General features: G+C 49.1%; 4 protein-coding genes across 4 annotated transcripts in view; 1 reads left to right on the top strand and 3 right to left on the bottom strand.

Moving 5' to 3' along the window:
• The window catches only part of ENO1 (enolase 1), a 13534-nt gene extending 8325 nt beyond the window's left edge, over window positions 1-5209 (bottom strand). The window contains exons 1-2 of the mRNA XM_018079428.2: window positions 5110-5209; window positions 844-937 (exon numbers count right to left, since the gene is read on the bottom strand). Of these exons, the coding sequence (XP_017934917.1) occupies window positions 844-928 (85 nt within the window). The 5' untranslated portion in view covers window positions 929-937; window positions 5110-5209. The remainder of the gene's footprint in view (window positions 1-843; window positions 938-5109) is intronic.
• Window positions 5210-16387: 11178 nt separating this feature from the next.
• CA6 (carbonic anhydrase 6) lies at window positions 16388-26620 on the top strand. Its single transcript, XM_008928820.4, has 10 exons — window positions 16388-16670; window positions 17707-17799; window positions 18774-18956; window positions 21383-21531; window positions 21935-22030; window positions 22553-22619; window positions 23152-23309; window positions 24194-24317; window positions 24782-24880; window positions 25409-26620. Exons 2-10 carry the CDS (start codon window positions 17721-17723, stop codon window positions 26020-26022), a joined length of 1569 nt encoding a protein of 522 aa, XP_008927068.3. The 5' UTR covers window positions 16388-16670; window positions 17707-17720; the 3' UTR covers window positions 26023-26620.
• Window positions 23700-36231, bottom strand: LOC103762172 (solute carrier family 2, facilitated glucose transporter member 5). The gene is made up of 13 exons (XM_008928819.3): window positions 35698-36231; window positions 35033-35332; window positions 33772-33870; window positions 33229-33389; window positions 32656-32780; window positions 30490-30642; window positions 30284-30409; window positions 29845-30032; window positions 29329-29439; window positions 28929-29030; window positions 28516-28591; window positions 27987-28114; window positions 23700-27332 (listed from the first exon to the last, which is right to left on the bottom strand). Exons 2-13 carry the CDS (start codon window positions 35087-35089, stop codon window positions 27099-27101), a joined length of 1560 nt encoding a protein of 519 aa, XP_008927067.1. The 5' UTR covers window positions 35090-35332; window positions 35698-36231; the 3' UTR covers window positions 23700-27098.
• A 1389-nt stretch (window positions 36232-37620) lies between these two features.
• On the bottom strand, window positions 37621-50489 carry GPR157 (G protein-coupled receptor 157). The gene is made up of 5 exons (XM_018079424.3): window positions 50113-50489; window positions 44001-44214; window positions 41618-41812; window positions 40823-41074; window positions 37621-38474 (listed from the first exon to the last, which is right to left on the bottom strand). Exons 1-4 carry the CDS (start codon window positions 50487-50489, stop codon window positions 40859-40861), a joined length of 1002 nt encoding a protein of 333 aa, XP_017934913.3. The 3' UTR covers window positions 37621-38474; window positions 40823-40858.
• Between the last annotated feature and the right edge of the window lie 19270 nt (window positions 50490-69759).

The raw sequence follows: 69759 nt of genomic DNA, 5'->3' as shown, positions 1-69759 counted from the left end.
TCATTCCTCCAGCCAAGGATGCTGAACTTGGAGCAAATCTGCACACTGAAGTCTGTTCTGCCTGTGGTTCAAGATGCCAGCTTCAGCCTCCAGTCTTTCCCTTATCCCACTAAATCAAAGAGCTTAGTGGGGGCAGTCTCATTAAATGACTGCATTAATCCTTTGAGGCAGAAAGATCAGCTCTTTAGTCAGTGTATTAAAGGCATTGTGTTTGCTCATTCCACCAAAGCACGTTGGTATGAGTCTGCACAATGCCTTTGTCAGATCCTATCAGATGTGGGATGAACAACTCACAAACCAAGGGAAAGTCCTACAATAATTAAAAATATAAGATGTTATATGTGAAGGCCCAATTAGACAAGTTCTTTAGTCACGCCTGAGTTCTCACACAGAGAAGAAACCATTACTCAAAATTCAACTCTGCAGCAGAAGACTTTCATTACAGCAAGTGACTGCCAGACAAAGTTCAGTCACACAGAGTTTGGGGAGCACTGGCCACCAGGACCATCAGCAGCTGCTCGAGGACAGGAACAAAGGCCTTAACTTCAGTTTGCAAGTGCTATCCAGTTTATGCTTAGGGCAGGGGAAGGAAGGCAGGTTTGGAACTGCACTGGCACAATTCAGACTGTAAGAAGCAGCACACTTCAAAAAGCCCTGCATTGTCTAGGCCAGGAACTTGAGCTCAGCAAACTCATCCCAGGAGAATGAGGTAGAGGTTTTTCCTGCCAGTCTCAACAAGTTCTATGTATGGAAGAAAAAGTAAGCACAATTGCAAGGCTAGAATGGGATAATTTGTTCCATCAGATACAAGAAAGGAATGAACCCCTACAGCTGAGGACTCACCTTTGTTGGTGTAGAGGTCTACCTCAACAGTGGGATTCCCACGAGAGTCAAAGATTTCACGGGCGTGGATCTTGGTGATGGACATCTTTAATACCTGAAAAGAAGATTTTAGCATTACTCATGGAATGGGTTGGAAGTTTCCTTCTGATCATCTCGTTCCACCCCCTGCCATGGGCAGGGACACCTTCCACCAGACCAGGTTGCTCCAAGCCATGTCCAACCATCCCCAACTTCCAGGGATGGGGCAGCCACAGCTCCTCTGGGCAACCTGTGCCAGTGTCATCACCTTTATCATTAAAAAACCCTCTTCCCTATATCCAAGGGAGAGTCTCTTTTGATGTTTTTAAGTGACCTCATTGCAGTATCATGAGACCCTGCACAAACAGTAGGAGCAGATGACGTGCATGCAAGCTCCTGGTAGGCAGCAAACTTCTCTAGAGAAATTGTCTGAATGGAAAACGGGAGCTTCAGCAGGGAAGGGAGGAATCTCTAATTAACAACACCAGACGTGCCTTTCTGGTGTCAGGTCACAGTGTCCTCACAGTTATAAAGTGGTAATTCCTTTGAAATATGGCGACTCCTGGGAATTAGGAAGATGCCAAGTCTCTGGGTAGGCTCTGCACAGTCACCACTGAGTTGGGGTGACCATCATGTTGCAGCCTAAGCTGCAGGTGAGCAGAGCAGGCAGAGCCCCATCCCACACCCTTCCCACCACAACCTGCCAGTGCCACTCCCCAGCTCCTGGGGCTCCCCAGAGGCTGGTTGTGTGTGACTTTTGGCAGCTTCAGCTGGCCACAGGCACAACCAGCACCACCCAACTCTCACCAGGCCTGTCCCAGTCCCTCTCCCACACAGCCCAGGGGTGCCAGAGACACAGAAACCCCCTCAGCCCCCCTGCCCAGGGACCTCACAGGCCTTGCACTGCTCTAAGCAGGCAGCAACTGCTGCAAGCATCAGCTTGAATTTTATATCCTGTAATAATACCTGCAGGCACGAGACCAGTTCAAAAACCTCACACTGCAGGAAAACTTCTTAAACTTGGTGGGAGTTCAGAGTCAAATGTTGGGAAAAGTCTCAACTTAGATGGGAAGAACAGTCTAAACCCCGAAGGTTGGTTTCAGAGAGAGATCTCTCACCACATAAGAGCAGCCAAGCAATCCTAATACAGGAAATCTCTGCTACCAGTTAGAGTTCTTTTTGATAAAGAGTCTGAAGTGCACCAGCTCTTAGTATGCACAGCAGCTGCTCAGAGCCAAACAGAGCCTGTGTCGAAATAGAAACAGCCACAGCTCTAATTAAGAGCTTGCATTAATAGTTACACCCTGTTGAGTATTTACAGGAAGAGTTTTTCCTTTTAACTTTTCCTCTTAAAAGGAAGAAAATTCACCACAATGTTCTGAATACTTCCTTTTCCCCCTTCTCACTTCTACACACATAAGAAAAACTCTTACGTAAGCTTGGCTAGATTTTAGAAACCAAGTCATACACATGCTTGTAAGCCACTCACTGGCACCAAACCCAGCCCATCTGCAGAGAATAAAGCTCAGCCTCAGAAGCAGAACTATCTGGAATCTGGCTTTTTGGCAAGCCAGTGTGGGTGGCAACTCTGTTTACAGAAATGGTCATGAATCCACAGTTGCTGCAAAGTTAAGAAAACACGACCTTAGAAACGCTGCTGTTTGTTCCGAGTCTGTGTGAGGAGTCACTTCACACTCTCAGTTCTTCCTCCACGGCAAATTCCTCCCCCTGAAGTTAAAACCACAGGCAGCCATTTGCCTTATCCCCTTGGCTTTCAAATGTCCCTTCCAGCTGTCCTGCCCCTGTATGTTGTATAACCTCTAACATTTTCAAGTGCCTGTTCAGAGTCAGACCCACACACTGACAGATGATAGGACTAATCTAGGAAGCAACACATCTTACTTGGAGTTGACCTTCACGCTGCCACTACTGAGCTTCAACCAGTGAATAACACAAGCTAGAAATAAATCCCTGCAACTCTCCAGTTATCAGTCCCACCCACACTAACACTTATCTCTCTGCAGGTGCACTGAGCAGTGGCTACCAGGAAGAGTCCCCATTTATCCAGAGAGTTTATTAGGCTGGCACTTTCATTTTCAGACCTGTGGCTCTGTCACAAAACTTTAGGTGCCTTATTCTTTGAAAGCACAGCCAGCTCACAGGAAGTCTTAGCACAATGCAAGAACTGTTTGTTGACCTTCACAAAGGAGGCACTTCAGGAATACACACTCCAAGAGCTTCCACTGGGAATGTCTGCCAGGTCTGACACTACTGAGCATCCTTGACAAACGACCTCTCCAGAAGTCCCTCCCTTTCCTGCACAAAGAGCCATTTCACAGCACCACTCCAGAAATCCTTCACACTCTTTTCTTGCTCATTTTGCAAAACCCCTCACTCCCGTGCTCAAGGAACAGTTTTCCCCCTGAGCTATAGGGTACAACTGAAGCTGTTTAGCTCCCCACAAGCTCAGCACTATGAATCCTGCCTCAACCAATTCAATCAACTCCTCTAGAACACGAGGGGTAGCCTGAGCACAGGTTTAACTGGGGAAATGCTGACTGAAGGCAGGAGAGGTCACCAGCAGCACTGTCTGCTCCAGACCTTTGTCCTGAGCCCTGGAATCAGCCCAACACGCAAATACCACAGTGGTATTTAACACACACATTGCCTTAAACCTTTTTCTGTACCATAATCTGCTGACAAGGTCACTGTCTCCCTGCAGGGGAGAAGCCACACACACCAGCTTTCCTGGCCTTCCAGGAACACACGTGTCAGCAGCTACTCAAAGCTAAGTCACAACCCACTGCCAGCTCTGAGTACTCACTCCACCATCACCTGAAGTCCAAGAAACCACCACTTATTCCCCATCTGATTCTCTGCTCTGCCCAGGAAATGCAGTATTCTCACACCAGTGGGGACTACTCCAACTGAAAATTATTTCTAAAGATTTTATTTACAGCCACCTTTATCATCAAAGCCTGTCCTTGTGAGCTGTTTTGCAGCCACATATCTGTAAAGTCAAGACAGGGTTACAGCTGAGCACTGCAAGCATCTGAATGGAGATTTAAAAAGCAACACTGAAGTATGGCCTTAAGGAAGAACTACCCTAGAGTCTTATTACAGAACTGCCACTTACTAGCTTTGCATGACATTTAAATGTCCTGTATGACCACAACTCTCATACCATTACCACCCTGAATATAGTTTACTGCCCATTAGACCTTTGAGCTTAATCTATCGGATTCAACACATCAAATCCACTGCTAAAGCACTCCTGAAAAGGGCAAATGTGCACCTTCCAACCCTACTGCTCTGCATTCCACGGGGTTTAAATTCACCTCTATCTCTGTAACATGATACTACGGGTTCTAAACAATGCCCGGCAGGGAATGAATCGCAGACGTGTAGAACCACTTTCTCTCTCGGTGTTTTAACAAGATGGAGGCCTGAACCTGCATTGCCTCAGCCCGTGGGTTTGGATGACAAACTTCAGTACTTCCTGCCAGGCTCAGACAGTCCCAGCCCTACCCTGTGACTCAGCAGGCGAGTAACGGAACCGGAGGAAGCCCAGGATCCTCTCCGGCAGTCCCTGCACGAGGCGAGAGGGTTAACACGCAATTCTTCAATTCTTTCTGCACACCTCAACATCCAGGGATGCACATCCACGCGCTGCCGCCTTGGGGTAACCAGCACTCAACCACCCGCTAAGAGACCTCAGGCACGGATTGGAGCGCCGACGGCAAAGGTTAAATATTTGAGACGGGCAGCTGAAGGACATCCACTAAAGAGGGGGAAAGTCCGAATCACCGCAGGCAATCCGAGCGCGATTGTTAATGACTAAGAGGGAGAGGTTAAACTCTGCCTTTGAGGATGCCTCGACCCAACATATCCCCCAAAGTTTGGTCCAGCCTTGACCAAATATCTCCCCGACTGTGTCCCCGCCTTGACTCATATGACCCATCATTTTCCCCCGCTTTTGCCCGCGCCTTGACCCTCACATCCCTCTGAATTCACCCCCTAGTCCCATACGTTGGCGGGGTTCAGGCTGCCCAGACCCTCCAACCCCCACCGGTGCTGCGCGAACCGCCCTCAGCGGCCTGCACCCCTCAGGGACCACGAGCCTCGGCACAGCCCGGTGGCGGCCCCATCCCACGGGGGCGGCCAGGACTCCGCCGCTTCCACGCGGGGAGTCTGACCGCGTGCCCGGTGCCGGGGGCGCCGAGGCCGAGCGGGTGCCGGCGCACTCACCGTGTGCCGGCAAACCCGCTGCGCAGCTCCGCCGATCTCGCCTCCCCGGCTCTGACTGAGGGCGAGCGGCCGCGCGCGCCGCCGCTATAGCCGCCCGCGCTCAGCGCCCGCCCCCCGGCCGCTCCATTGGCCGGGCCGGCGGCCGCCCCGATTGGCTGCTGCCGCCTCGCGCCAGAGGCGGGCTGGGGTGCGTGCGCTACGTGCCGCCGAGAGCGGCCGGCGCGCGTGCACAGTGCGCGCGCGTGGGGCGGGCAGAGGGCCCATGCGGGCGGGGGGGGGGGGGCGGGAAGAGGACGGGACCATGTGACGGGGGGAGCGGGGGGAGCCGAGTCCGCGCGAGGGTCCATCGTGGAGTCGTGGAATGGTTTGGGTTGGAAGGGACCTTAAAGATCATCCAGTTCCAAACCCGTTACATAAGCAGGGACACCTTCCACTACAACAGGTTGCTCCAGCCTGGCCCTGGACACTCCCAGGGACGAGGCAGCCACAGTTTCTCTGGGCAGCCCGTACCAGGGCCTAACCACCCTCACAGCAAGAAATTCCTTCCCAGTGTCTCATCTAAACCTCCTGTCCTTCAGTTTGAACCCATCCCCCTGTCAGTGCATGCTCCTGTAACTAGTCTTGCCCCATCATTGCTGTAAGTTCCCCTCAGGCCACAATTAGGTCACCCTGAAGCTTCTCTCCAGGCTGAACAGTTCTCTCAACCTTTCCTCACAATTGTGTCTATCTGGGGAACTGGGTCCAGTTCTGGGCTCCTCAGCACCAGAGGGTCCAGTGGAGGCCATAAGGATGATTTGGGGGCTGGAACATCTCTTTGAGGAGGAGAGACCACAGGAGCTGGGCCTGGTTAGTCTGGAGAAGAGAAGACTGAGAGGGGACCTTATCAATGCATATAAATATCTCAGAGGATGGTGCCAGCGACAGGACAAGGAACAATGGCCACAAACTAAAACACAAGAAGTTTCACCTCAACACGAGGAAGAGCATGAGGGCGGCAGAGCCCTGAACAGCTGCCCAGGGAGGGTGTGGAGTTTCCCTCCCCGGAGACATTCCAAATCCACCTGGGCACATTCCTGTGTCACCCGTTCCAGGTGACCCTGCCTGGGAAGAGGGGTTGGGCTGGATAATCCCAATAATTCTGTGTGGGAATGGCAACTAAACCCAGAAAGAGGAAGGCTGGAAGGGGGGGTGCGTGTGTGTTTGTATTAATTCTAGGAAAAGGTTAATTACAATAAATATTTACTTTGATTTTTAAGTGAGTAACCATCACACTTCCCGGGGTGAAAAGGGAGCACTTATGTTGATGGGTTATGACACCCCATATCAGTGTACCAGCAGCAACAAAAACTTTTCCAAGTGTTCTGCCTGGATCTGATTCCCCAAGACACATGTTTGAAAACTATGTTGTTACAAAAAAAAACCATAACAGAGCAGAACAGAGCTCAGAACCAGCCACAGAATTAAGGACTTTGCCAAAATGGAGTGATCTTTGCTCCTGAAAAGCTCCAACCCCTCTGTGGATGCTGTAAAAACATCCAATTATTCATTGATAATTATTCAGTCTGCTGTGCTATGGTGAGGTATGAGCCACTGGCTGAGCTGAGAGCTCTGTGATCAGCAAACCCTCCATCCCTGGAAAGTAACACTCAGCTGTCTGTGGACTCCACGCTGACCTCGTGTCCTGGTGTTTAATAAGAACATGACCCCTCACATGAATTGTTCCTGCTTTGGCACTGCCCAGGGATTCCTGTTCCTTCCGTATTTATCCAAATCTCCCCACCAGCTGTTCCCTGGGACCACCTTGGCAAGGCCCTGCTCCATCTCCTGAATGCTGGAATGCTGCACTGTGGTGCTGGTGGGGGGGCCATGCCTCCCTCCCTCCCTCCCTCAACAACAAAAAACCCCCTTCAAACCTGTTTTCATCAAGCCTGGAGTTGGGGTCTAGGGGCTCCAAGGTCCTGACAGACCTCAGAGTGGGTTCAGATTGGATATTAGGAAGAAATTCTTCCCTGTGAGGGTGGGGAGGCCCTGGCACAGGTTTGCCCAGAGAAACTGCGGCTGCCCCATCCCTGGAAGTGTCCAAGGAGCAACCTGATGTAGTGGAAGGTGTCCCTGACCATGACAGGGGGCTGGAACAGGATGATCTTTAAGGTCCCTTCCAACCCAAACCATTCTGTGACGTGATTCTGTGCCCAGTTCACCCCGACTGCCCCAGACAGAGCCGCTTCCTTGCTCCCAGAGCTGGTGATGTTTGTGCTCTCTCCAGCCCTGCCTCGCCCTGCTGGCCTATGACTGATTATTTCTTCTGGGCACATTTTTCTTTCCTTCCTGAGAACATCCCCTGGGGGCAAGCTTTAAGTCTAACAAAAAGCAAAGGGAACCTGCTGAACTGACCTCCTTCCCCCAGCACCTCACGGTGCCACAGTGCCCCACGGGCCCCCTTGTGTGACCCCCCAGGCTCCCAGCAGGGAAAAGCCCTGTGAAATCCAAGCTGGTTTGGGACAGTGTGACGTGTCCCACGTGCCCACAGCGACACTGTGTGCTGGGGTTTGTGGTTTTTATGCAGGTTCATGTGGGCTGCACAGCCGTGAACCAGGCTGAAATGCTCCTGGGTTGCACACAGCTGAGACAAAGCCATGTTGGCCAGGAAAAGGAATTAAACTGCCACTTAGGGGTAGATTAATTAATTAATTAATCTTGGGATTAAACTGTCACTTCTAGGTAGATGATTTTTTGCAGTGCCACCCTCCCCAAAACTCCACATTATACCCCTTAGAGCTGTGTACTTGGCATTACTGACCTTCCTGCAGCCTTACCCTTCCTGGTGTGAGGGCAGAGGAGGGGAACATTCCCTTCAAAAACACATTCCAGATGCTGGAAATCACAAAACTGGATTTTTATGCTGGTTAACTGCTGGATTAGAGATGCCTCACCATCTCTGCACTTGGTAAAAGTCCCTTGATTGCTGTGCAGGAAAATCAGGCAGAGGTGCCGAGTCTCATAATGAGCTAAAGAAAATGGAGCACAGGAAAGCCTAAGGCAGAGGGAAATTAAACATTGTAGTAGCTGAGCAAAGGCTGATGCTGAAGTAAAATAGGGTGCTCTTTGGGGATACAAGATGTATTAGGAAAGGTCATAATTAGCTTGGTGGCAGGCAGAAGTGGCGTGTAAAGCAAACCCTCTGGCCTGGAGCACCGAGCCTCTTGCAGGTCCCTGTTCCTGCTCAGCCAAACCAAAGCTATGGGAGAGGACTGGCTGTAGAAGACCTCCCTTGTGAGGAAGAGTTTAGAACTTGTCCCTTGTCTGGGTTCTCCTTTCCTTGGGATCACAAAACCAGCACAAAGCGAATTTTCCTCCGTTGGAGTGTGAGCGACGAGCTGTGTGCTGAGAACCTGCATTCCCCATCCCCAGCAGGCAGGACTCGGTCCTGGCCATGGACACCGTGCCAAGAGCTGTGTCTGCTCCACTGGCTCGTGTGTCCATGAGGGAGGCACAGCTGGAGCCACTGGGACTGCAGTAGCTGGAGGCAGCAGTGGTCAGGCATCCATGATCAGAAGGCTGGCACTGTTCAGGTGTTGGTATAATATTTTTCTGGATCAGCAGATTTAAAATTGCACTGTACCATAAATATTAAAATGAAAATCAGAGCTGATATTAAAAAAATGCCGCTGCTCAGTCATGTATCCTGTCTGATTTTTCTTTTTCTCTTCCTTCATAAAGAGCATTCCTAAGGCTATGAGATATCTAGGAAGCATGAGTTTCTGTGGGAATCCAAGCTTGTTACCAGTTAATCAAATACTCAGAGCACTCTTTTAAAATATTTCTTTCATGGTTTGGAAGGGGTATGTATGGCTGATGGGGTGGACACTGGGAATAGAGAATTTTGGGAAACATAAAGCCAGCGATCCCATTTGACAGCCCACGCAGGGACACCAACACAGCAGCATAACTGCTGATGGAGCAGATGGAGGGAAAACACTGACACAGGCCTGGCTTACAGGCATCCACCACCCAGAGATGGAGAACAACTCTCATGATCAGAATCCCCCTTGCTGGTCATTCCTTGTGCTTTACAGGTAAAATTTCAAGTGGGATTGTGTAAGTTTTTTGATTGCTCGCAACACGCTGGTGAGCACAGCAGCTGACTGGGCCAGGCTTTCCCTTCCCTGGTTAAAGCAGGCTGTGAGCTTTGCAGAGTGTGAAATCACTGGTTCAGGCAGCTGAGGATGCCAAGGCAGGGAGCAGAACCACCGCAGATCAGGACTTGTTTGCCGGTGCATTAATGTGCTTAATGCCCATTAGCAGTGCAGGGCGCATTCCAGGGCGTGAGCTTCTGTAGCACCTTGAAAGCACTTCCTGAATACTCAGGGACTCCTCTTTTTCCTCCCCCAGTGCCTCACAGAACACCTGAAGAACATGTGTCTGGGTGGCTGCCTGTGCACCACCCTCGCCCGCTGCATCCGACAAGCGCCAGCCTGTTGGGGTTTGGATCGGGATCCTGAGGAAGAGCAGCCCTGCATCTCAGGGAAGGAGGCTCCCCACATCACCACAGCCAAGTGGAGATCTCCAGGGGAAAGCCATCGGATGCAGAACTCAGCACTCTGTCCCTCAGATTTCTCCTCCTCATTGACCCTGCAGATCCTGCTATTTTAAGGAGCATCCATTGGGAAGGTAACGGCAGAGTCTGACTGATGCTGTTTCTGCGTCTGTTAAATTGCTGAATGACTGTTTAAGAGGTTTTCTGGCTGTTTAAGAGGTTTTCTTCCAGGCATTCAAAACTTCCTCTGACTTTACATCCTTCTCTCTCTCTTCTCATCCCCCTTTTCTGTCATGCCCTTGTCTCACACCATGGGCTTTAGGCACATGAATAGTGAAATGACTGCAGGTGACAGACCTGATGTCTTTCTTAATGCTTTTAATTTCTTAATTCTCTTAATTCTGCTGTCCTCTCCCAGGGTTTTAGAGATGGACTGGTTAGTCCATTTTTGAGAGGTGACACTGTGGCACACTGTGGTCTGTGTGCAGCTATGAAAATGTAGCACGGGTCAGTCCTCAACCTCCATGAGTAAATAAGGGCTGTGTTAGACACTGGGCAGAATATTTTGAACATGTTTTATGTAAAATAGAACATCCATGCACAAGAACCATGACAACAACAGCAAAAGAAGAGCAGGTAAGATGGCTCAAATAGGAAAAATATATACTGCTTTTTAACTGCTGTGAATTCCAACCTACATATACAGCCACTGCATCTGTTTCCAGGTGATGGGGAAGGGTTATTTGGAAGGGAACCAATGCCCAATTCAGAGTGCTAATACCAGAGAGCACATTTCCCAGCAGCTGATGATCTGATATGGTGATTTGAAGTGAGACTGAAAGCTTTTAAACCAGCTGGATATTAATTGCCAGGAATTGTGGATGCAAAGGCCAGAGCTGCTTGTTCCAACCACGGTGAAACCATTAAGTAATATCCTCTATAGAGGCCAGTGTGCAAGCCTTGCACTTCCTCTTACAGGGTGTTTGAGGCTCCTTGCTGAGCAGGGCCCTCCCTTTCTTTTTGAGATATATTCTGCTATAAAGGGGAAATTATGCTTGGAATTGATTAACCATTAAGAAATTATATTTGGTATTTAGGGTTGGGGTGTTTTTTTAATGGAAACCTGAAAAAAAACCCAGCAGGAGTAACCCAATAACAACTCATTTGTTTTCTTAACGAGTGCAAAATACTTATGTAAAGCACAGGAGTTATCAAGCAGGATTCTCTTGCCACAGAACAGGTACAACACAGACAGTAGGATTTAAATCTCCTTCATGTTGTCTTTAAAAATGGACCTCATTCTCGTGGGAATGACTTCTAGCTCCCATCATCACTTTAAGCTCCTGTCATCTTCCTCCTCTTCTGAACTGGCAGAGTGCACTGGTGAGGAGCCACCAGGAGAGGAGGGACTGTGGGCACTTTGCTCCTGCTGAGTGTCCCTGCAAGGACCTTGCCTGCAGGAAAAAACCACTGCAGGGCTGAGCCAGCAAACACTGGGGCACTGAGGACCCTGAGGAAAGCAAGGACTGGTTTCTTGATCTCTGAAACTGGATGCATCTGTCCCTAGTTTGGATCTCTGAGCCATTCAAGTCTGCTTTTATAATCCAAAGGAAACAGGCACGTCTGGGTTGAAATCAAGGACAGCCGTGTGAAACACAGCATCTGTGAAAAGGCTGTTTGTCAGCACAGGGTAGAAGGGAAGCTTAAGGTGGCAAACTTGCACCTAGACTAGAACTTTTACATGTCTTCTTGGAGCTTACAGGCTTTGGGATATGGAGTGATTGCAACTTCTGTCCCTCACTGAAGGCTGTGAGCAGCTCAGCAAACACGCCCTGGCCCAGCCACTCAGCACATGCCTCAAACAGGCAAAGGGTTGAGCAGAGTCTGAAATGCAGCAGATGCACCAAAGGCTACCATTAAACCTACCAGAGGCTTTGTACCCACTGCTCCTCCCTAAACATGGGCCAGGAAAACCCATCTCTCGGTCCATTTTTGTCTTTCTCTGTGGAACAGATATTGCTAACACCAATCTGGGATGCCCTGTTCCATGGGTGAGACCCAGCTCCTCTTTTCCATGATTTTTTTTTCTTGGTTTCTCTATCTTCCAATTTACCTGACACGACAGGAATCACAGTTAACTGCTGGGATCTCCCTACAGTCACATTTCTTAATCCAAATCCACGTTAGTGCTGCCTTCCCCACCTTCCACATCTATCAGCAAAGTGCTCTGACGTGTTCAGAAAATCTCTGCAGAAGCTTTTTCCTCAGGCCAAGCCTCTTAACAAAGGATCTCTTCCAAACCAGCCCTGCTCCTGTGTCCCCTCATCCAGCTTTCCCCACTCCCTTACAATGGATTTTCTTGCTCTTGGGGAAAAGGAGCACAACCCTCCCCTCGGGTGTGGCCTCCTCAGCAGGTGCTGAAGGAGTTGCACCTTTCTAATCCCTTCTCTCTCAGCAGCTTCTCTTTGCACTGCTGGGTGAAGGTCCTGCACTCTGCTCCTACAGCAGGCTCTCCACCTCCCTAGAGAGCTGATTCCTGTGCTTTTGGAGAGCCTGGGGAGTGATATCCCCCTCTCACGTGCACTTTTGGGATCACTGCACTGCTCTGCCCCCCTGAGCCGTGTAGGGGTTAATGAATTCCTGCTTATGCAGCTCTTTGAAGATGAAAAATGCCATGGCAGGGCTCTGTTATTGTTACCATGTATGAAGAGGTCTGTACCAGACCCAACTGTATTGTGTTTGGCCACTGGATGTCACAGCTGCTCAACACACAATGCAGCTGAAAGCAGAAAGGAAAAGTGCTTACCCAGCAATGGGCAACAGCAACTTCCAGAGCCTTTCCTTGTTCTGTGCACAGCCTCTGTTTGTCAAGGGGCTGGGGGTCTTCTCCTCTGTTTGTGCCCTGCTAAATGTTGTTTTTCAGAGAGACTGAGCAGCAACTGTGCTTCCTGTGCCTGTCATTACACTGGGAGGTCAGGAGCAAAATGAGTGTTTTTATGGGAGGAGGTGCAGATATGTATAAAACACCAACAGCACAGGGAAGGTGAACAGGTATTTGCACAGGCTGACAAGCTGCTTTTTCACTGAATTATTCCCTTTCCATCCCACCACCATCCAGTGCACAGCACAGAGCCCTGGAATGATGGAAAAATTTCCTCCAGGCCCCCTCTCTACAGCACTCCTTCAATCCCCACATTCAGGCCACATTCCTGTGTTCCTTACACTAAGTGCAGAGGGAAGTTTGACCTCCCCTTCCTAACCCTCCCTTCACGTTTTGGGTTTTTTTCAAAGTCTCAAGCAGAGATCCAGAACGTGAACCCACTTTCAGCAAAGTCCACAGAGCAGCCCTACAGAGACATTACAGGAACTGTAATTACCTTTCCTGGAAATGAAAACGAAGAGGGATTATTTGACCATGTTCTCTGCTTTTTATGGCATCACACTGTCCTTTTCTCCACCTTGGGGAAACAGGGAGTGAAAAGCTGCTCATGCCCACGGAGCAGTGAGGTGATAACCACCCCAGAAGTGATGTGAACATTAAAAAGGGAAAACTATTTCAAGATAATCCAAGGGTTATAGCTATAACTAAGAGTAATTGGCTGAAACTGAGCAAAAGAAAATTTAGGTTGACAGTGAACTGCAGGTAGATAATGCTGAGGTCTGTTAGACCGTGAAATGGAATCCGCAGAGGGAACCTCTCTGCTTCAAAAGGGGCAAATCCTGCTTTTAGGAACACTGGTGTAAATCTCTGGTGTCTGCCTCTGACTGCCTCAAAGCCCATTTCTACCACAAAGCTTCAGTAGGATCAGTGTGTGTGTCAGAATTTGCAGCAGTAGAAGGTGAGAAGGTGTCCCTGCCCAGGGCAGAGGGTTGGACTGGGTGATCTTTAAGGTCCCTTCCAACCCTAACCACTCCGTGATACTGTGATTAAATTTAGTCAAACACATCAAAATATTATACAGGATGAAGGAGGTCTGAGGGGATTGTGTGAACTGGAGAAATGAATTCTAGCACTTTTCTACCTCTTGTGATCTCTGTATGTACTTGAAAACCAGGGGGGCAAAAAGAGGGGGGAAAAAACCCACGTGCGAAATTTCAAAGAAACGAGGGCGAGTTTTGGAAGGAAGATGTGAAAACATTACAGGAATTGCTGCATAAAAGAATCCCCTGTTTCAATCTGTGCAGCTGTTGCCAGCTTTACTCATGGCTCTGGGCCTGCCTGCACTGGCTGATTTTGGTCTTTCATAAAACTTGTGGATACTTTCACTGACCCAGCACGACCTCAGCAGACAGATCTCTGTTTGAAGAGGCTTTAGACTCACTCAGGAAAACCCAGATAGCCTGACTGAAGGCAATCTGTCCATCTCACATCAAACAGCCCGTGCCTGCTCAAATGTTTGCTGGACTGGGGAGTGATGCAGCTATTACTGCAATTCCTGATGAAATTCCTGCTGATTCAGAGGGAGAGGAGTTAACCCTTTCAAGTTCTGGGTCAGAGGAGCACTGAGGTTTTGAGCCAGCAACTTCAATGCCACGTCAAGGTTTTAATGTGTCTCCCAATACTCAGAATGTCAGACTTGAGCTGAGCTTTAGGCCAGCGAGGAGAATAGCCCGGGAGAAGCAGGATTTAAAAGATGGCAAAGAGTCAGGGAAAACTGTAGAGATAAAAGTGAAGTGCATGGAAGCCAATGATGTGGGATAAAAGGCTTATTTCCTACTGTAGTCGAGGCGGGAGGGGGGAGGCTGAAGTCTGTGTGAAAGCAGCCTGCCCTTGGGAAGAAACAGTGCCAGGAATATTCATGGCTGAGCTACACAGCTTTAGATTTTCTCACCGGATAAATCCTGTTAGACCCACAGTCCTCACCTGTGAACCACCAGTTTATCTCAAGTCCTGCTGTGCTAACTGGAGTTCCTGAGCACTATGTCCATACTTCTCCCTAGCAATTATTTTGGGGCAGCAAAAGAGCCTCAGCCCAGCCAGGTTTAATTCCACACACACTAAAAAGGCTCCAAGAACCAATAAGCAGTGGATGATGTGTGCAATACTTTATACAGGGGGAGGACTTGCATAATATTCAGCTTGTACTTAGAAGCTGAATATCCAAATACATTTGAAGAACTTAATTAAAATCAGTGCTCTGTCCTAACCCCCAAACAAATTCTTACTTTGTGCCCTTAGCAAATCCTCTCCCCGGGTTGCTGTGCCTTCATAAGATCATGGAATGGTTTGGGTTGGAAGGGGCCTAAAGATCACCCAATTCCAATCCCCTGCCATGAGCAGGGACACCTTCCACTAGACCAGGTTTCTCAGGGTCCCATCCAACCTGGCCTTCCAAAGCAGGCACTAATTTAGGGGAAGCTAACTCAGGCTAACAGACATGTGGTTTCAGGATGTGCTGAGCACCCACAGCTCCTGCTGATGTCAAGTGAAATGTCACGAATGTTGCAAAAGCTCCATTAAAAATTAATTTACTGTCGTCTCCGGTTTCCTGGCACCGGTACATTCCCGAATGGGCTTCATTCCAAACCCTTTGTGCAGGCTGGGCTGGCTGATCAGTAAAGCACAGGCAAGGGAAACAGCTTGTCACTCTGTGCCATCCATTTCCACTCTCCTGGTGCACACAGGGAGGTGACAGGAGGGATGCTTCAGTGCAGAGGTGACCTCCTGTGCTCGACTCTTCTTCGCACCCTCCTCTGCTGCTGTGTGGAATCCTGAAGTGTAAAGAGGTATAAACCCCCAAAATTTCTCCCTCAGCTAATTTCAAAGCCTATTTGCCCAACTGGATACACAAGGATTAAGAAGTGCATTGCAGGGCATGTTTGCTTAGTTTAGTCCTTACACAGTTCAGTGCAACTGTCAGAATAAATGATTTCTTCAGAGGAGAACGGGGAAAAAAACCACATTTGGTTAATCAACTCAATATTACAGCAGTTCCCAAAGATTAAACATGCACTGCACAAACCAGCAGACCAGGAAAGGCCTTTTGAGGCTGACAAAGATGAATAAAAATCCTGCTTCTGTCCTTCAGCTCAGCTTAATCCCGGAAATCTGAGTTCCCCTGCAATCTGTAACTCACTGTGGCTCTTACTGTTGAATTGCTCCTTGCTGGGGGATGGATGGATGATTCCCTTGATCTTTAATTGTGGCTGGTCCTGGGAGGGTGGTGAGGTGCTGGCACAGGTTGCCCAGGGAAGTTGTGGATGCCCTCTTAGGGCTTAATATATTCATTTTTGCCTAAAAAGGTTTCTTTTCTCTCAAAAAGGGGCTTTCCCTTCTTTCCAATTGGCCATTGGGCAAAAATGATGGCTCTTCCTTTGTTCTTAGCCCAAAGAGAGAAGAGAAACCCCTGTGCACAAAATTCTCACGTGGCCCCGGAAGATTTTAATTTTTAGGAATTTTTATATTTCACTTATCCAGCCGAAAAAGACCCTGACAGTCTGGGACTTGGATATCTTACAACTTCACGATACTCCTATAAAACCATATTTTTATTTCTCATAAACCCACTGGGAAGCTTGGGCAGTCCCTACAGCCCCAAGCCTGGACAGCTACACGGGGATTTTTGCATGTTTTTGGGGTTTTTTTTCTGGGAGCTCTGTTTGGGTCACCACATCTTTTTGGATGAGTTTAGAGGCCTTGTCCCCACGCTGGGGACAGGCACAGTCTGAGCTCTCTTAGCAAGTGTAACGACCAGCAGCTGAGCACCTGCAGCACCTCACCTGCCCAAACTGCCACCCAAACTGCCACCCAGCTGCCTCTGAGCTCAGGATCCCCCCTGGACAGCTCAGTCTGACCCTCAGCCCTGGACTTCCCTCACTGCTGCCGCCTCTGACCGACTGAAAATCACCTTACTCCTGAAAATCCCCCCCCTCGCTGCTGAAAATAATTGCAAATCTTATTGCAAGCAGTGGGGACGTCGTGAACAGCAGTGCTGAGGTGGCACTGACCTCAGTTTGCTTTCCTGCCAGATGTTTGATGTTGCTGCCTGTCTTTGGGGGAAGCTGTAGCTCTTCTCAGTGCCAGGTGAAAATTCCATCCCCCAGGGAGGAGGTTTCTGCTCCCCTTCTGTTGTAAAGCCATGGGCTGGGGGGCACTGCTGGGCAGGAAGGGCTGTTGGTGGTACCTCATTCCTGGAGGGAAGAGAGGGTTTTTCAGAGGGAATGGTATTTGCTTGGTAACAGGATACAAAAAGGCAGGAGGAGGATCCATGGGCTGTTCCCCAGTTCTGCCAAGTGGCTTTTTTACTGGACTGTATTTGCCTGGGACACGTTTTTAAGGAAATCAAATGTCTGAAGATGCACAGAGCAGCTGCTGAAGTCCACGAGAGCATTTAGACATCTGTCACCTGCTGGTTTTTATTTGAATTTCCCTATGTTTTTTAGAAAGCCATCAGGGTTTCAGTCTCTCCTATCACACCTGTATCTTTCAACAGTCTAAATTTTTTTTTTTTTTTGAGAGCTCTGAATTTTTCAAAGGTTGCAAATCCCTCCCATTCAAAACCAGATTTGCAGTGAGGAGGGAAGGTGCAAAGTGCTTTAAATTCTAAAGGCTTGGGGATGTGGAGTGGTTTTAAACCTGGCCTCAAAAGTCTGATTTTCACAGGGGCCAAGTGTCTACAGTTTTGATTTCTAATAAGATTGTGAATGCTCCCTTAAATGCCTTCTGCCTCTGTGTGAGGAGGAAACAGTTGGCTGTCTCAGGACAATGTTTGAGGTCTGTGCTGGGTATTTTTGCTTACAGAGCACTGTTTTACCAATACTTGCCACGAAGCTTTTCAACCCATGGATGAATGGACAGGAAAAGTGGTCAGACATTGACTCAGATCAGTGTTGGCCATGGAGGGGGGGAACCTGTCCTGTTTGCAGGCACAGCTTAGTTAAGAGGGTCAATAAAGCTGACTGTCCAAATATATTATCTCCGTGGTGCTGTTTGCTGTTGTTGTTTTGGCTGGGTGAGGAGAAGGGCAGGGTGGGTGCTGGAGAGGCCAGACCTGCAGGAAATGGGTATTTTCACCTCCTGAGGGTTTTTAAAGCTCTCCCCACCTTGGGTGTCACTGCAGGTACAGCCAGGGACATGTGGCTCCGAGCTGCCTTCTTCCACCTGCTCCTGCTGCCCCTGAGCTGCTCTCACCTGGTGCTCTGGACTTACAAAGGTAACGAAAAACAAGGCTGGTTTGGGGGCTCTGCTGCTGAAGACACTCCCTTCCCTTTTGTGCTGCAGAAGCAACACTCAGCTTGACTCTCCCTCAGCGAAAGAACACAGAGCAACTAATTTATTCCACTTTATCGATGCCTCTGTGTCTTGAAAGTGATTCTCTTCAATGTCACCCCTTTTTACTCCTTTGTGTGGTTAGGACACGTTGTCAGGGTTGGCAGCACAACGAGGTTCAAACAATGGGGGATATCTTTACTTGTGTTAGAAGAAAAGCTGCCCTTTGGATGATCCTGGAAGGAAAAGCTTTAAATACGGCCTACTTCTTATTTTATTGTCACGTTCCAGGCAGTACAGAGCACTAAGAAGTCCTTATTTGGGCATTTATATCTTTTTGTGAATTTTTTCACAGCTGCATTTGTTTCAGGGAGTTGATTGCAGGGCTCACTGAAGTAAATGTTAATCCTTTTATGATCTTCGGTGGGGCTGGTAATCAAGCTACAACAAAGGACGTTGTTGAATAGTTGCAATATTGCAATTGCTCTTTCCCCAGTTAAAAATAGCAAATTGCTGCCAGTTCCTGATCCCAAGTAGAGTCTTCCTGCCTATTGCCCTGACCCTATTCACTCCCACTGGTTGAGAACCGAATTCCACACCTTTGGCAGTTGAGCCCCATTTAAATCCCCATTTCCATACAAACACTGCTCCCCTTTTGGTGGAGGCTCAGTCTCCAGCCATCATTAAGCTGCTGCTGCAATGCAGGTTTCTCCCTTTGCAGCACAGTTGTCCTGCAGACAGAATAATGTGTATTTTCGCTCTAGGGAAGGCAAAGCAACCTTTTACTGCTGCATCTCCTGGTGCTCCAGTAATTAGATCAACATTTCCTGCTGGCAAACGAGGGGGGTTCTCCCACTCTCCACTAACAGCACTCCTCACCACACCCCTGTAACCTTGCCTTGCTTCCCCTCCTCACAGAAGGAGAGCTGGATGAAGAGCACTGGGGGAAGCACTTTCCAGACTGTGCTGGCAAGAGCCAATCTCCAGTTGACATCCAGAGGAAAAAAGTGAGGTACAACCCCCTGCTGCTGGAGCTGGAGCTGAATGGTTACGATGGGCCTTTGCAGGGGGATTTCAAGATGACCAACAATGGTCACTCTGGTAAGGCTGGGGGGGTGTCAGGCTCCTGGCAGTGCTCAGGAACACTTCTCATTTTAACTGATGGAAATGCTATTCACAGACAATGCCCTATTTTTATTTTATTTTATTTTTTTTTAACTCACCTTACTTTGCCATCTCACTTGGTTCCCCTCCCCTAGTTTTGCTGTTTTCCCCCCAGTCACCCAGGAAAGCTCTCCAGAAATACATATATAAACCAGACAAATAAAGGGCAGTTCGGTTTCTGCAAGATATTTTCTCTGTCAGACCTGAAAAGGGGATAAAAGGCAGCCAGAGCATTCTAGATCGACCCTTTCTTTTAACATGCTACAACAGGACTACAGCAGTGTGTGGTATTTGGGGCATACTGACTCCTCTCTGCACTAAAAAATCCATCTTTTGACCCTGTGTGTTAGTAAGAAGTAACAGGAATGGAAACCTTTGCATTCCAGGTTCATTTAGATGTGGGTCACACAAAGTACAACGCAGAGGATCCCTCCCTCACAGCCAGAGGATGGGTATCTTGAGTCTCAGGAAGGGAAAATGAAGCACAGCACAGGTTAAACCTTGGCCTTTGGCCACACAGTGTCAGGGCAAGGCTTGTAATTTAGGAGATCCCAGACTCTCCTGCTGCAATCTGTAATTCATTGCCTAAATAATTCATCAGTTGGTACTGTTGGGATAATGCTTTTGGACTACAGATGAGCAATGAGAGGATTTTCTGACGGCTGCAGTGGGGAGAGAACGAGTGGTTTTGAAACATAAAACTCTGAGCTCTTTAATCCTTTCTTCCCCTCTGTAACAGAGAGAGGGGAAATATGGTGTGAGAGCAAGGAGATGAAGTGATGAGAGACAAAGTGCCTTCAGAGGAGGATTGTGTGTCTGAAAATTGTGCCTCCTGTTTGTGGCCCACACAAGCTCGGCGTTCAGCTCGTGTCAGCACTGCTGCCCTGCCTGCCTAGACATTAATTCTTGCAGGTTTAGCTTTTCTGACTGCACGTGTGTGTCTGCCTGTTCTTTTGTTAACTTCCCAACAATGATTTTCCGGTGCAGGGCAGTTTCCTAAAGCACAGGGACAAACGGCTGAGCCCATTCACAGCTCCTGTGAGTCAGGCTGGGATTTTCTACTGGCTTCAGTGAGAGGGGACAGGGCAGCAGAATCCCTCAGGGAAAACACTCAGCAGATCTGAAAGATGGATTTATCAGCAGGACTCTCCTTACAGGCTCTCAGGAGCCAAACCCTAATGTCTCACCTAAGAAACCAGACACATTTTCTCTGTAGCTGTATTATTATCAGGCTAAATCCCACCTGATAAAGCCTGTTTGCAGTAGTGCAGACTCTGTGTGCAGACACACTCACACAGATAACCTTGGGTTAATGAAACCTTTTGCATTTGGACCTTTCTTTTTGTTTTAAAGAGGACTGGTTGTCTGGCAGGTAGTGAGGGCAAGCACAGCTCTGGAAAGTAGAAACCCCAGTGAGGTACTTGATGTAAATAACCCTCATTATGGAAGGCAGGCAGCAGAGATCTCATGAAAAAAGGTAGATTTTTTTCCCCCCTCCACTCTAGACCCTTTGGGATATTACAAGGAAACATGTTTTCATCTTGTCCATCTGTAAACAGTTCACAAACAAAAGAAACTTCTCAGAAACCCAAACTATGACTACTGACTAATATGGCGTGCTGCATTTTGCAAGGATAGTTGCCAGTTTTTATGACACGCTGTGGGCTTTTATTTAGATGAGGCAAATCTTCCATTTTCACTTCTAGATTTGGCATATTTATTAACATGAGACATGATTTGTGGCAGTGAAAATTAGCAGGAAGACAAACGGTTTGTAGCTTCTTTGTGAGTAAGGAGAAGGAAAGGAGATTTGTCTCCACAAATCCTTCAAGAAATAAACAGCCTTTTCAAACGTACAGGGCTCCCCCCAGTATGCCTGTTCCTAGAAAATGCAGAGTCCAGAACACTGGGAATTATGACAACAGGTTAGATGAGGCCAATCACTTCGTTGATTTCTATATTGCCCTTTTCTTCCTGGGAAAGGAAGTAGTTAAATTTATGCAGAGCCCGGCAAGGAGCGATGTGCTGTGCAAGAGCTGATCACTGAAGCACTTTAATTAGTGCCTAATGACAAACCCGGAGCTGCTCAGGAAGAGTTTGCAGGCACAGCTACTGCCCCTGGTGGGAGCTGTGTGGGGCACAAGCCTGAGGCCAGGAAGGATTTTAAGCACATCCAGCTTTAGGCTCAGTGTTTTCCCTTCCATGCTGGGGTCGGTTCCTGAGATGTCCCTGCTCATTCCAGAGGGAGCAGCAGGCACTGTGAGGGGATCCATAGGGAGCAGCAGGCACTGTGAGGGGATCCATAGGAATGGGTTGGCTGCACCCAGCGCTGCCTCCAATCCTGGTGGGGGTTTTTTTTCCAGTTCAGATCGATTTGCCACCCACCATGAACATCTCCAGAGGGCTCCCAGGCCTCTACACGGCTGTCCAGATGCACCTGCACTGGGGTGGCCTGGACCTGGAGACCAGTGGCTCCGAGCACACCATAGACGGGCTGAGGTACTTTGCGGAGGTACGTGAGCAGGGGGGGCTGCAGGGAGGGGGCACTGCACCTCTGCCAGCTGGGACACTGGCAGCTGCAGCCCACAGAGCCTGCAGGAAGCAGTGCAGAGGCCAGGGGGAAGGACAGGGCTCCCAGGAGTGCAGGTGGCTGGTGCAGTGCAAGGGCTGAGCCCGACAGTGCTGGCACAGAAGGACTGTGAGAAAAGCCATTGCAAGAGCACTGGTGTCCTTCTAACGTGGAGATTTCCCCCCACATTCATCACAAACCTGTTAAACCAAAGGTCTCCTTGGCCATGCTGTGAGGCACGAGCAGCAGGAATTGGGCTGGTGGCTCTCCCTGCAGTCTGCCCTGGGCAGCACCCAGGAAGCCACTCATCACTTGTTGCTGGATGACCTTGTCTCTCTCCTGGCAGCTGCACATTGTCCATTACAACTCTGCTGACTACTCAAGCTTTGAAGAAGCCAAGGACAAACCCAACGGGCTGGCTGTGCTGGCCTTCCTCTACGAGGTAGGTTTGATGCCCAGGGATCAGGGCCTGTGCTAAGATCTCAGTCCAGACACAAGCAGCCTGTGCTGGGTTTGTACATCTGTCCTAAGAGATGGTGTCTGCCACCAGTTTAGGGAGCTGTGCTGCAGCAGGACTGTTATCCCTGGGGCCATCTGGGGTTCACACAAACACCAGCCCATACATTTTGGGAGCCCCAGGAAAGTTTGCCCCATAAGCAGTGCAGATGGAATATCAGGTGTGGGAGCTGCTGTGCATCAAGGCCTTGCTCTGCTTTGCAAGTGGGAACACTTGACTTTGTGTGGATTTAAAAGTGGTGAAAAAGGACCCTTACAGTTCCCTATTCTACCTGAGATCTCTGTGTACACACCTGGTCATGGCCAGCATTGTCCAGCCCATCAGATCTGTGATAGCATCTGTTCTCTTTATCCCCCAGTTCATCAATTAGTCCCCAGAGCTGATTAGCAAAGCAGAAGGACAGGCAGGTCACAAAGCTTTTGATCAAGGTTTCTGTGCTGTGTTTAGGATGGGCACTTTGAGAACACCTACTACAGTGAATTCATCTCCAAACTGGCAAGAATCAGGTTTGCAGGTAAGACCTGGGAATGCCTTTCTCCACCCCTGATATTCACAAAGCCTGTACATGGGTACTGGGTCTGGGGACAGACCTCTTCCTGCTGCTTTGCTGGCAGTTCCATGGCTGAGCATCCTCAGCCGTGCCCAACTCCACACCATCCCTGCCCACGTGGCTCCAACAGCAGCAGGATGGGGGGGAAGGTGCTCAAGGCAGCAATAAATAGACTCCTGGTAGGCCTGCAGCACCAAACACCAGCTCCCTGCTGTCTGTACACCCACTGAGACTCTCTGCCTCCTGGGAGGACCAGCAGGTACTGGCAGAGCACTGGGGTGCAGGTGCCCCCCACTCCCAGGACCCAGGTACCTCCAAATGACAACCCACAGACCCACTGGAAGGGCCACTCATTTCTCTCCACCTCCATCCATCCTGCCAAAGTCCTGATAAACCTTTGGGCAGAGGGATTTGCCAACCTTGGCTCTAACAGAGCTTCCACCTCTCTCCTCACTCCCCATTAATTGCTGATGTTGCCTCTCTGCTCCCTTTTGAGGTCAATCCACAAAGCTGAGTTCTCTGGATGTCCAAGCCATGCTGCCAGAAAACCTCTCACACTTCTACAGGTACCAGGGCTCCCTGACAACCCCACCCTGCTCTGAGAGTGTGATCTGGACCATCTTCCACTCCCCAATTGTCCTGTCACACACACAGGTAAGTGGTGGCTGTCACCAGCTGCTCTTTCCTCCATGCTTCACCTTTCCTTTTCTGTCCTCCAGTGATTTTGGGAACAGCCTGACAGATGAGATAACGTGGCATCTCTCCTACAGAGCTTTTGGGATAGATTCCAAAGCAATTGGAATTACAGGTGGCTGTGATGACACTGTGGTGCCACATCACAGCAAGGGTCAGGTGCTGTAGAGCAGCAGGTTACCTGAGGTCAGCTGACTGATAACAAACTCTCTGCTCTGTTAAGCTCACCCAGAAGCACTATAAAAAAAGGAAGAGACCAGCCAGAATCAACAAGGCATAAACTACTGTAAGAGAGTCCCCCCCAAAAAACCCAAAACTGCCATAAAAGAGCCATTCATAACATTAAAACAGTTACAGAATAGTTGCCACATTTTTATACAGTATATCAGGGTTTTTCCCTGCCTAGACTTACATTGAAAGTAATGCTTTTAAGCTAATGAAGGAGCATCAGAAGCATTTCCTTCTAGGAGAAGAACAAGATAAAATTGGGACTACAGCAGTGGAGGATCACTGTGTTCCCTTTGGAAAAGAAATACTCTTTCTGGCAGGGGGAAAGGCTGGAAGGCACTGGTGAGAAAGCTACAGCACAGCAGCAAAATTTCCATGCATGCATTACCATCAGGTGTTCAGAACTTCCCTCAGGCAAAATACCTTTATCAGGAATTAGCTGATAAGAGCCCTCCTGTTCTGTTCCCTTCCCTTGCTAACGCCCAGCGAGAGCCCCCTGAGGATGCCTCTGGAAGGAGCTGTTGGGTTTAACCCCGAGCTGCAGGGTTTTCCCTGCGCTTTTTGGGCACAACAGTTGTTCCCACTGCCCTTCTAAAGATGCCCTGTGCTCCTGCCAGATCAGCCTCCTGGAGAACACCTTGCTGGACTGGGAGAACAGGACCCTGCGCAACGACTACCGGCACGCCCAGCCCCTCCACGGGAGGGTGGTGGAGTCCTCCTTCAGAGCCAGACCCCCCCAAGGTAAGGGCTCAGCAGGCAGGACTTGGGCTTACCTGGGGAGGGGCGAGAAACCTGCGTGGAAGGAGTTCAGGTGTGCTGGAGATCAGCTTCCCCAGGAGCAGCAGCGTCCCTGCAGGGGTGATGTCCCACACGCCTCCTCTTTCCCTGCCAACACACTTGGCTTCTAAAGGTGCAGTGGTGGCTGCAGGGTGTGTGCCAGCCTGTATTTTGACAGTTTGGGGCGGTTTTTTGACTGTCACACACATCTCCAGGGTAACTGGTGCTATGTGGCACCACAGGAGGGTCCTCAGCTCGAGTGTGTCTGGGTGAGGTGTGAGAGCGGCCGGGCACCACAGGGAGGAGAGATGCTGCGTTTTAAAACAAAGGTTTTCCCCCAGACTAGAAGATCTAGTGTAGAAGATCTAGTAGAAGATGTAGTGTAGATGTCCTGGCCTTCTGTAAATTCACCTGTCTGATTGCTCTAGCACAATGCCATCCAGAAGAACTCACCCTCAGACTGGATCAAATCCAGACGCAGCTCCAAGACATGAAGACAGAGTTGCTGAACAGAGGGAGCCAAGCAGGTAAAACACACAGCTGTGGGGTCCAGCTTACCTTGGGAGGGTGAAGAGCCCATGCCCTGCTGCCCTTGATGGCCTAAATCATTGCCAGGTTTGGTACTGACACATGCAGGCAGAATTTTGTCCCATATCTAGGCCTGCTGATGGAAATTCTTCAATTAAAGCATTGTTGTGGCCAGCCCTAATGTAGGTACTCCCACAGCAACTGCAGCTTTCTCCTGCAACACGCGAGCACATTTTTACAAGCAGTGAAACATTTAAGCTCACAGTTCCCCCAGGATAAATAATTGTCACCTCTATTTTATGCAGTATGAGAAAAAGAGAAAGAAGGAGGGGAAGAAAAGCAATTTTCCCAAACAGTTGTGTGAGGGAGCTCAGTTTTTCATTGTTTCAAGCCTCTTCCCTGTGGGCACAACACACACCAGTAACTGTGGCTCAAGACAGCTCAGACTATGGGTGCAATTCTTCAGGATTTGGGCTTATTTATAGGCACGGCAGGAAACGTAACCGGTGCCTTTTTGGTTCTTTCAGGTGTTAAACCCAGCGCTTTTCCAGCTTTCTACTTCCCTGTGGAAAACATTGAGAGCTTTGTGGATGTCCATCCCCTCCGTGACATGTCCCTCCAAGCCTTCACCTTGTGTTTCTGGGCCAGATCCCGGCACCCCGGGAGCCAGACCGTCCTGTCCTACTCCACACGGGAGAGGGACAACGAGCTGCTGGTGACCGTGGGCACAGAGGTGGGGCTGTGGGTAGGAGGCCATTCCATCAGCTTCCCCCTGCACCACAAGGCACAGGACTGGCTGCACTACTGCCTGGCCTGGGCCTCCCAGCCGGGAACGGCAAACCTGTGGCTCAACGGAGCGGCCGGCAAAGCAGCGAGCGTCCAGAAGGGGTATGTGAGCCAGGCTGGAGGGATGCTCGTCCTTGGAAAAGACAGAGACACTCTCCTTGGGACGTTCTCCAATGGTTTTGCAGGGTGGCTGGCTCAGGTGAACCTGTGGAGCCACGTTCTCAGCCCTGCGGAGGTTCGGGCGCTCGCGCTGTGCAAACCGGGGCAGCCGAGGGGGGATGTCATAGCCTGGGGACAAACCCCCATGGCCCTCCTCGGGGGGGTGGTTCTGGAGGCTGACACCAGCTGCCAGTGATCCCAGCTGCTGGGTTTTTAATTAAGGCATCAGGAGATTCTGAACTGCTTGCTGGGGGAACTGAGAAGAATTGAGATTACTGGCTTGTTTCTGCTTCTGCTTTGTATGGGCTCACCGTGCCCCTGCTGCTGCTCCAGGGTGTCTGTCCAAGAGAGCAAAGGCCTCCATCAGTGGGATAGAGGCAAAGAACAGCAGAACTTGAGGCACAGTCCAGCACCTTGGGTTGTCACACCCCTCACAGGAATTTTAGATCCCCCTACCTAGATCCTTCATGCCAAAGACCTGCTCTCCTTGGTCACAGAAGCCACTTTCTCAAATAAAATTTCTGTCCCATCCTTCACCCAGTCTGGCTTTCTCACCATCCTCCCTGCACATGTGTTTCCTTCTGTTTATCACTGTCCACTCACCACCCTTCCCCTGCAGACATATCACATAGGAAAGGGGATGTAAAGCAGCTCCTGTGCAATCCTTGTGCCCTGGCCAGGCACAGCCCTTTGCCTTCTTTTCTGTAAGGGATGTAGAGACAGAACATGAAAACAGTTTCTTTTTCAACACATATATCACAAATTTGAGGGCAGGTATAAAAGTAATTTTGTAAGGTTAAAGTAAACCATGTGAAGGACTCTCTCCATCAACACCACCAAATCCATGCCAGGCTGTTCAACAATTCTGCTTTTTTCAACACAGAGGGCAGCACCCTCAGATAACAAATTAAATTTAGTTTCCCCAAATACACGAGTGACAGTTCCTCAGAGGAGTGTGGTGCTGGCTTATGACAAGACAAGGGCTGGCTTGTGACAAGACAGGGGCTGGCTTGTGTCTCCCAAGGTGTGTCAGTCAGGAGATCAGGGACATTGGTCACAGGAACTGAGCTGGCTGAGGACATTGTCCTTTCCTGGTGACAAGAGGTGGAACTGGCAGCGTTAGGTTTGCATTTGGACTCGATGGTAAAGGTCTTCTCCAGCCTTAAGGATTCTGTGATTCTCAGAGCAGTATCAAATGATGAATAAATGTATTTGTTTTCCCACTGAACAGATCCTGAGGGATGTCCCTGCCAGGCCAGACACTGGGCTGTGTCACAGCTGACTGCTAAAGCTCATCGTCCTCTCTTGCAGCCCACCCGGGACAGCACAGAAATCCTTCAGCTCTTCCTTGTTTTCCTGAATCTCCACTTTGTTCCTCTTGGCCATGATCCTGTTGATTTCCATGAAGGTTTTGTTCTTAGTCTCGGGAACGATGAAGAAGATGTAAAGTGCAGTGGCCAGGCAGATGGCACAGAAGATGAGGAAGCTGTAGGGCCCCAGCCCAGCCTAGGGCAAGGACAGGAGAGAGCAGGGGTCAGGGAAACATTCCAGGTGGGCAGGTACATGGCTTGGACATGGTGCACCCTGCACTGGCTATAAAAAATGCAGCCACAGTGGTGTGCACGTATTTTAAAGCTGAACAACTAGAAGTTGGGGTGGTTCTAGATTCTGTCTTCTCATACCACCACCATGGGTTTATTGGAAACACCAGGAATTTAGTGGCAAAGGAGGGTGAATCAAGCTAAATCAAACTAAATCAAAGTGAACTCACCATCTCCCTTTGCACAGGCTAAACTCAGCACCTGCTGCAGTTTGTGGGTCACTGCTGGGGATCAGTTTGAACTGGGGGACCCAGAGATCAAAAGTAAAATTGGCTCCCTGAGAAACACAGGGAAAGATGGGGAATTTGCCATCTTTTCCATGCTCCTGAGTTCAGGGTGAGACATTCACCTGGCAAAGTAGCTGCTTTCTTTTACAGCCTGTGCAGCAGACAGGTGTGATTAGAAAATGCTGACTAACATCAGTTTCTTGCCCTTGACATATAATCCTCCATACGGGTACTGGGAACCAACAGGGGCACTTACAGCTTTTGGGATTAAACAGGGGCGAAGGGATTAATTTTAAGCTGAAGTTTTGCCCTGTTGTGGGGTTGTCTCTCACCTCCATGTAGAGGAACACGAGCCCCACGGTGAAGTTGCTCAGCCAGTGCACAGACCCTCCCACCATGAAGGCTGCAGGCCGGGATGACTGCAGGAACATCTCGGTGATCATGACAGAGGGAACCGGACCTGGAAGGCAGTTGGACATTTGGAAACCCCGAGGGCAGTTCCTCCACTCTGAATTCTTGATTGCAATGGTTTGGTTTTTTTCATTTCAGCCATTTGTTCAAACGGTTGAAATGTTAAAAAAAAAAATGTTCCAGCCACTTCAGTGGCAGGCAATGGTTTCTAACTCCTAAGTGTTTAGGAGCACCCAATAAATTAAATAAGGATTAAATAAAAAAAACCCAAACAAGTAAACAAACAAACAAAAAAACAGAGCAAGTAAATGACTTGTGTGGTGCGTGGCCACACAGAGATGAAATCCAGTGTCTATGAATGAGCTCCACAAAGGTTGTGGGTTGAAATGGAACATAACATTTGGCTTTAGCCAGCTTGTGGAGCAGACTGGACGAGCTGTGCATACTTACTGGGTCCTATGGCGTGCCCAATGATGTAGAGAATGACACAGGCTATGCTGAGGTAGGACATCCAGGACACCGAGGTCTGTGAAGGATTGAATCACAGGTTAGATGTGGTTCCTATCTGAACACCACCAACACATCCAAGGCACTGTTTGTAATAAGATTTGAAGGCATTCTAAAGCCAGTGTCACCCTCCAGTGCCAGATGTGTCCATAATTAGCCACCAATTCACAGCCTGGGTATGATTGTTGCTGCCAACAAATGGATGCAATGGGTGTTAGGAATGTGACATACTGGAAGTAGTATTCAGACAAGCAGGATCACAGCTTTTCAAGAGGTACTTCAAAATATAACCCTGGCCTGCTCCCTGGGAAGTCCAGAAATGCTTGGGTAGGACCACCTGAGCCATTTGCACAGACCTGGAGGTTGAGGGCCAAGGTTAACACTGCACAGGAGGCACAGCACAACGAAAAGCCAGCGAGGAGAAGGATCCTCCTCCCCAGGGATTCCACAATGAAAACCTGAAAGAGACAGGAGAGGGTGAGAGACCCAACACCTGGGGTCTTTTATTCCAGGTGCCTTCACCCAAGGGACACCACAGGACACCTATTAAGGTGCAAAGCACCTCACCCCATGGGTGAGTAACATTCTAGTGAGAGGTTTCCCTGCCCATGGCAGAGGGTTGGAACGAGATGATCTTTTAGGTCCCTTCCAACCCAAACCATTCTGGGATCTCTGGTTTGATGAATATAAATTAAACAGACACAGACAGGGGAGACTGGACAAGTCAGAGCTCAGAGAGCCCCAACAGAAACTCACAGCAAGCGAAGTCATGACGACGTTGATGGCCCCTATGGACACAGTGACATACTGGATGCTGCTGCTTTGCACACCTGCTGACTCAAAGATTCTGTCTGCGTAGTAGAAGACCTGCAGCAAAACCACAGCTGTGTTTGTTTGTGGCCAAGGGCAGAACGTGGGAATCCCATTTTGGCTGCTCTGCATCCTGTCACTGGTGCACCAAAGCCTGAGGACTGAATTACTTTATTTCTGAAGACACTGTTGTTTGGATCCGGGCCCAAGCACTCTAAAAACATCCAAATTATCCTTAACAGGACAGCTTGATCCTGCATGTGTATATGAGCCTGCCCCTGTACCTGTCTGTGCTGGATTTGGTACTGGCCAGGGCCAACCCACCACAACATGAACCAGTGTCCTGGATGAAGGGCTACTCCTGTGTCCTGGGTTTTATCTCCTGTGTCAGCACTGCCCTGCATCATCAACCTCATCCATCCCTTCCTTTCCACCCCACTGCCCTTCCCACTCCCCACTCACCCCATTGACCCCGGAGAGCTGCTGGCCCATCATCATGACGATGATGGAGATGAGCTGCCACCTCAGGCCTCTGAAGGTGCACAGGCTGAGCACAGAGAACTGCCCTTCTTCCTTTTCTGACTGGCCCTCTTGGAACATTTCTTCTATCTCGTCATCCACGTCATCGCAGCCTCTCAGCCTCTGCAGGGCTAGTTGGGAGAGCAAAGTGAGTTTTACAGTGAGCTCTCCTGCTTCAAATCAAGACAGAACAACATGTAATGCTGGGTAGCAGTGCCTCCACGGTGGGAAGCTGGGGATTCACACATGCAGAGGAAGGAGCAGTGCTGCAAGAATTCCACCTTCACCACCAGTGAGGAATTTCACGCTTTGCCATCAGTGGTGTCCCACAGTCAGATCCACCCCCTTCCATCTCCCCTTCCATTAAAGGGTGACACTGTACCTTGTCGTGCCTGCTCTTCATTGCCCTTTTGGAGCAGCAGGTACCTGGGACTCTCAGGGAAAAAGGGCAGTGTAAGGAGCTGGATCAGTGATGGGATCCCCGTGAGCCCCAGCAGCACAGGCCAGCCTGCAACCATGGAGACAGGACAAGGGTGAGAAATCCTCCCCCTACGGAGCCCACAGCAAAGTCCCCAGGCAGAGCTTTACCTTCAGCATTCCCCAGGATGCTGTTGAGACCGAGGATCTGAGCTACAAGGATCCCAACGGTGATGAAGAGCTGTGGGACTATCCCAATAGCACCTCTGAGGTTTCTGGGGGACATTTCTCCGAGGAACATGGGAACCACATTGGAAGCCAGACCTGGTAGTGAGAGAACAGTGTTAGCCATGCCTGGTGTCAGCACACTCACACCCTCCAGAGATTCCTGATGAACCAGAGCACACGCAGGAACTCCACACTCAAACCCTTCTGCTCCAGCTGAAGATTTGATGTCACCTTCTGGCCAGTGAATAGGCTGTGCGTGTTTTCCTCACTCTCAGTGGAAGAGGGGACAAAAACCACGTGGCACTGGGTCACTCAGTATGTGGAGGAGTACAACATCCATCCCTGCAGCTGCTGCCCTCAGAAGCTCTGGCCCTGCAGTGCAACCTGCCCATCTGCTGGTGCTCTGAGCGTTGAGATCATTAACTGCTCAGCTGCAAAGCATTTGAGGAGTCACAGGGTGAGCAGGAGCCTGTCTTGGCCACAGAGCCAGCAGATGATTTGAGGGCTCTGTGTTCACCTTCCTAAAAGCAGCTTTCTCCCAGCAGCTACTTCAGCACAAGACACACAAAGGAAAACTGTGTAAGGAAGGAACTTTAACTTCCTCCAAAACAAGGAATTATTATCCAGTCAAGCTGGTGTGAGGGTGGAAGGAAATGACTTCGTGTTGGCTCTTAAAAACTCGCTGCTCAGTAACGCTCTGCAGAGAGCTTTGCTGGTCTGAGATGTCTTGCAGCTGGAATGCTGGAACAGGGATTTCTAATCCAATCAGGACACCAAGGGCATGGGTTATTTCGAGGAACGTGACATGCCTACCCACAGTAACCCCAGCGAGCTGCCAGCTCCCTGCTTAGGCTGTAAATCCTGGCACGCAAAACCCAAACTCCTGGAGTCAAATGACCACATGAGGCTCTTATCTGACATTTCTAGAGGTCCTGAGCTTCAGGAGCTCGGGGTTACAGAGGTGATCAAGCTGATATATGAAAGCTAAAAGGCATGGAAACAAGTGTAACCAGTGCTGGAGGGTGACATTTGGATTCTCCTGGAGAATGACTCTTGGATCCTCCCAGATCCCAGGGCAGCCAGGCTGGGATCAGCAGCTTCCCTCCCCAGGAAAAACACCCACAGTTCTAGCGAGGTCAAACTGCAAAGTGAGGACAGCCAGTCCAGATTCCTTTGTGGGTTATAAATAACTGGAAAGAGGGATCACACTGAACAGGTCCCTCTGCATTTATTCCGAGCTCCAGTGCTAAGAGCAGCTGCCAGGTTTAGGCCAGTCAAAAGCCAAAATAAAACCACTGGAGTAGATAAAACTGGAAAACAAGAAACTGCCCCGGGGAAAGCAACTTGATCTGTAATGTGCAGCAATTACAGTCGCTGAGCTAAGGCAGGAAATTTGTCCTTACAGGATATCCCAACTCATTAATAAACCCTGGGGCACGTGAGCCTCGCCAGCCCAAAGCCAATTAATTGAGCCCAAATGCTCTTAGGACCCTTACAGACCTGGCTCTGCCCAGCACTGCATGGGGTACCCAGAATTCTGGGGTTCTGTTTGTTCCCTGTTTCTGCAGCTCTAAAAAAGCCATTTACACCAGCAATGACTTATATCCTTGGCTTCCCACTATCTTTGCAGTAAATCCAGTGTCTCTGAGCTCTTTTTTCTCCCTTTTAACAGTTCTTTCCTCCTGCAGGAAGAACAGTCAGTTCCAGGACTGGATTATTGGATCTGGCACTGACTCCAACGACTTTAATGGATTATTCTGATTATGTTAAAAAGGGAAAAAAAAATAGACTACCTGTTTTAAGTCCTCTAGGGAAAGAGATTATCAGCAGCAGGTTTCCTGGCTGGGGGAGCTGCAGTGCCTAGCAGATATTTATTGCAGAGGAGAGGTTCACCTGCAGGCACCCACCTCCTTTATATGTATCTTAAATTCCAGTCTCAGGGCCCTTATCTCCAAGAGATCTTTAGTACTCCTGCAACATGCAGGTGACCAGTGCTAAAGCACAGCATTGTTATGCAGATGCTAAAATGTGAGAGCATCTGTTGAGAGAATAAAACACCCTTACATAGCCAAGAAAATATTTATGGCTCTCCCTTTACCATCCACTTACCAGCATATATTCCCATGATAAAACGGGAAATGATGATTGCTTCAAAGGTTTTTGCTAGCTCTGAGGTCCCCATGAGGATTGCAGAAGAGATGGAGAAGAGGTTATTTATCAGCAAAGTGCCCTTTCTGCAAAGGAACAGGAAAGGAGACATTCAGCTTGGTTTTTCTAAGGCCCCCGGGGTGCAATGCTGTCCCAGACCCCAATGACTCATCATCCCAAAGACTGATGAAAGTGCCAATTGTCCCATTTTTCCTGCAGGGAATGAAGGCTTCCAGAGAGAACTGAAGCTTCTCAGGAACCCTGAGCAGCAGGAGCTGGGCCTGATCTCAGCCCAGCACTTCCACCAGTGCTCTCTGGCTGGCTCAGTGCCCAGCACACAGCCTGGCCTTGGCCATCCTGAAACCATATAAATTCCTGACAACACCTGTAGCTGAGCCCAGCAACTCACCCTCATCCCAAGGGCTTTACTGCCAAGGTGTGTGTGGGAAATTCATCCTCCCAGCTGGAGTGACCAGTGAGACAAGTCTTATCTGAGCCCTGGGGTGAGGGATCTCAGGCACGGCTGTCACGTACCTGCCACAGTTGTTGACCATAGGATACACCAGCAGGGACCCAAAAAAGCCACCCAGAGGGAACATGGACACAGTAAGAGACCAGAGCAGTGTCTGGAAGGCACTGTTCATGGGCTTCCCAGTCCTGTCCAAGTAGGTTTGGTTGTAAAAGTCTTGCATGTACTGGAATGAAACACAGAGCACGTTTAGCACAGCCAGGACAGTTTTCATGCTGTAAAAGCCAAACAACAAATGCCATAAAGCTTTAAATGAATGTCTTAGTAAAAAACCAGAGTGGGTGAGTGGGAGAACAAATACAAGAGAGGGATAGAGAAGCCTGGACTAGATAACTGCTACTACAAGTTATCCTGACTTACAGGATGTGCCTGGTTCCCAGAGGTTTCCCTCATTTCTCACAGTCCAGCTCTCCTGAGCACAAGGAGAGTACAAGCACCTCCCCACAAACCCCTGTAGTGAACTGTTACACTTGTTGGGTTTGTAAACCTGCTCCTAAATGTTTGCAAACCCACTCCTAAGTCATGGGCTGCTCCACAGCTGGACCTACCGGGGCTGGAGAGTTGATCACAGACACGTTGTAGCCGTACTGGAAAGAAGATCCAAAGGCAGATATCAGAGCCACCAGGGCAAGGGAAATGGTCATTTTCTGTAGAGGGGAAAGAAAACAAACAAACAAACACCGCCTTAGAAGCAGGTCTGGTTCTTGAGCATTAACAACATTCAGTAAAAATAATTACCTCAAACCTTGGTTTTCTGTGTTTTTTCCCTTAATTTTACTGCATGTGAAAGCCCAACGGGTTGTTTTCATTACGACTCATTTTGTTCTGCTTGATTTGCACATAGTCATTACAGTAATTCACTCTGTGCTTTGCTGGTATTGATGAATCATTGGGATGATTAAATTTTTTTTTTGAAGCTATCATCCTTAAAGTACCACCCCACAGGGAAAAAAGGTTGTAAGCAATTATTCTTTTCCCCACTTGCAAATTGGGTAAGGAAATAACACAGGATATTGGCGCAGGAAAGCTTTAAAAAGAAGTGATTTTTGCATCAGGTGGCAAAATCCCTTTCCTGTTAATTTTTTCCGCCTCCCACATTTTGGGACCAAGCTTTTCACGGATCTAACTGATTGTCACTGAAGCCAATTAGAACTTATCCGAGTAGCTCAGCGAGGGCTTGGTTGTGGGGTACAAGAGCTGCACTTTGCAGTTAAACAGGCGAGTGGAATTGCCATCTGGAGTGGGATCAAACACCATGTTTGTGGGTACACAGTGCCCAGGGCTCCAAACGACTCGCCTTTCACAACAATTTAGTCGCTGTTCAGCCCCCGGGCTGTGTTGACAGAGCTGGGTTGTTGGGTTTTTTGTCTGGTTGGTTTTTACAGCTCGCTAATGCATCTCATTGCTGCTACAGCAATAAAGTCATTTTAGGAAAACCTCTGGCGCACGCGAGCTGTTGTGTTGCGCAAGACTCCACCAAACGCTGCTGTAAAAGGCAGCCCCACCCAGAAAACTAACACTGTAGCCTAAAATTGATTAGACAATACGAAAGAAAACTCACACACAGAAGGGGGAAGTCACACAGAAGTTACAGGGTGGGTGAGCTGCAGACAGACAGAAAATCACAGCACCCAGTGCAACCCTGCACTTCAGACAGACATAAACAGGGCTCAAGAAATACTCGTCTCTGCCCTCCCTGTGGACGTGCCAGCCCTTCTCCTTTCCCTACAGGCATCCAGAGATTTCCAAGAGCTCGTTCTGTGTCTCTCTGGGAGGCTCAAGCTGGAAGAAGGGAGTCAACATACTCACCCCCTTTGCACCTTCACTTCTGTCTGAGCTCTCCTGCTCCCCTCCTTTCAGCTTCATTTTTGGTGTTTGAATCCCAGATGCAGCTTTTGGAGTGCAGGTTTTTACAGATGGAACAGCCAAGGCAGGGGATGGAAACGCCCCACGCAGAAAATCCCCCTCTGTGACTCTTCCAAACACATCCGATCAACGACAGGCTCTACCAGCTGGAGTAAGTCCTTGTTGCCTGATCATTCCCTTCCTGAACGTTTCTTTTCCTTGCTCGAGCCTGTCGCCGCGGGGGCAGATTTGTGTCACCAGATCCTGTTTCAAACAGAGGTGCTGCCAGTTAACAGGGGAAACAGGCTCATCTCCAGCGGGAAGGGGCAGATTTATTGCAAAAAGTTGCTAAATGAGCCGGTTCATAGACATGGACGAGGTGAATCTATAGCACAGAGCCGCTGCTCCTTCCCCCCTGCAGCCCATGGACAGCTGTGGATGGCGCAGCTGGAGACGCTGCCCAGCAACTGTGGAATCCCGGGAAAAGCAGGGCATTCTACGGGAGGGGGGGGCCGGCAACAGAGAGGGTGTTTGCCATCTGCCACAGCAATCCAAGTGAACCGCATTAACCCCCCCTGCAGCCACAAACCGCACCTGCCCTTGGCCCCAAACGCTGCTCCTCGTCCTACCTTGCTCAGGCACTTCTGCGGTTCACAGAGGGCAGGTTCATCCTCTCAGGGCTGTGCTTTCCACAGCACACGAGGTTTTTCCACCAGCACTTTACCTTCCTTTCCCTCTGCGTGCAAAAGGTGGCACCACGTGCTGCTGGCTTGGTATGAGCCTCCTGCCTTACGGGACTGCTCTGAACAGTCCAGCACTTGGTTAATAGTCGACTACAATTTATAGAGTTTAGCAGAGAAATGCAAAGTTCACAGATATCTCCAGCAGCTGGAGAAAAACCAGCCTCCTCTTTATTAGTCCATCTATCTTTAACAGTCAGCTCAAAAAAAAACGCGTCCTCTTGAGCAACAGCTCTTTTCCACGTGTCCTGCATGTGTTCTTTAACTGGCTGGCTTGAGCACCAGCTCTTTTTCCACGTGTCCTCTATATGTGTTCTTTAACTGCTGCAGCCTCCCTTCCTCCAGGTAGAAGGGGCAGAGCCTTGCCACTTTTAGAGCAGTGGAACTTAGACCCCACACTTCTTTTATTGCTTTTGTTACAAGTGAATGACAATAAGGACACAGCTCTCCGAGATATCTGATGGTGGGTCACACCTTAAGAACCCTCCTGTGTCACAGCTGCTGAGGTCACAGCTCACTCAGCAACTGGTGGCGTTCTCACCCTTCACAGATCTTTAGCCAAGAGGGAAAAATTCTGCCCCAGGGGTGGGAAAACTGCAGAAAAAGGACAATTTTCTTTCACAGAATTACTGTTCTTTAAAGATAGCCTAATTTTGCAGGGAGCTCTTGGAGGAATGACAACTGCTCTGATGTAATTATTTTAAGGGAGGAGAATTCTCTACCGTGGTCTTTAAATTCCTTTCCTGAAGAAATAATCTTGACACGTACAGAAATTAAAGAAAACATGCAGGTTTGTCATCAGAAATCCTCCCTCAGAGTAAATATTTGCTTAGGGCAGCAGAACAGTTTGAAGATTTACCAAACACAGCAGGAATCTGACAACACCCCTAAGGTGGTAACTGGCGCCGGGATGACCTTGGAAGAGACTGATGAAGGGAGACAGGGTGATGGATGGACTTTCAAAGCAATTGCAGGGGTGTAACACCTTCAGCACTTGAGATCCTGTTGGACTTGGGCACAGGACAGAGCCAGGAAGAAGCAAAGAGCCAATTTTACAAGCATTTTACAATTTCAGCTTCTGCACACGTTGTGCTTCTTACATCTGCCCTTCACCCCAGAGAGTGTTTGCCTGAAGACATGACCTCTACTCTGGATCTCCTCTGCCCTTGCCCACCATGTGGCAAGAGTTCCCAAGCACTTGTGCAGGGATTTATTTACCCTCAGCCCAATTGTCTGTGCTAAAAGCTGGATCCTATGAAACCCTGAGATCTTTAGGGGAGAAAAAAACCAAACAAACAAAAAACAAATTAAGAGGGGAAGCTTAGTTTTCAGGACATGAAATCTGCTGGAGGACTTTAGTGGCGAGCTCTAGAAAAGTGCTGGTTGGGTTCACTGCAATGCCTGCCCTGAGGAGGCTCCTTAGGAGACATCCCACACCAAGAGAGTGACATCAGCAGCCTTTCCACCTGCATTTTGGGAAGGAATTGCATGTTCAGTCAAGGCTTAGTGTCATCTGCAGTCCTGGGCATAACCTGGGGCAATGAGCTACAGCTGGGGCCTCAAGGTCAAGCAATGATTTAAGAAACACATTATTTGCCTGGAAATGAGTCATATGCAGATACTGCTTTATCAGCTGCATAAAAGGCTTCCAGGCAAGTAAGCAAGAGGTAGATATGGCAGCCTGATCCCCCAGGAATAGGAAAGGGGTGCTGGATCCAGGACACTGCAGGGAACAGCAGACATGGGGCTCTGGAATTAAGAAGCAAATGAGACCCTATTTTCTCTGCACAAAGGCAATGCTGGGCAGCGTCCTGGTAAAGAAACAGAACTTTATTTTGTACGAGTTGGAGAAATATTTTAACACCAGGCAAACGAGGAGCTGTAAATAAAGTAAAACATTATCTCCAAATAGTAAACCAAGCAAACCAACCCCCATCCCCTCCCCAGGTCTGATGCAACACTCCCGAAGCAAGAACAGACTGCAGCCTTCAGCAGGGGAGCTCTGGAGCTCAGAGCACTGGCCGGGCACTGCTGGGAGGGCTGTCCTTGTGGGAGGCTCTGGGGAACATCCCTGAGCACCAGGGCACTCTGCAGACTTCAGATTTCCTCAGGAGGCAGCTCCCGGGCTGCCACCACAACCCCTGCTGATGATGAAGGCCCTCAGCCATCCAGGAGGAGGAATAAACCAACCAGAGGAACCATCCACCACCACCACCACCACCACACAGAGACGTTTGTTTGCACGTTGTTGTCCGTGTTCAAGTGAAGAACAGGAGCCAGCCTGGAGCTCCCGGGAAGATTGGCACTCTAGGACTGAAATCCATGCCCAGCACAGTCCTATTCAGCAGCTACTGAAGTTTCCCTGTCCCTGTGATATTTGCTCACCTCAGAACTCACCACACGTTCGCCTCGTCAGGCAGAAAAGCAAAACCCCAAACCAATTTCTAAGATTTTTAGCGGAGGCTGAGGGGAAGAAGGGAAGGAAACCAGGAAACTGGAGCGCAGTCTAACAGTCTCTTCCAGAGGATCCTGAGCAAAGTTGAAGACCAAAGCCTTTGGTATGTGAGGGCAAGGAGGACTGGGACCTTTTCCATCTGCTCAGCCTCTCCAGCGGCGCGTTTCCCGGGCTTTAGCTCCCTCTGTGGGACTCCAGGATCATCCCACACCTGCACAGAACAAAGCACAGTTACAACCCAGGACTGTCCTCCCACCCTGCAGCCTGTGCACAGAGCCTGGCACAGCCTGTGCCAGGTTTTTCCCAAGCCAGGAGGCTTTGCTGCAGCTCGAGCCCCAGGGATGTCACCTTGGAGCAGCTGGAACAGGCATGATGGACCCACTCCTACAACACATCCTGGCACCACAACCTCAGCCACCTCCAGGAACACCTGAGCTGGAATTCTCCAGTCCATGCCTGACAGGGGAGAGTTCAGAGCCATCTCCACACCCAGCTGAGGCACCTGCCCTGCACTCACACCTCACCCAGAGACCGAGGGGCACCTGCCAGGAGCAGCCAGGCACTTCCACACATCACCTCCCCTGTCATGCCACCTCCCTTCGTATTTAGGCCACCCTCAGCTTCAGTGTTAGGACCCACAGGCATTTCTAAGAGGTTCTCTGCTGGCTGTTTTTCTTTCTCTGCCCTTGCTGACACGAGGATGTCAGAGATGTCACAGACTTTTGGTGTTTACAACCCAGCTTGCTTCCCCGAAACCCCTGGAGCTGGAATTGTAATTCTGGTGAGCTGCACATTCCTTCAAAAGCATTTCTCAGAGCTCTGTAATGGAAAAAGGCAAACTGAGAACATGGAATCTGTTTTGATTATTTTTTTGTGTGTTGGGTGTTTATGTGTGTGTGTTTTGCTTTGTTTTCCCTTAAGCCAAGCTGGTGACAATTTTATTTTCTCTCTTCAGGGCTGGGTCCAAAAAACAGAACACAGCATAACACTAAGTCTCATAAAATTCAAAAATTACTATCCTGCCTTTCTACAAGAAGTTTAACACAGCTCCTCTTTCCAGGCCTCATGGGACCAACATGAAGTTGAGCTACCCAGGTTGCTATTTAGCTTTTAGAAGTTTAAAAAAGCCTTTTGAAAGGAGGAAAAAAAAACCTCTTGAAGTTATATGTGGCAAAGATAAGATGTTTTCATCTACCTTTCAAAGACTCCAGGGATGGTAAGAGCAGAGCCCTTCTACATCCCCTTTAAATGGGCTCTGAGCTCTTGAGGGCTCCACCTCCCCTTGTTTACACAGCCTGTGCACAACGGGGCTTAAATATACTAATATAGTAATAAAGCTAATGCCAAGGCTTCAGGAAATAACAGGGCCTGCCTCTGCCTACAGTCCCCTAAGAGCTCTGGATCATGTAACTGTTGTGCTTGCTGTTAGGGTGACTAAAATAAACTAACAAGAGCAGCTTTGGAGCAGCCGGGTGCCCGGAGCAGCAGCAGCCTGCCAGCTGCCCCTCCTCCCCAGACAGCTCACAAGGCTCCTGTTCTGCTTGCAAAAACCTGGCCTACAAATTGAAAATGTCAACTGGTTAAAAATAAAGAGTCCTTTGTGGTTTTTTGGGGCTGTGTGGTTCTGGGAGGAGAAGAAAGAGATGTATGCAAGAGAGATCCCCTCGGAGCCCCACAGCCCCGTCCCTCCAGGATGCTCATCCCCTGCCATCCCCATGGCCCAGGCAGGCATTTGCCTTTCAGGCTCAGCCCTTTGGACTGAGTGTGACCTGCAGGGAAAAGTACAGCTGCAGAAGCACAGATGGTTTCATACCCTTCCTGAAGAGGCAGCACATGCCAGCACATTTATCTGAACAGTCAGGACAGCTGCTCTCTCTCCTGGAGAGAGCTCTATCAATACCTGCTTCACAGACAGAGACCCACACAGCACCCTGGCCCCAAGTGCTCTGGGATTTGACACCCCTATAAATTCTGCAGCTCTCACTCATGAGGTCAAGCACAAAGGAACCAGGTGCTCACACAACAATGCAAGGACATCAGTGCCCCATCTTGTGCCTGAAATTAAGAGCTTCTGTCGAATTTTTGCTCCTAGAGACTTTCTAGGCAGGCTTGGATGAATCACTTCCCCTCCTTTTCCCTTTCATGGTGACTGGCAGCAGGGATTGTGTTCCCTCATGAGGAAGACTCGGGGCACTAAACATCTGAACTGTGCAGTGCTGATGAAATGTGTGTGCACGTGGTATTTTAGATCAAAAAGAGCCACTAATTCCTCTTCTTCAGTTTTCACTGGTGTCCTGCCCTTGAGGGCCAGACAGCCCTGCAGTCTAGTTCCTCATTTTACAGACTCAAGTAACAGCCACCACCCCAGCTGGGGGAAAAGGGGGTGAAGCAGTTCTATAAATGGTTTAAGACCTGCAAAGTCAGACAGGGAATCCCCCCCAGCAGCAGCAACAGCAGCAGAAACCCCCCTCTGCCAGCTGCTCCCTGGTAGCTGTCCCCACCCTCAGACCACGAAGCACAGGCAAGGCAGGAGGAAAGACTCACACTGGATTTTTTTACCATGAAAGAAGGACTCGACGCTGAGGTGGAGGCAGCTCAGGTGCTGGAAAGCAGTGGCTTTGTCTGCTCAGGGCCTGGCACGTCCTTGTGGGGTTCTGGGCGCTGCCAGGAGCTGTTTGATCTTTGCCAGGGCCAATCCCCCTCGTCGTGTCTGCAGCAGCAGATGAAGGAAAGCAGCCGAGCCCGGACCACCCGAGTGCAGAGCACAAACATGATGCAGTTGGCACCTCCTTGGAACGTGTTACCAATTCCCTGCAAGGGCAAGAAAGGAATGAACCAGTGCTGCTCCTCCAGGCACCCCCCAGAGAAGAGAAAACATCGTGTCAGACAGACCAGCTGCATGACAGTCACCAACTTCACCTCAACGAGAAAAACAAATTCAGGAAAATAAAGCTTTTTTTTTTCCTTTTTTTTTTTCCCCAGAGAGAGCACCCAAAAGCAGAGCAGAGAGCTGCTGTGGGCTGGCACTGCTGCAGCCTGGTGTAGGGCAGCAGCAGGCTGAGCCCTCCTGAAGGACAAACACCCAACATTCCTGGTCTGAGCTGCTTCCACAGGCAGCTGGCACTGTCCATCCCTCCCCGCTGCAGCTTTATCCTGCAGCCACTAGATGCTGCTGAAACAGCTGCTGCTGGAATCACTGCCCCTGCTGGAACCTCTGCTGTGGCTGAGCATCCCGGGCAGCGCTTGCCAGCAGGGAGCAGAGGTTCTCCCAACGCAGCATCCTGCCTAAAGAAGGGATATCGAGAGCACCAAAACCTCACCTCCCTCCCGATGCATTTCCTGGCGAATACTCACATGCAGGACAACCAGGGCTGAGTTTTGCACGGCAGGGGAGTTGCAGAGGGTCAGGATGAACCTCACGGTGCTCCAGATGCGGAGGAAGATGAAGATGACAGGGATGAGAATCAACTTCTTATCCGCTATGGAAGTCCTGGGCTGGAATGCAGGTGCTCCCGAGAGGATGGGGCGGTACTCTGAGAGAGCTGCGTGCTTCCAGGGAGGGGCAGAGAGAGAAAACATCAACAAAAAACCTACACACGTTGGACATTCAGCTCCAGGGATTCTTTCCAGAGCAAATTAAATCTCTCTGCATCCTACAGGAATTTAACAGGGGCACAGTTGTGAGCACTGGCCACGCTCTGCCTTTGCAGGCAACAAACATTCCTGCTGGAGCCAGGGAGTGGCAAATAAGGGAGGTCCAGCCCTTATCAGAGTCCCACTAAAGCTTTAGACTTGCACACATCACCGGGTAGTTGCCAAGAGACCAGGTCATAAGAATATAAATAAAAACATGGTGCTCCACCAAATAGTTTTGCTGGGGCAGTGCTGCTGGCCAGGACTTTGCAAATGGGGGGCCAAGAATTCAGCCTTGTGAAGGCCTCTTGCCATACATATATATATATATATATAAAAAGATATATACACATCTGGAAATATATATATATATTATATATTTGTGTAGAACCTGCTGCCTGATTTCTGATCATATACTGTCAGCAACGGGGCTTCTGTAGATTTGGACAAACCTCTCTCTGTACCAGCACATGTAGGGAAAAAAAAAAAAAGAGGATTTGTGCCCTGGATCAGATTAAATCTCTGGAGAGCTGGCCTGCAGGAAACTGTTCCTCCTGCCATCAGGGTTACTGAGCACACACAGCTTTGATGCTCAGGGTTCTCCTTCGCTCCAGTCCTGCCAGTCCCAACACCTTGTTCCCAACAGGACAGAGCTGTGTGACCCCACTGCACAGTGGGCTGAGTCCAGTCCCACTGAGGGTTTTCAGTGCAGCTTCCCACCCACCCCCATGCAGTCTTTTCCCTTTGGAAAGCCCTCAGCACACACCCTGTGTGTGCCCCCCACAACAGCTACTGCCAGAATTTCTCCTGCCTCTGACTGTGCAGGAGCCACTCCTGCCACACTCCCTTCAGCCAGAACACAGCCCCAAGCCCTGCTCTGGTTGCCTATTGCTCTTCTTTGGAAGTGGGAGGCTCCCTGCCAGTTCAGAAGCTCAGCAAGCAGCTCCAGGCCTGGCAAATTCCCTGGGGATGAGGAGAGGTGCTCTGGTCCAGAAGGCTCCACGAGCTGCTGTTCCAGACCCTCAGAGCCCCATGTGAGAGCAGTGACAGCCGCCTGCCCCCAGCCCTGCTCCCAGCACGGGGTCAGGGCTGCAGTGGGGAGGGAGAGCAGAGTTTCCAGGAATCCCTGGCAGAGCAGGAGCAGCAGCCCAGCCTTTTGGGCTGCTCAGGTTTCCAGGAGGTCACACTTCTATCTTTGACAGCGGCTGGGACACGGTGTCCTGTGGGGGTTATGTCAGGTGGTGCTGACAGGCACGAGCAAACCCTTCCCAACTCCCCTTTCCCAGGACACTTAGGGCTGCTTGAAACTACCCTGTTCTTCCAGCTTATCTGCAGGATCCTGCCCTAACCAGATTGGTGTTTATCCCTTACTACAACTGCCACAGCTACACAAGTGCAGTGGCAGCATTTTCCAGAAGGACACCAATCCACACGTGAAAGGGGTTTTTTTAACTCTAATACAACTTAGAGGAAAAAAAAGGAATCCCTGGATGCAGTTCCTTCTGCCACTCTCAACCTAGATGTCTCTGTTATGCAAATGCTGTCCCAGATGCCTGGATTCTTTGTGTTCCCAAGGAACAGCAACGACTAAAGATCTGATTTCCAAGACCCTGCCGGGTCAGGGTGTCTCCTGTGCAGTGTGTGTGTGGTGCCTGTTGCCATGTAGCGCCCAGACTCCCAAACAGTGCTTTATGCTGCCAGTACAAAACATTCATAAACACAAACTATCCTCACTGATACTGCAAGGACTGAGGTTACATAAGTCCAGTCTCGGGCTGGGTACAAGTGGAACTGCAGAACACTGATTAAAGTGGAATTTTGTCCTTCACATCCTGTTTCAATTCTTACTGTAGGACTGAGCATTTCCCTCATGAACATTCCATAACCCCTGTATGTTCTCAAAAGGCTTTTACATCCCTGTGCTAAGCCACTGTGTGGTGGTGCTGCAGGGGCACTGCTGCTCCCAGGGGTGGGGACATTTCAGTGCAGGGAAGCAATTCCTGCCTGTGCAGCTGCTAAATGTGGCCCAAAAACTGCAGAGCACTGGGAGGGCAGAACCACAGAGCGAGTCTGCAAGCCCAGCTGAACACAGCACAGTACTCACTGCTCTGTTGATGTGCTTCTTGATGAGGATGTAGAGCACTGGCAGGGTCACATAGGCCAGGATCTCCCAAGCTTTCCCCGTTAGCAGCATCCACAGGACACGATCCTCGGCGTCCAGGTTGACCCAACACCAGCCCACGGAGACGTTGGAGGCATCGTAGCCGATCTTCTTCAGAGCCACAGCGGCCACCGTGATGCTGAGGGGGACACCCCAGCTGAGGGGAGAGCACAGGGAGCAAGGTGAAGCCAAGAACATCCTGTGTGCCCCCCACCCCTCAGGGGAACGGGTGGCAGGTCAGGGATTCTCCATCAGCCAGGATGCCAGTGTTGTTCCAGACCATCAGGCTGAAGGGAAGGGGCTGACAGTCAGACAGTATGTGGATGTGGATGCAAATCCACTTCCTAAGGACCCATTGTAGGGATTTGGACCCCCAGTCTTGAAGGACAGATGTATAATGATGTGCTACACTCTGACCTGGCCTGCACAGCACACTCAGGGTGAAGAGGAGACATCCCATCCTCCCACCTACTCCCCTTCTCCCCTGGATACAGGTGAGGCTGAGGATTTGACAAGTCCAGAGCACTGCACATTGTGACTGTCCTGCAGGGCTCAGCCACCTCACTCAGGGCTTTCAGAACACAAACAACCAAATCCCACACTCTGATTCCAAAGCGACACTTGGCACACAAAGAAATCCACAACTTTGTTCCATCAGTGGTTTGGTTTGCTTTGCTTTTAAGTGGAGGTGTAGGAAATATTTTGGGAGCAAAAACATAATTGCTGAAGGACAAAGAGCAAGTTTCTTCCCAAGGAAAAGTGCTGGCAGTAACAGCAGAAAGCTAAGAATGCCAAGAGGAGCCATATTCACATAATTTGGAGCTGTGACTTCGGCTTGTCTCTTGACAGCAGAGGCAAATATAAGGAAGCATTTAGAAGAAAAACAAGTGTGGTGACACACATGAATTGTCACTCAGCAGCTTGGGTTGCCCACAAGAAGCCAAGAGGAAGAAGAGAAAAATTCCATGAGCCCACAGAAACATAAAAATGACACCAGGGCTGAAATAGTGCCCTGCATCCAGCTGAATGCATCACCTGCCCTTCCCACATCCATCCTCAGGGGAAAACCCTGTGGAGCCTGAAGAGGGACAAGAGACATTCAATAAATGCCATAAATGCTTGAGAGTGCTCAGACTGAGCTCCCAGCACAACCCTCCTGGGCTGCCCAGGTGCAGAGAAAACAAATTCTTGCTCTTGGTACCTTCCTTGTTCACGCTTGTCTTCCGCTGACAGCCTGGAGCAGCTGCAGAGAGCATGGAAAGGATCTTCCTCCCAAAAATGGGTTCCACAGGCACCAGACTATGTAGGCAAACAGCAGTTGCCTTGACCAGATTATCTGAAATTCCAACTGAAGAATCAGAGATAATCCCGTGATATTAGATTTCAAAAAAATACCCCATTTCCTACTTTTAAATAATGTCCAGGTTCACCTGCTCACAAAAACAAACAAATACAAATGTAACACTGTAAAAAAATGTCAGAGTCAAGCCTTCAGCATGTTTGGGACACTTTGTTTCAACGTTCAGTTCAGAACAGGCAGTGCTGACCCAAGGCAGTGCTGTTATTTAAGGACAGTGGTGCTGCAGGAAGCCCTCCCCACGCTGTTATCAGAGCAGGCTTTCTGAAAACATCCCAAATGTCACCACCACCACTGTGACACTTTCCACACAATCCAAGGCTCGTTTTGGTAAAAAATGGGGATTTCTCTGAAAACCACTGCACGTGCCAAGACATTCCATTTTCAGCTCACTTGGAAGAACTAAGGTAAAGAATTCAAGAGAACTGGCATTTCCTTAGACAAACCACGTTAAGGCACATAAGCACCAAGAAAAAGGAAGTGAACTAAGAAACTAATTTCTCTAAATAATCATCTCAACAGTGACCTGAAACTGAGAGAGAATCAAGATAAAAGCAGCTCAGATTACTGTGTGTGGATGTAAAACAGCCTAAGTCCACACAGACACAGCCAGAGAAGCCACAGTAGGAAATTCAGACCCCAAGGCAAGAGATTTACAAAAATCTTCAGTATTTAAGTGGGAAAAGGACGAGTGTGGAAGAAAACTGCTGCACAGCAGGCAGTTAATTTTCACTGGAATAGCCTGTTGGGATCAGATGGATATTTATGACCAACACCAAGGACAAGGCGAAGTCGGAAACACCACTTCAAAGTGAAGCCAGAAAGGATCTAGAAAGCAATCAGACATTTCAGTGAACTTCAGCTCCATTTTAGAAAAGTGGAAAGGAGAACTGAGACTGGTGGTTTGGTTGTTCTTAAGAACTCCTAAATGACAGTTCACCAGGACTGCAAAATGCCAACGCTCTGCACCCAGTTGGAGGAATGGAGCAGCTGAAGAACCAGGAGTCATCACCCAAGGGGTATGTAAAGAGTGGAATGAAAGGGATCCAGGATAACAGAGAGGCAGAAATATTCCTCTGAGCCTCCAAGAGCAATTATGTGGGCTGGGCCTCTCCAAAGCACACTTGGATCTAAATACAGTCAGAGTGGGAGAGAAGGGGAAGGTGACAACTCCTTGCATCTCTGTAGGACGGCTGGAGATCCCACCTCTAAGGCAGACAAAACACTTCTTATTCCCCTAGTACAGCTCCTGGCAGTGGATTACTAAAAAAACATATAACCCACTGTAATCCTTGCACATCAACACCACAACAAGGCAGGACAAGGACCCCTAAACTCCAGCAGTGTTCAGCTCGATTTGCCCTGATTTTCTTGTCCTCAGTGTGCCTGGGTCAGGTTGTTTAATAACCACATTCTGATTTATGCTGCACAGCTGCTTTTTTTCCCTCCCTAGAGGCTCTTACAAGAGGTGATTTGCTGTCACCTGCCTGCACAGGTCAGACTACAAGCCATCCTGCCAGCAGGCCTGCAGGCAATTCCTTCTGGGGACAGGAATTTATCCTCTGTAGAGGAAGAAAAATCAGTCTTCTGGATATCCCAGCCAATATTCCAGGTAAAGAGCTTTGAGTACACCTTGCAAGCAGAACTCCAGAACAAATCTACCCTAATTTAAGCCTGCATGAGGCAGCCCAGCAAGGACTGAGATGAACAGCACAGCAGTACATGAAAGGACCTCAAGTACTCCATGGACATGCATGTGTATGTACATATGCATGGTATAAATGTATATATAAACAAATACACATTTATATGTATATATAAATATAAACAAGACATATAGATGCTTATAATGATTAAATATTAATTATTAATGCTATAAACAAAGCATATATATGCTTATATGCATCGCCTGATCACGAAATAAAAATACTTCAAAGGTTGTCAGCAATTGCTGTCAAAAGCCAAGAAAAAAAAACAAAACAATCCCAAGGTGGGTTCTGTCTGTCTGGTCCACTCCTCACCCTGAGTTTGGATCAGCTGCTCTCACAACAGAGATGACATTACCCAACTAGATATTTAGAAATTCAGAACACGAGGTAACCTGGTCCTGTACACTCTGGGTGACAGAACTCACATTTTGCAACGGCATAAATATTTCCAAAGCTAAGTGTAAGCTTGTTTTCTAAGCTCCTCTGAGCTGGGCAAGTTTAAAACCCAAACAGAGGCTGCAGCTCTCCAGCCCAGCAGCAGAAGAGGTGGATCTGTTACCACACGAATGGTGAGGGACAAACCTGTTTGACAGGTTTGGTCCAGTGTGACATCCTCATTTCCCTCCTGGAGACTTTCAGGTACTGACTTCCCAACATGTATTTAGTCAGCTCCACTCAGCTAAAGAGTAAAGTCTGTGGTTACACTCCACATCCACAAAGCACTCATCTTTACAAACACTTGCCCCTTGTGAGCAGCTGCTCCTGAAGAATGGGAAACACGCCTGACAAAACTCCATCCTGCCCTGGATCCCTTCCAAAGGTGTCTTGGAATGACTCTTCACACAATGGTCGCTGCATGACTGTGCTGGCAAACTACAAAGCAAGGAGGGGGGAAAACAAAAAAATCTCAGGTTCTTGCCTAGACAAAAAAAAAAAGAAATTTAACTTTCATCACCTGCCTTTGTCACCTTTCTTTTTGCCCTAGACAGGTCTCCCACACTTACCTCCTGCAGCTAATATACCAAAAAACACCAGTGCATACATGGGTAGAAGTGGTAGAAGTGGTTCTAATAGATTTTTAGGCTACCAGCACCACAGACTTCCAGTGGAACCCTGAAACACTGGGAAGGGTGAGGGGGAGCCACCTCCAGGCATTACATCCCAAATTTCACCTCATGATTGAGTTCTCAGGTAACCATCAAAGTGCAGGGTTGGGAAGCAGGATGATGTGTCACAAGGGGATGGGCACAGAACAGGTCCTCACTTGTTTTCCTCTGAGTTTTCATGAGCAGAAGCAGCTTTAACCACTGGCTCTGCACAGAGCAGGAGGCATTCACAAAGCAGCACCTGATGACAGGTGCTTTGTGAGTGCTGTCCAGACCCTTTTAACAGAGCAGGTGGTGCTGATCCACACCAAGGGCAGAAGATGGCATTTTATTTTCGCTGTAAAGAACCGAAAATAAACTTACGAATTCACCCAGAGGGCAGCTCAGTTCGAGCTGTGTCACAAAGCAGAGCAATCTTTCAGGGCTTTTACAGTTTTGAAAGAGTGCACAGATTACAGCCAACCCTATTTCAGTCACTCTGGCTGTTCCTTTCTGCACTTTGTAGCCCACAAGGCTGAGGAGTGTTAAACCAGATGGAGAAACAAATACAGGCAAAAGCCACACAAGCAATTAGCAGAGAAGGAAATTACAAATAGACCAGATTTGCCTCAACTCTTTGATGTCTCCTGATGGAGCCAGCATGGCCATGAGAAGGAGTCAGACTTCTGTTTTCTGTCCATTAAGCAACTTGTGGCTCTTTACTGGCGCTCCATCCTCTCCACAGCTCTCAGAGCTCTCTATTTGCTTGAGATTAAACAATCTAAAAAACTCCTCCACTGTCTCACTGCATCTTATTTCAGCTTCACCACCACCAACCTGGTGTTTCCAGACACCTCAGGCTTCCTCACACACAGACCTTGCTGTCAAGCAGCAATTAGAACAGGTAAGGCAGGAATTGAAGTTCCTCCCTGATTCACGCTCAGCCTTAAAGTCTTTCTGTGGCACATCCTTACCTGCCCTCTAATTAAATCATCTCCCAGCTGATACTGTTTGAAACTAAAAGGTGACAAATATTTGACTAAGAAACCAAAGAAAATTCAGTGTTTGTCCCAATGACTTCCCCCCCCCTCCCCTTTAAACCAGATCATTCTTCTTATAATTTATTGCAAAAGCTTGGCAACAAGGAGGACTAAAGGATCACTGTTTTGCTCAGCGTGGACGTAGCACATGATTCCACAAGCTCCAATTGCATAATGAAAGCTTTTACTGAACATGCTGTGGAAAATCAGCTCCCTAAATAACAGCAACCGAGACATAAAGCTACACTGCGGTCTGGCTCGTCTTGCTCGTCTTGCTTTCAATCAAACACGCCAAAACAACCTTCAGAATGCTTTCCTAGCAGCAGCCTCATCACTTGCAGACGACATTCTCCTGTGGGCATTGAATTACAGCAACCTGCCCGGGGAGAGGGGGAAGGATCCACACACCAGGGAAGTCGGGGACCCGTGGAAACAGATCCCAAACGCGGGGGTTTTGGCAACAGCAGACAGGTATCACAAACATAAGTTTTAGGATATTGTTTCCAGGATGTCAGGGCAGAAGCCGGGATTTTTAGAGTCGTTATAACTTGCCAGAGATTTTTCTATGTGACCTTGAGCAAAAACATTTTTAACTTTTCCTCGTCTCCAGTTCTTCACTTGGGAAGGGAGCGGGGGGTGTGGAGGGGGGAGGGTAACCAGCAGGGTTGGCTGGTTGGAAGACAGCAAAATCCATGTTTAAAAGGAATCTGAGAGGGGGATACAGACACCCTCCTTGAGAGAGAAGCACAGGTGATTCCAGCGGCCATCCAAGCGCTCCGTCGCGGCACAGAGCAGTGGGGGCTCCTGGCCACGGGGTGGGTGTCGGGGGGTCCCCACCCCCCAGGAGCCGCAGGCAGCACCCACCTCACGGCGTGGAAGCAGCACAGCAAGCCCGTGCCCGTGGGCGAGCCCCTGACGATGGTGAGGTAGAGGTAGAGGGCGATGGCCATGGTCCAGAAGAAGGAGCTGGTGTTGGCGAAGGTGGACAGGGCGCCCTGCAGGACGCAGTCCCAGGAGGTCCCGTCGAAGTCCTGCAGCACCCCGTAGAAGTAGGAGAGCGCCGAGAGCAGGTCGGCCAGCGACAGGTAGAGCAGGAGCTGCCGCGGCCGCGTCCGCAGCTCCGGCCACAGCGCGTGGGAGCAGAGCAGGAGCGAGGAGCCCACGCAGGACAGGACACAGGACACGAGCACCACGGCCCGCTCCGAGCCCAGCAGCTCCGTCGGGGGCAGCGGGGCGGGCATCGCAGCGGTCCCGGCCGCGGCGAGGGATGGAGGAGCCGCGGCGGGACGGGAGCGCTCCGGGGATGGGACGAGACACCGTGGACGGGATGGATGGGGAAGGGCAGGAGCGGCCAGGAAGCCGGGGCCGGCTCGGCAGCGGCGGGACCTCGACCCGCCCCCGCCGCATGTGAGCCCGGCCCGGCCCCCCGCTCCCCCCGGATCCCGAGGGAATCCCCGGGACGGCGCAGGGAGCCGCGCACGGCGGAGCGCTGGGAGCGAAGCGGCCCCGCGGCACAGGAAACCCTCCGTTCTCCAAGTTAAAAAACCCCGCCGCGACAGCACGGGGCAGAAACAAACGCCTGTTCTACTCTGTTTCCTTATCTTTGCTGTTGACTCCTTACTTTTGCTGTCGGGACCTTCTTCCCCCAGGACAGCGCACAGTCCGCCTGCCCCCTTCTGAGCCAGATCTCTCGGTGTTCGCACAGAGATACGAACGCTCGGGGGCACACTGGAAAAACACGTTCAGATGTCCAGAAAAAAGGTTTATCAGAGCAGCGACACACACCACCGGTCCCTCACCCTCCCCAGGTGACACCGGTGTTACCTCCACCTTCCACCTTCCAGCACTAATTCGCAGCATCCTGCTCCATCCTGCAACCTGCGGGGTGGAAAAGGCTCAGGAGACACAACAGAGCGTTCACTCCCGCGTTAAACGGATTTTACGGTTCTGTCGATAAGAAAGAGCTTTCCCCCACCCCGCCTCCCCTTCAAAGAACTCACAGGTTGAAAGCACGTCCTTGTTTGCCTGATCCTTCACTGGCTTCCACACAGACAGCTCCTGCTTTACACCTTTGATGTAGATGTGCTCCATTTTCAAAGGGCGTTGCTGTCTCAGGTGTCTCGTTCTCTCAAACAGTTTAATCATTTCCCAGCCGTGAAGGATCCCTGCTGAACCTCAGTTTTTAACAGAGTTTATTGGGACCTGTAAAACCAGCTGTCCCCACTCAAGCTTCTCCCAGCACCCCGAAGCCACCTAACACACCCCAGAAAACACACCTGATGGAAACACCTTAAAAAAACCCACAAACGATTTCATGTCTTCACGTCACTTTTGGCCACGGTGTCCTTTCAGTTTTACATTCCCATCTTCCAAATCAAGAGTTCTCAACATTTTAAATCACTTCTTTCGACCAGTTTTGCATTTAAAACACACCATTTTACAATCCAGTAACTTTTTCAGGGTAACTAATACTTAATGGAGCTCTGCTTTTGCACCATTAAAACTTTACTGAAAAATACATAATTCCACTTCTTAAAAAACAACCCCACACTCCCCTCAGATGTATAAGAGGGCCACCACTGCTTACATGTTTTTCCAAGAGCGGGTTTTTCCACTGCAGCAATTCCTTCTTCCCTTGCTCTGCTGCACAGCTGCACTCAAACCTGCAGCTCCACTGCCTCCTTAAGTTTTTTATTACCTTCATCTGGTTTTGACTTGCAAGTTCAAATCCAATTTTCTAATGAATCCTGGAAGTCCTGGGGGACGCATCCGTTTGGCAGGATGAGCCTTCACACCCACTCTGCCAGTTCACAAAGAGCTTCTGGGTGACATCCAGCCCTGCCTGCCTTGGGTTGGGTGCCAGTGCTGAATGAAGCCTTTAGAGCCTTTTATCAGATTGATTTAAATCAGTTTTGCCACAGGACAAAAAAGGGGGGCACGAGGGTCAGGACCACAGAGCACCTCACAAAAATAGACCATCTGACACTTGCCTTCCCTGTACCACCCAAAGACAATCCTGCTGCTCCAGAGGCACCTCCAGGGACAAGTCACACCAGCACCTTTCCGAGAAGCTGCTGGATGGAACTTCAGAGCCTCTTAAAACTCCCTTCACTAAGTCCCCAGCTACATCCAGGCCTGGTGTGCTGCTTCTTGGTCACCTTGGGGCATCAGTCAGTTGTTCTGTTAAAATTCCTTCCTCTGGAAACAAGATTGTCTTTCAACTTACCTTTTTTTGCCCTTTATTACCACTCAGTTAAACTTCAGCCGAGCAGGCTTTCACTTTTAGGAGTTTATTTTGGAGCCTGATGCCCTCTGCATGTTCTTCATAGGAAAAGGAAGTTGCAGCAACTTGCATTTCCCCTGAACACAGTTTGACACTAATAGCTTTTTTTAACTTATCATTATTCCAGCCTTTCTTTAGCTACCATCTGACCCACCCAAAAAACCCCACGAGACAAAGCTTTGTTAAGGCTGCATTCCCAGTTGTTGTTCTTACACATTCTTGGCTTCTTCCTTTGTTGTTTGGTTTCCCCTTTCCCCAATTTTTATAGCACAAGACACTCCCCTGACTATCACAAACATCCAGACCAACCACATCATCAAACACCCTGGCTTTTGAGTGTTGTTTTTATTTTGGGTGTTGGATGTGGCTCCATAACACAGCTTAATTAGGCCTTGCCAGAGAGTGAATCAAAATAAATCCAGAATTTGCATTTCCCTGGGGCTGTAATTCAGATATTCCCTTCTCCTCTCTTTTAAAAAACAGTTTGTTGCAGAAATAAACAAATGTATCTTTGTCTTAGCAATCAGAAATAGGATGGGCAGAGGATTTTCTGCTGGGTCTCCCCCTGTTCTCTAAAGTAGGAATATGGTAAGTTTACACACAGAAATCACCACTCAGCAGCAGGGCACCCACAAAGAGTTTGTGCTTTAAAACTGAGTGATAAAAGGCAAATAACTTCTTACCAAGGATTCCCACCACCTTTCATTTTCTTGGCATCTCCACATCCAAGCCATCCAGCATCTCCGTGGCATTCCTGGCATTTTGATGTTACCTTCCAGCTGCAGGGGAGCAGTGCAGCTGTCTCTGCCCAAACACACGTTCCCACCTTCCCTCCCAAGGAATCTGCAGTTGTCCAGAGAACAGAAATATTTGGAAACTGCCCAAAGACACATGTCAACTCAAAGGCAGCATTGTCTGTAGCTCAGAAGTAGGAAAAAAATCTAAGCAAGTAGCTTGTAATAAAGCAACAGACACAATGAAAAGTCTCCTTTGAGAACTTCGCTTTCAGATGCTTTTTAAGGCACAGGGAGGTGAAGCAACCTGGTCTTTGGCGAAAAGACAAAAAAAAAATCTTTTTTCCTGACTTGAATTCATCTCACCAGCCACTCAAAGAGCTTTCTGACACACAGGCTGCACTCTGCATCTTATGAGGCACTGGTTGAGCTGTAACTGCATAAATTTACCTCCACTGTGAGACAAAATGTACTGACATAACCTTTAAATTTATATTATTTTTTTTTTAAACCAGCTTCGACGAGAAGTTTTTGCTCTGCCCCTGCAGCTGGTAGGAAGCTGGGCTGAGACAGTTCCCCATTAACTGGGAACCTGGTCATATGCCTTAGGACTTTTAAGTGATTATTAGGAGCTGAGACCCCACAGCACCCCTGCACATCACAGACAAAGGCCTGCTTTCACAGCACTGGGAAATCTCCTGGATTTAGTGCAGGATCAGTGAGACAGCTTTTATCAGAGATAAAGACACTCCATGGAAAAAGCACGTGAGCAGAAGTTCTGCTCTTGCTCTGTTTTACTGCCCTGAAATGCTCAAAGACCAACTCTGGGCTCACCAGGGAGAGGAGCCTGAGCTTCTCCTGAACCATCAAGACACCATTTCCCAGCCCAGCCCAGAGCACACACGTGTGAGGAAGAAAAGAGACTTTGCACCACTTACAGCTGTTTGTTTCTGACATTTCAGCCAAGAGAGAATCTGAGTTCCCTTCACCACATCCCCTTTAGGGCCACAGATAGGATAACACCCCCTGACTGCAAGTGGCAGCTCCCAGCACCCCCAGCAGCCTCTCTACCCACAAGAGGTCACTGCTGGTCCAGGCAGGAGTGTTTTCTCCCATCACCACTGTCCTGATCTAACAAGCTCTTCACAAATGCTCTGACACCAACCAGCACATGGACCTTGGTCACCTTTTCCCATCCCTGCCCACAGCTTAGACAGTGCTTTCGAGTAGGAGCCTGGAAAAAATGGGTTGGGTCCAGTTTCACTGCACACACACACACACAAAAGTAGATGAAATAACCAGAACTCCTTAATGCTTTAGTTTTCAAACCACCACACAGCTCATTCCAACCCAGGAAGCCAATACAGCTGTTTCTTGTACTCATCAGCTTCTCAGGGCTCAGCCTGGGAGCAATTAGACACCCAACTCCCACCCTCCTGAGAGGGATGCAAAGTTAAAGGCACCCTGCACAACCTGCCCCTGACACAGACCCCAGGCAGGGAGGGCACTGTGCAGGGGTGAGAACACCTGGCCAAGAGTTAAACCTGAGTCTCTGGAAAGAGGAACCTCACTCTGGAATTGTAAAACCATAAAGGAAAAAAAATTAAAAAAAAAGCCAGCCAACAGTTTTACCAGCACCTGAGCTCTTCATTTCCAGGAGAATGGGACCATTTTTCTAAGTCATCACCTGATCCTTGGGTTCACTGCATCAGCTGAAAGGAAAGCCAGGGAAGCATAGTTGAGAGAAGGTTTCTGAGAGAGGTGAAAATCCTCATGCTTGTCCTTTGTTGCTTTTTCTAGCATGTGACCAAAAAAAAACCCCTACATTTCTAGCAGTCCTGGCACACATCAGGGACCTAATCCTTGACTTCATTAACCCCATCTGTTCCATTTTTGGACAGACACTGACACAGCCAGCTTTTGACACAGCATTGCTGAGAGCCATCAAGGGCTGCTCCAAAAATTCCAGGGTGATCACTCAGGGCCTTCATAACAGCCTCTCATCAGCTGCCCCCTCCAGACAACAGCCTTCCTCACACAGATTTAGAAGGGTCAAGTAAAAAAAACCCATGAGGAAATACATTCCCTACATGTCTACCAAGAACACCAAGCAACAAGTCAGTCAGAAAGGTGCAGACATCACACCCAACCTCAACACCAACAGCTCCCACTCTCCCCCAGGGACCAGATGGGTCACACAGCAAAAGCCAACGTGGGTACAAACACCACCCAAGGTGCCCCATGCCATGGCACCAACTGAAAATCACTTTAGCTAGTTTTAACTCATTCCAAGTCCTCTGGGATTAGCAAATGCTGCATGAAGACCAAATACCCTGACTTTCTCTGCTGCTGCTGCTGCTACTTGCAGGTTAAGACCCCCCTTCTCCTGCTTCCCACCCCTCTGTGCCCTCCAAGCTGCTGCCAGGGCCTGAGTACCAAGTTTGGCATGTCCACTGCTGCTCCAGCCTGGCTCCTTGGGATTCCTTGGAGGTTGAAACACTCAGTCCCCTTGAACCAGACCAGCACAACTGTTGGAGCAGCACATTTTCAACTGCTGGCAGGCTCAGTGTGGGGACACAAGAGTGGCCCCGAGGCAAACATGACCCTGTAAAAACCTGCTGGATGGAGATGACTCAGGATTTACTCCAGTCTTTTCTTTCTCCAGTCTTTCCTTTCCCATCTCCAGCAAACCCCAGAGCAGAGTGTTTGGACACAACTGCTGGAGCAGGAGACCCTCATCACCTACTGCAGAGCACCACACTGCATCCCTCCGGCAAGCAGAGATGCTTAGTCATTTTAAACATAAAAATGTGTAGTCAGGCTGCAGAGATGGCACAAGAATTCAAACCAGCAGCTCTCCAAAAAAAAAAAAAAAAAGGCAAATAAAAAAGCCACCAGCAATGAGAATTTTTTGCAGGCAGAATGTAATTAGTTACAGTGCTGGAATGAAGCCAGTGACAATCAATGGATTAAAGGATGCTCCAAGTGTTGTGATAGGTTTTAATTTCAAATTTAAATTAGGGGATTAACACGGGATATTCCTTCATGCCGTGGCTGAGTGGAGAAAAATGAAGGCATTGCTATTGTGCATTCATAATGAAACAGAGCATGCCATGAACAAGCAAAAGATATTGCATTTCAGAGCTGGTTGTAAGGTCACCCAGCTCAGACCCAAGCATGGAAAGGTGGGTGGCACTTTGGGAAAGGGCACTAGAAAGGGGATTTACACAGAATACAAAGGGGCTGTCTCTGCAGTGATCTCTGTGGCAACCTCTCAAGGCTAATTTCCTACCACTGTCATTTATAGTAGAAATGTATGGACTGCAACTCTTATAGTTAATAGTCAGAAAATAGGCCCGACTGTAGGATTTCTGGGGTGCAATTTTTACTGTAAACTGACCTGGAGGTGCACACTTTGCAGCAGGGAGGGCTGCCTCCAGCCTGTGGTTTTAACACAGATGAGGCAGGAATATAAAAGCTAATAATGAGAGCCTCAAGGAGGGAGTCATGATGCAGATCAGCTTCCCTGGTTACTGAGCTCAAAGCCTCACTCAGGTTATTTCACACAAGTTCTTAGGAGCAGATGGAGAGCAAAGCAGCAAACAGATAATTTTACTGAAGGGAAAGGGTGTAACACAGCCCAGGAGACTGTTTCTTCCACTGACACAACATCTACAGTCCAGAACCCAAACACGACCCCAAAAAGGGGTTTTAAAACACTTCTCACCCTTTGCCAAGCTCTGCACAGGAAACTCAGAGAGCAGAACATTCTCTTATAACCTGGAACTCAAACCCACTGACTTCATTAACACAGATGAAGTTGCTCAGCAGTCACAGGGTGAGACAGGTCGAGCCCCACATGTTTGTCACCCCAACCACATTCCAGTGATTGCATCAGTTCCAATCAGCCAACACCCAGCTCAGACTCAAGCCCAGAGCAGTGTCAAGCTGGGAAAGGGCACTAGAAAGAGCATTTCCACATAACACACGCTGGCATTTTCTGCAGTGATCTCCATGGCAGTCTACCAAGGATTTTTTTTTAGCCATTCTCATTCCCTATAACAACCCACCCCGTTTCTTCCCACAAAAAGCCTGGAACTGATGGTCACAGTGAGAGACAGGGACAAGGCAAAAGCAGCTTGGTTGGTCTAAATGAAAGGTAAGCTCTTATCCTCCGTGTGATTGCTGAAAATTTAAACAAGATGTAGGCAAGGCCTTTCCTTCTCCCAGTGTTGGGAGGCTCTTGCACAGCGCAGGTTTGCCCTTTGCATAAATCCTCCTTGCCTCCCTCTTACCCAGACAAAGTAAGAAGTCATGTCTCATTTTGTGTAATTAAACCCTGATTCTTTCCCAGACAAATCAGCTGGGTTTTTGGGTGCCTGACCCCCCGTATTTGCAGTGCAAGCTGCTGACCAGCACCCAGGAGAAACAGTGACCACAGGGGACTTGCTCCCAGGGCTGGTTCAAAGCCGAGTTAACTCGTCTGAGGTTGGGTTCAGATGGATTCTCCCTATTCCCCCAGTGCCTAGTGCTGCATTTTGCAGTGTTACCAACCACAGCTGGCACTTCACACGTTTTACACCCAGGAAGGACAAAGAAAGAACAAAACTTGCAACACACTCATCTCCTCTTCCCTCCGTCTCCTCTCCGCCGCGGTGACGTCGAACATCCCGTGGCACTGCTCACATCAGCTCCTGCTCCCTCAGCACCCCGAGCTCCAGCTCAGCACAGAACCCCTGGGCAGCATCCCAGCCTGGATCCCCATCCACCTGGAGCCAGGGAGGTGAGGCAGGCCCAACAATGTGCAGCACTTCTAGGGCAGTATACTTGCTGATTGCTTCCTTGACTATTGTTCACAACAACCAGCTAAGACACTGCCAAAGAAACACTCACAGCTGGCATCACACATGGATGGCACGTCGTTTGAACTCCTCCTCTTCTCATCTGCAGAGTCTGGGGACAAACAGAGAGTCAGTGAAGCAGCTGCAGCAGTACTGAACAAAACAGCTTTCAAGGGAGGGGAGGCTCAAACCCATAATGTGACAGTTCCCCTGTCCCTTACCCCCAAATCTGGGTTATGGCCTTTGAGAATTACAAATATTAACAAGATAAGCCCAGCTTACTTGCCTGCAATCCATATTTATTGCAATGAGTTCCCACATTTCACACACCACCACTCAGGCAAGACAGTGGAACAAAAACCACCAAGCATCTGGAAACAGTTTAAAGACACAAACTTGTTTAAGCTGTTGGTGGGTTCACCTGACTGCACAGCTCTGTCTGGGGTCACACACATGGAATGTCAGACAGAAAGGGAACTCACTGGGAACACAAAGGAGAAAGGCACCAACACTTACCTGTACTAAAGCCATTGGACTTTCCTGTTTCACATGTGGAACAGCCTGGGAGACACAAGGAATGGTGTTATCTGGCATTCCCCCAATCCTCTGTTCCTGGAAACACCTTCAGGACAAAGCAGCTCCTTAACTCCTGCAGCACAGCCTCAAAAGCAGGTTATTGCTCCAGGGCATCTTGTGCAACACTTGAGCATAAATGTCCAACACTGCAGGACCAGGAGCTCCCTGGCTTTCACCAGCCTCTAATGTCTTTCAGTGATTCACTGGCAACACTACATCTGTGTATTCTGAGACTTCTAAACTTCTATTCCCCCTCCTAATGCACCAGGTCACCACTCACAAACACCACAATCTGGTTTGTGTTTGGACACCAAGGCAGAGCGAGCTGAGCCCCCTGATTGCTTGTTGCTCTCACCCTGTTTTGCTCAGTGAAATTAAACCTCATCTTCCAACAAGTCAACAGAGCCCTGCCTTCCCTGCAGAGAAAGGCATGAGCACCATGAAAGGCAAGGATTGGACACACTTCAGACTGAAAGGCAGATGTTACAGCCCCAAACTCCTGCTACCACCAAGTCCCCAGGATGGCCAGCACTGGGGAGCAAGTTCTTACAAGAGATGTGCACTCCAAGACTGACCTGTTGGGTTTATTGCATGCATTAAGCCATGACAAATTTCAGTGGCTTCCATCACACAGGATGGCAGTGCAGGTGATGGGAAAAGCTCATGCCCTCTGTATAATATCAAAGGAGGCTGACAAAGGTGAAATGAAGTGCTGTAACTGCACATCAAACCAAGCAGCACAGCTGAGAACAGTCATACCCACCAGGTATGTGATGACAGAACAAGGGCTCCACTCCCTGTGTCCCAGGAGACAGCACCAATCAATTAACAAACCACTTCTTGACTGTACCTTTTCACCCTGAGGGAAAAAGCAAACAACTCCAAAGCATCAAAATCAAGACTTGACAACAGTACCCACCTCCTTGCCCTGCAAATGTGTCCCACTCTGGAAAGGAGCTGTCTTGTTTGAACAATGACCTAATCATCCCTCCAACATTTCCCACCAGGATCAGAACAAACCAGACTATCTCAAAGGCAATTAACAGGTCAGGGACAAGCACAGCTACAGGAGAGCAAAACAATCTGGTACAGAAGAGGAAGATACTGCTTCATCTTTCACCCTCCTCGGGGGACACACAGGACTGCAGAATTTGGGAACCGTAAAACTTTCCTTTGAGCCACTAAAAATCAAGCACCACAGGGCCAGGAAAAGATGTGGGGCAATAGAGATGGGGTATTTTTCCCACAAATAAGAAATTCCCAAGCCTCCTCCACAGATGTGAATGGGATTTACCATCAGCCCAAACGAGCTGGCAGCCAGGCAAGGATCCTTCAAGTTTTACAAGCCCAGCTTGAAAACTCTGCAGCAAAAGCCAAGGGACAGAAGAGCTTCCCCTCTGCAGAGAGCTGGAACCACTGACCTGACTAAGTTGGTTCTTATGTCTAAATGGAGAGAAGCTCTATTTCCATGGATGATTAACTTGGGAACATGCACATGGAGTTGAGTTTTCCAGTTAAGGGCTCAGTTTGCCCCAAAAAGGCAACTTTCCCTTTAGATAAAAGATAACTCGTGACCTGTTTCACTTCACTTTGGCTGTTGAGGTGCTTTACCTGCAGAGAGGTGCCCAAGTCTGCTCAAATCCCACCAACTCACCCCAATCCTGTGCTGGGTTAAGGGGCTGGAGGCCAAACCTGAGCTAAATCTCACAGAATGGGTGACAAAGCAGCAGGAAAAAGCTGCTTGGTGGATCATGTAACAGCCCAAAGAATCAGCCTGTGAAGAAATAACCACTGTAAACCAACAAGCTGAGGGGTGTGGAAGGTGGAAATACTCTCCTGTTACAGAAATACTGCATTCCAAGAAAGGTAAAAAAGCCTTGTCAGGCGAGATCTGCAGCAGTCACTTCATCAGCACTGAACTATGTGATACCACAAGCTTCATTTAATTAATCACATTTATTTCAGGTTCATTCCCAGCACTGTGTCACCCTGCTCTTGCCAACCAGTGCAGTTTTGTGCTATGACTGACCTAGTCATGAGCTGGGAACTGAAGCATTACAGAGTTTCACTAAAGATTTGAGCAATTCCTGCTGAAAGCCTGAGGTAAACAGATCCTCTGCCTCTTCAGCTAATACCTGTCATAAGGCCAGGCAAGGCTGAATTCTCATCTGTGAAATTTGTGGATGGAAACCCAGCAACAGGAGAAAGAAAGTCTGAAAGAGAAAGATGAAGCAACAGTTCTCACATTTCAGGAAGATTTAGGTTGGAAGAGACTCCTGGATATCAGCTGGTTTAACTGCCCATTCCAAACAAGGCTGACTTCAAAACTACCTCAGGATGCTCAGTATCCTTGATACTGAGGCTGTTTTAATCTTTCTAAACCATGGAATTAGAAAGGATGTCTATCTGAGTCTAATATGCTCACTAGGATGAACTGTCACCCCAGAGAGAAACGATCTTAAACCTAAGCAATTCCACGATTCCAAACCAAACCACTAGTGGTGGTTGCAGAATGAGAACAAATTTTCTCCTTTTTCCCAAAGAAGGTGTCAGTCTTTCCTATTATGAACCTTCAGACAGTGGAGGAAAGGTCTTGCTCCTCCAAACACAGTCAGTTTTCCTGACTTTCAGCCTCACAGACAGGCTTCCCCTTTTCAGATGAGAATCCATTTGATATATTCTGATTGATTTGACAGAAATCCCACGATATGTGGGATCCTGAGTTTTGGGTTAGTGTCCCCAAAAGTTTCCAGGCTAGTGCTGTACTATCCCACCTTCTACTGCAACTCCTGCAACCTGCTGAGTCATCCAGGAGATGGTTCTGGGCTGTGACTCTTGGCAATGCTCATTAAGCACTGTTATTATCATATTTTTTCCTGCCGTTCTCTTCTCCTCCAAATTCCCTGTAGCATCCCAATTCCTCAAATACAGGACACAAGCTGCTTAACAAACTCCTGTTTGCCTTTTCTTAATTAATCACACAGCAGAAACCTTGCTGACGAGATGAGCTGACACGTCCCCAGACAGGAAAGAGATTTACCAGTTCCTCGGGGTCCCGTGGTGGGGGCTGATCCCCTGAGGTCCATCTGAGCACCCAGGTGATCCCATCTTCCTGCTCCTTGGCCTGACACAGCCCAGGGAAGGTGAGCAGAGGCTCCAGAGAGGTGCAGACACCTGCTCCAGACTCACAGCAAACCCAGACAGTTCCGGCTTTCTGGACAGAGCCAGGACTCCTCCCCACACACACATGGCCACCACTCCCATGGGCCAAGCTCAGGCTGGGGAGGAAATGGGACAATACCTTTGCATTGAGTCACAGGCTGCTGAAAATGAAGCAGAACTGAGAAAAACACAGCCAGGACCAGCAACTGCCTCGCTGTGTTTCACAGAAAGCAAAAATCACCCGGGACAGGCGACAGAAGGACGAGGGAAACGAGTCCTGTGTGACCATTTCTACCTTTAGGACCTGCATCCCAAACCTGGCTGGTTTCCAGCTGGTCCCTCAGCTCAGAGGGACACGGGGCCATTTGGGCAACAGGCTGTCCTGTCTTACTGCAGGTGACAGGAGAAAAAAGCAGCAGCAGTTTTGTAGCCTCTGGGGTGATATTGCTGATGGAAGCCAGATCTGCCCCCAGTAGCCTCTTCCCACAAACTTTCCTGTGCTCTGAGAAGCTCAAAAGCTCTCAGATACAAGAGGGAACACCCAGGAAGGAGCTCAGGTTGTGCCATTACCCAAGATCTGCAGGACAGCTGTGTCTGTCCCTCCAGCACCCACTCCAGAAAATACAGGCACAAAAGACATGGTCCAGTTAAAGACACTGTGAAGAAAATCTAGAGCAACAGTCTCCTCCCACCCCTTGAAAGGCATCATATCGAAAATCTATCAGCTCTCACCCAAGTGAATCCTCAGTTGGGATCTCACTGAGCCTGACTAATATCACTGGCTTAGGCAATATTAAACCCCCACATCCAAACAAGATGAAGCCATGGAATCAATACAAACATCACTCACTGAATTTCCCCACGTGCCCTGCTGGGGGGAACATGCTCACACAGCACACCAGACTTGGGCCTTCTCCCACAGCAGAGTTAAACAATTCGTTCTTTGCCAGATTCAGGGCGACTTCTTCCCTTATTTTAGATTTCCTTTTCCTTTTTGCACGAGGACAAACAAAAGAAGCCCTCTGCTTTCTGCACTCGAGGAAATCCTGCTCTTCCCTTTGCAGCAACAATAAGTAACAGAGCTTTCATTGCCTTTTTCCACCCCGTTCTCCCAAGTGAGGGCAGAGATGTCCAGCAGGAACATCTTAAACTTGGACTGCAAGCTCTTTCCAGCAGCCCAGTCTCAGTGGCCAGAAGAACACCTGCACTTGTATTACCCACTGCTGTAGTTCACACATCAAACTTGCTGCATGTTACCCCTTTCCTCTGCACAATTCCCTCCCCATACCTTATCTAACTGAAATAAAACACACAGACTGAACCCAAAGGTTTAAGCAGAAGCCAAAATGTTCTGTTAAACCTGCTCTGTGGTCATTTGTCAAATACCATAAACACCAGTTCTCCCCCTACAGCACCTAGAGAGGGTCTTTGAGGAATTGCCATTTTGGAGCTTGCACAAAACAGCTCACAGCTCTACCAGCAGCTGAGTCAGTGCCATGAATTTCTGTGTAGAATTGCCCCAGACAAAATTACTTCCCAGCAAGGAGCTGTGCAGTGAAGCCTGGTGATGGCCCCATCCAAGGCTGCGGTGCTGCCAGAGCTCCTGGAAGCAGGGCTGCCCCTTTTCCCAGCCAGCTCCACTCTGCAGCAGCCAGTGCAAGCTGAGGACACCAGACTCGGGGATTCTGCTGATTCAGTACCTTGGGAGAGGCCTGGGCAGAGTCCAGGGCATTGCAGAGCTGGGAGGACTGAGCCACACGTCAGCCCGTGACTCATTAGCCCGGCAATGCGCAGGAATTACTCATCGATCATAAACCCAGCAGAGCTGCAAGGAGCCTCATCCCTGCTCCAGCCCCTCAGGCCAAACAGAAACCTGTGGGTTTACAGCCTGGGTAAAGCTGAGAAAGACAACTTTGTCCAACTTAAGAAGTTCCCAGCCTGGCCCCCCAGGTGAGGCTGCTGGGACAGAAGATGCTGCCGGGCTGATCCAGAGCAGAGATTTTATGGTCACAGCAGTTCTGTCCTTTCTTTCTTGTTCATCTCAGCCTCCTCCTCCATCAGGGCTTTGAAGGAGCTTTATAGAACCTCCTTCAGGACATGCCTCTCTCCTTCTTTTCCAAGGCCAGACCCACTCATTTGTACATTTGTTACCCTCGGATGCTCCCCAAAAGTGCATCTTCCTCCCCAGCCTGACATGGGCTGTACCTACTTACACAACAGAAGGGGCTGTCATGCCTTGTGAGATGCATTTGATGAGTTCATCACGAGGGCACTGCAATATTCTAGACAAGGTCAGGGTCTTGCACATCAGCTGCTTCCCTTGTGCAGGGCTATAACAGCAGACACCCATCACTGGGGAGAACATTTACAGAAAGGCTCCAGAGAAAAGGTTCAAACTCCATTTTCAGTAGTATAAAGTGTTTTTTTTTAATCTAATTCATCTTACCAAAGCCTTCGCTTGTCCACTGGGTGCAGGATTCTTGTTTCAGGGAGAAGGCAGCTTCAGACAGGCTGGGCATAGGTTGGATGCCTGGTCACTTCTCCTACAATACAGTCAGATGAAAACAAACAAACAAAATACATAAAAAAGTGAAAACTTGACTTCGAGTCCCACAGCTGTAATAAGCCCCTTCAGCTGAGCCTCTCTCTGGAAACAAAACAATGGCTCATGTGTTATTTACTTCTCTCCATTTGCATTAAGAGATGATCTGTACCAGTCACTGCAAGATTACTGGTGTTTTACCTTCAGAACACAGGGAAGCACAGAGTGCCCTACAAAAGGGACTGATAAGTTTCGTTGTATACCCAAAATATTTTTTTTTGTGTGTGCCTCAGTTTTCTGAAGCTGCTTAAAATAGGTCAATGAACTTTCTCAGGGCACAAAACCCAGTGTGAGACGACCAGACAGAAGTGTGGCCACCAGAACTGCCTGCACTCAGCATCCTTGGGTTGGGTGCAGAGGGCAGATAGTGGAAGAGAAGGAAAAAAAGGAGCCTCATTATGGAAGAATCCTTTGCCCCTCTCGCCCTGTTTGGAATTCAGGCTGAGCAGGTCATTTCACAGAGCCCAGGATTGCACTGTGCCCAAGGCTTTGCTGCACTCCTCAGGCTTGGGGCAGAGCCCTGGGTGCAACCCCCTCCACGAGGTACATGATTCTGGCAGGGGGGGATTTTTCAGGGAGTAGAAGAGCTGCAGTGTGCCCAGTGTGCCCACTGGAGCTGCCAGTGGGACAGGGTTAAAGCCCAGCCTGAAACTCCCTGCAGATGTGTGCAAATGGGAATTCATGCACCAACAGAAAGCCTGGCTGGAATGGTGCAGCTCAAACATTACTGGCTGCAAAACCATCAGTGGTAGATGCAAAGTATTCACTGGAAGAGAGCAGAATTCATCAGAACCAAATATTACATCTTTACTTTCAGGTCCTAGAAAAAAAATAGTAAAAATCACTTAACATCTCTAGTCTAGCAAACTAAACCAAAAAAGCACCTCACAGCACTTGAAAATTATGAAGCAAATAACAATCAAGCAAACTCACCCTTGGTATGTGGGAACTCCAAACCCCTCTGGTGTATATACAGCTAATAAAATATCAGACTGTACAGATGAGAGGCAGGTTGATTATATTAGGTTGATTTATATCTCTGATATAAAATATATTAAATTGTAATATATATATATAAAATAGTATATTTAAATATATATAAATGTATATTTAATGTATGGATATTTAAATATATAAATTAAATATATAAAATATATATAATATTATTTTAAATACATAATAATATAATAAATATAATAAATAAAAACCAATAATATTAGACACTATATAATGATAAAATAATATAAAATAAATAAAAATAATAAAATAAATATAAATAAATCGATGTAATTAAATATATATTAAATTGTAATATATTAAATTGTAATTTCATATATTTTATATCAGAGATATAAAGCATATAGGCAAAACACCCCACCCTCTGTGAGATGCACCTGAAAGGTGAGAGGGGAAATAACACCAAACCCTGAGGCTGGATCCGTGCTCTGATGGACTGGTATTTACCTCTGGAATGAATCCTCGTGTCTTTTCCAGCTCTTACCCGAGGCAGCCCTAAGTCATGGAAAGGCCCCTCTGTTATGTGATGTTACAGTCACACAGATAATCCCACTGGCATTTGCAGACACCTGGAACCGCCTGCTGAGCAGGTGAGTGGTGCCCAGGGCACCAGGTGCGGGTACAGCCCAGCTCCTCTCTGCAAGACTGAACAGGGCAGTGGGGAACAAAGCCAGACACGGCACAACAGAGCTTCCCTCCCCCGTGCGAGCGTTTCAACTGGATTATTTATCCTTCCCATTACAAAGGCAACACGTTGAGCCCGGTAACAGCCCTGGAAATAGGATGGAGAGGACAGTTTGTGCCAAGTGCGGCAGAAGAGGGGAAGAGCTGCCAGCTCTTCGCAAATAATTGAGCATCCAGCTTTGTGTTCCCCCCCATGTAAACGCCTGACATGACAGTGAATCACAGAGTCGCTAATTCCACATCAGTTTGTCTCCTGGATGTAGCAGCCAGAGAGCAACTCCTCCGGATCCCGGGCTGCTCCTGGGGCATCCTCAGCTCCCCCCGAGCGGCTGCAGCACGTTCGGATGTGACCACACGGCTGCTTTCTGGGTGCTGTGACCTCCCGGGATCCCTCAAAAATGAGACGTTCACCAGCACCCCCGACTCTAAAGTGCATTTGTGTACGAAGGGCTTGAAGGAAGGGGGGTTCAGAAGAGGAAAGGGGGGGGGGGGAAGAAAAAAAAAGGAAAGGAAGCATTCTTTGTCCAAACATGACAGGCTGGAGAGGGCAGTTACTGTGACATTCCCCTACATGATTTCAAGACCTCTAAAAGCCTACCCGAGGTGTACATCTGCACAGACCACCACCACCCTCCAGAGCCCCCCAGACACCCCCAGGCTCTGCAGGAAGCTGGCAGGGGGTGCAAAGTGGGCAGATACACACAGGACACGTGCAGGCAGGAGGGCAAACACACCCAGGCTGCGCTTACCTGGGCACAGGTGGGGTCACACAGGCTGCAGGTCAGCGGGTTCTGCCGGGGGCTCTCAAGGGGGATCCAAAGCAGCTGCAAACCGCAGAGGCAGATCCTCCCGGATCCACTCCGATCCCTGGGATCGCAAAGACAAAGGCAGGCTCAGGCCTGAACAAGCCCAGACAAGCCCAGATAAAGCCTCTTCCTGAGCCTGCCCGGTCAGAGGCAAAGCCAGCCCTCCGGGTGTCACAGCGAGGTACCTCCTGCAGCCCGGGGAGAGCCCAGCACACACCGGCCCCTGACACAGGACCCAATTCCTGCCGCTACAGCATCCCTGATGCCAGGGAAGCTGAAACACGGGAGTGCTGCAACTTCTGCGGGCTTGTGCCAGGGCTGAACCGGACCCACCCCACTGAAGGAGCCCACTCCAGGAAGAATGTGGGATTTCTCCGGGATCCTTCCTGGCAAAGGAACGTAACCCACAGCTTTGCAATCCCACCAGAGGCTTCAGGAAGTGGAAAAAAGGGAGCCAGGAGCCCAGGGCCACAGGGCAGCGAGGACAGCGGAGCCCCAGGGCTGCAGGACCCGGGTGTGGAATGCACACCCCAAACTCACCCCCCAAACTCACCCCACGGGCTCTGGGGGATGGATTTCCTCCTGCAGCCTGAGGACACCCATCTCCCAGATCTGCTCCCCCAACACTTATTGCTACAAATGGCAGGTTGGACGAGGTGCCTTCGCCTCCCTCCTCATCCTCCAGAGAAGCCCTTGGTGTGCACACAGCTAATTAATAACGAGCCCTTCAGAGGCAGAGCTGCAGCAGCCTCCTCCCCGCACACCATGCAGATATTTTTCCTCTCCTTTGTAGTCAGTGAGTGGTCACATTTACTTTTCTTAAGGAAGCTGCTGGGCCAGATTCAGATTTGAGCACAGCACCAGACTCAGTGGGTGACTCCATGATCACCTCCAGGTACCCTTGCTTCCCACCCATCACGTGAAGATGCAGCTGGGGGAAGAAGAGGGGCTCAGGATTCGTGGTGTGACAGGGGTGAGTGGGATATCCAACAGCTCCAAAGCATTCTTTTTTTTTTTAAATAAAAAAGCATTTCTACAAGCTTATTTTAAAAATAAACTAGCCTTATGCACAGACTTCCCCAAGCTTGAACTACCAGGGATGAGTCCTTCGCTCCCTTCATCCCATGTGGGAAGGATGAACAGCAGAGTCCTCCTGGAAAGGAGTGAGAGGTGTTGAACAGTGTTAACAGCAACAGGCAGCAAAAAGGGCCAATTCTACACTTGTTCATGCAGTTCATCAGGGCTCTCCCACTTCAAACTGAGGTTTCCACCTTCCTTGAACTTCTAAACTGACAGCTCCCAAATAAAACAATAAAAAACAGAAACCCCAACTTCTGAACAGCCATTCTTTTCTGTGTGAGACAGCAGAGAGCCCTCTGCAGCCCAGAACATCCCACCATTTCCCCTCCCAGCACCCTTCCCAACTCCCACCCCTTGATGTAAACATTAATAGAGTTTAACACCAAGTTTCCACCGAGGGTAAAAGAGTGTTCCCACAGAATGTGGAGGAAAACAGCAATTTCAGTGTCTCTAAGTTCCCAGCTCCTCCTCATCCATTCCAACTTTGTCCCCTCCATGGCACCACTCTGGAGGTAGATTCATGTACACTCATGCAAACTATCACACAAGTCACTCATATATGACTTCTCTCCCCTCAAAAACCATCATTTAAATATATAAATGACAAAATTCTTGATAAACACGAGGGAAAAAAAATAATCAGGCTTTGCCCAAAGTCCATGTTTCCAAACCTCCTTTGTAAGGGCAGACAAGCTGAGGACTTTGCATCTGTGCACCTGGAATGAGCAGAGGATCCAGGTACCTTAATTACAGCAAAGTGGCCTGGTAAGAATGAACAGAAATATTGTCTGCACAACACCAGTTCCTGTGTTTATGGTTGTATTTATGACATGAATGGCTTGGTGCCTGCTCAACAGGCCCTTTCACTTTGTGTGATGAGTGTTTCTCAGAGGCCAAGTAAAAGCTGGCTGAAGCATAGCCCCAGGTCTTCACACAAACCTGACAAACCTCAATAACCTGTTTTGCATCTTCCACTGCAGAAGCAGCTCGGGTGGCACCCAAGCTGGGAAACTTGAGCAGCAAGTGAGTGTGGAGGGCATCCAACTGCAGTGCCATATGTTTGAGTGAGTTCCCCGAGCTGAGCTGGGAGCAGTGCCACGCTCCAGCAGGGCTGCATTCACTGGCTGTGTGTGCAGGCTCACAGCCTGTGTTAACAGGAGTTAACACCACAAATACCAGCTCACACTGAGGGAATATTTGCCTCCATCAGCAGCCACGGTGTAAGAGCACAGAGGCACATTTCACCTACTGACTCATCTTGAAACAACACCACTTGGTGTCTGAGCCTGTCATTGCTCCCCTCCTGCAGCTGGCTCTCTGCTGAAGCTTTTACTTGCAGCAACGAGATGGACAAGGGCTGGTGACTAAGTCACATTAACCAGGTGGAACTGGAACATCAGCACAGGAGAAGTTCTCAGGCTGCTAGAGGAACATGAGCTGTCATGAACTCAATGACTTGAAAACTCAAATACAGGCCCAGCTCTCCTCAGCTCCTCTGCAGAAACCTTCTCCCACCACTGTCCTCTGGCTGCAGACAGACATGCCTGTACAAGCACACTTTGTAGAGGCTAATTACAGCTAATGAGATGGGCACACAGTCTCTCTGGTTGCATGGGTGTAAGCACAGAGCAGCAGCCGTGAGCTCCAGCACCACTGGCAAATGCTTTCCCCAGACACTCTGTGGGTAGAACAGCCTGTGAACATTTCCCCTTTCTGCAGAACCAGG

Source organism: Manacus vitellinus, unplaced genomic scaffold, assembly GCF_001715985.3.
Source record: "Manacus vitellinus isolate BGI_N305 unplaced genomic scaffold, ASM171598v3 scaffold_46_pilon, whole genome shotgun sequence".
NCBI classification, from domain to species: Eukaryota; Metazoa; Chordata; class Aves; order Passeriformes; family Pipridae; genus Manacus; species Manacus vitellinus.
The sequence above is the reverse complement of the archived record's forward strand: the minus strand, read 5'-3'. Positions and strand labels throughout refer to the sequence as shown.

Excerpts from the sequence above, each read along its gene's own strand:
- CA6 (XM_008928820.4), top strand. The coding sequence starts at position 17,721 with ATGTGGCTCCGAGCTGCCTTCTTCCACCTGCTCCTGCTGCCCCTGAGC. Across the intron at positions 18,957-21,382 it reads GACCAACAATGGTCACTCTG|TTCAGATCGATTTGCCACCC; the intron begins GTAAGGCTGGGG and ends TTTTTTTTCCAG. Across the intron at positions 24,881-25,408 it reads GAACAGAGGGAGCCAAGCAG|GTGTTAAACCCAGCGCTTTT; the intron begins GTAAAACACACA and ends TGGTTCTTTCAG.
- LOC103762172 (XM_008928819.3), bottom strand. The coding sequence starts at position 35,089 with ATGAAGCTGAAAGGAGGGGAGCAGGAGAGCTCAGACAGAAGTGAAGGT. Across the intron at positions 32,781-33,228 it reads ATGGTCAACAACTGTGGCAG|AAAGGGCACTTTGCTGATAA; the intron begins GTACGTGACAGC and ends GTTCCTTTGCAG. Across the intron at positions 28,115-28,515 it reads TGGGCACGCCATAGGACCCA|GTCCGGTTCCCTCTGTCATG; the intron begins GTAAGTATGCAC and ends ACTGCCTTCCAG.
- GPR157 (XM_018079424.3), bottom strand. The coding sequence starts at position 50,489 with ATGCCCGCCCCGCTGCCCCCGACGGAGCTGCTGGGCTCGGAGCGGGCC. Across the intron at positions 44,215-50,112 it reads TGCTGCTTCCACGCCGTGAG|CTGGGGTGTCCCCCTCAGCA; the intron begins GTGGGTGCTGCC and ends CTCTCCCCTCAG. Across the intron at positions 41,075-41,617 it reads CAGCCCTGGTTGTCCTGCAT|GGAATTGGTAACACGTTCCA; the intron begins GTGAGTATTCGC and ends TTGCCCTTGCAG.